The sequence below is a fragment of the Benincasa hispida genome, chromosome 9, assembly GCF_027475165.1.
Source record: "Benincasa hispida cultivar pf3 chromosome 9, pf3_genome.v1.1, whole genome shotgun sequence".
Classification (NCBI taxonomy): Eukaryota; Viridiplantae; Streptophyta; class Magnoliopsida; order Cucurbitales; family Cucurbitaceae; genus Benincasa; species Benincasa hispida.
Window position 1 is genome coordinate 49,552,621 of NC_143486.1, and position 72,089 is coordinate 49,624,709.

At 35.6% G+C, this 72,089-nt stretch overlaps 2 protein-coding genes, 1 long non-coding RNA gene and 1 pseudogene across 3 annotated transcripts; 3 read left to right on the forward strand and 1 right to left on the reverse strand.

Moving 5' to 3' along the window:
* The first annotated feature begins 10,654 nt into the window (after positions 1-10,654).
* On the forward strand, positions 10,655-14,690 carry LOC150033877 (uncharacterized; annotated as a pseudogene).
* A 9,550-nt stretch (positions 14,691-24,240) lies between these two features.
* Positions 24,241-28,010, forward strand: LOC120085351 (RmlC-like cupins superfamily protein). The gene is made up of 6 exons (XM_039041293.2): positions 24,241-24,668; positions 25,047-25,096; positions 25,204-25,242; positions 25,355-25,383; positions 26,112-26,278; positions 27,398-28,010. The coding sequence occupies exons 1-6, from the start codon at positions 24,553-24,555 to the stop codon at positions 27,900-27,902; spliced, it is 906 nt and encodes a 301-aa protein (XP_038897221.1). The 5' UTR covers positions 24,241-24,552; the 3' UTR covers positions 27,903-28,010.
* A 10,990-nt stretch (positions 28,011-39,000) lies between these two features.
* LOC150033878 (uncharacterized) lies at positions 39,001-42,476 on the reverse strand. Its single transcript, XR_016531841.1, has 2 exons — positions 41,678-42,476; positions 39,001-41,358 (listed from the first exon to the last, which is right to left on the reverse strand). It is a non-coding gene; the product is annotated as an uncharacterized LOC150033878 (long non-coding RNA).
* Positions 42,477-45,911: 3,435 nt separating this feature from the next.
* Positions 45,912-49,438, forward strand: XYLT (beta-1,2-xylosyltransferase). Its single transcript, XM_039043501.2, has 3 exons — positions 45,912-46,931; positions 47,714-47,863; positions 48,199-49,438. The coding sequence occupies exons 1-3, from the start codon at positions 46,299-46,301 to the stop codon at positions 48,916-48,918; spliced, it is 1,503 nt and encodes a 500-aa protein (XP_038899429.1). The 5' UTR covers positions 45,912-46,298; the 3' UTR covers positions 48,919-49,438.
* Positions 49,439-72,089: the final 22,651 nt, after the last annotated feature.

Consider the following 72,089-nt stretch of genomic DNA (forward strand, 5'->3'; position numbering starts at 1 on the left):
TATGCAATGAGTTTGCATAAGATTGGACCGCAAAATAGTAACCACTAGATGTAATACCGTTGAGTAGTTAGGTTCTTATTTCAATAGGATGACCTAGGCAACTTAGTCTTAATCTTGAGTATATTATGAACTCTTGTTCACAAGGTAACCCAAGGGTCAAATAGTAATTTGACCCAACTGGATTTACGAACGTTCATGAAAGACTAACTTGATAACCAATAAATATGATAACCAACTTGATAACTCAAGGGTAAAAAAAAAATATGATAACCAACTCACCATATTATATTTATAACCTATAGTTTTAATATTTCATCTCATGAAACATATAAACCATAGCTCTTTTTCTTTTTCCATGGTACTTAATGTAAATCATAATTTACATTAATTCCTCCACTTGATGTATCTCATACATCACACCAATTATATCATATATAATTGAATTTTCTCTTGTTAATTTGAACACTTCAAAGTAACCACAAAAACTGATTCTCAACTTGAACCCATTGAGCTACCAAGGGGACCTTATGGACCTGTAGCTTGAAGCTCCAACGGTACGTTAATAACTGACTAAACTCTTTAGTCATGAGATTTGCCATCTGTTAACTGCCGAGCACTCCACTAAAGACCGACAGCTGCATTCTTCTCACTACAGATATATTTCTATATCCATATCAACCATTCAAGAGCGTAATAACTTTTCACAGATCGCTTGTAAGTATAGTTGGACCAATTTACCGTTCTACCCCTCTAGTTACATCTAACTTCTTAAGTACCGCTGATTCCTCTAATGAACAATAAGTCATAGTCCTACTATGACTGGGTCCTCTCTTCCAAAGAAAGGATATGGCCACTATGTTCAAGACCCGGAATCAGCCCTTAAGAGAGCAATCTATCTACTTACCCCTGCTTCGTGGAAGCAGTGAATTTCATCTTGTGTAACTGAGTTCCCAGCTCCCCAATCAGACAAATCCCCAAAAAGGTAGACTTGTTGAGTTGGTAATCTGGCCACTCTCACCCATACTAATCAAAGGACTGCCCTCATAGGCAGAATTTTCCAAAACACTCAGGATTAAGATCATGTCACCTATGGTCGTTTAAGTGAGATGTAAGTCTCAATTATCAACAGCATTATATAAAGAGATTAATCATCTTGTGATCCAGTCTTATACAAACTCTTTGTATAGGGCACCCTCACTCGCATATCTCCACATGAATGGTCAGGATCAGACCATCTGTAGTAGTTCACATTACTTGTAAACCTTTACAAAGCGGGTCGTATCCGTAGTGTCACCAGGATAAGGTATCTCTCCTTTATCCTTATACTACAGACCTTTTAGGTTACTACTTAAGGCATGATCCACTTGTATATCTCATATACATGCTTAAGTTTACATAGAATAACCACAGATCTTTGTTTATTGGATATGAATCAATGCAAATAAAATAACTCTTATTTTATTAATAACAATGTGTACAAAAGTTTACAAACTACGAGACTCTGGGAGAATTAGGACACCAATCCCAACAAAAATATGATTGGGTTTAAAAGCAATTCACTAATAAAGAAATTGTTTATTTTTCAGAATGACTAGTTCATTGATACAATTATTAGATTCAGATAAATTAACTGGGGACAATTAATGTACATGAAAATCAAATTTGAGTACAGTACTGGTGATAGACGATTTAAGGTTTGTTTTGACAAAGGAGTGTCATCCCATCCCAAGCTCAAATGCAAACCGAATTGTTTGGGAAGCATACGACAGATGGACGAAGGAAAATGTGAAAGCCCATGCCTACATTCTTGCCAGTAATCTGATGTTCTGGCTAAGAAACACGAAAGCATGTATATTGCCAAGGAGATTATGGAATCTCTACGTGGGATGTTTGGACAACCGTCCTTCTCTTTGAGGCATGATGCTATCAAATATGTTTACAACTGCCGAATGAAAGAAAGGGTTTCTGTTGCTGAACATGTTCTGGATATGATGGTCCATTTCAATGTAGCAGAGATAAATGGAGTTGTTGTAGATGAGAGAAGCTAAGTCGGTTTTATTCCAGAGTCTCTTCCAAAGAGCTTCTTGCAATTTCGCACCAACGCGTTAATGAACAAGATAGAATACAACCTGACTATACTTCTCAATGAGCTACAAGCTTTTCAGTCAATTTTGAGAACAAAAGGACAATAAGTAGAGGTAAATGTTGCTATTGCTGAGAAAAAAGGATCTTTCTCTAAAAAGTTTGATATTGCTTATTCTTCAAAGAATAAGAGTATTCCAGTGAAGAAAAACAAGGGGAAAGGGAAAAAGAAACGTATTAGCCGCAAAGGCAAGACAAAAGTTACAGATAAAGGAAAGTGTTTCCACTGCAGTGAAGAAGCGCACTGGAAGAGGTACTGCCCACAATATCTTGCGGAGAAAAGAGTGAAGAAAGAAAAACAAGGAAAGTAGTTCTTGAGGGTTGGTTGCAATGAGATAGTACTCCAGATTGTGAATATGGGAAAATATCTCAAAATGACCAGTGGGAGATGTGAGAGTTGCTGACAGAAGATGAACCTTTTACTTTTGTTATTGTAATAAAGGTTTTTTTATCCTTTGTAAAGAACATATTGTATAAATCATTTGTTATAAATGAAATGTTCATTTTAACAAAAGTTGCATTTTATATTTGTTCTACTATAAAGCAACTTCTGTTAAAACCAACCAAAGTTCAAGGCTATTTCAAATATTTAGATATTTAAAACGGCTGAAAAATAGTAAGGCAAAAGATGTATTCTGATACTTATCTTTGGTAATTAAGATTATTGTCACATCAGGTCTTAATGAGATTAAGAAGGTTAAAAGTGATCATCTAAATAAGTTAGAAGATAAATCTTTTAACTCTATGTGTGTCTTATCTTGAAGACAAAATGATCAAAAGAACCAAATAACCCTTAAAAGCTTATATATTCAGACTTTTAAGGTCCGATGACTGTTACAGCATAAGGAATGTATGAATATTTCAGTAGTTATTTTAAAGTACAGCTATATTTACCTAAATTGTAAGTTTAAAGCACTTGAAAGGTTTAAGGTATATAAAACTTGTTAGGTAAAATAAGCAAAATACGTCGATTAGATCGAAGTAGAGAGTACAGAGAATCAGACATTTCCAAGGCTATTTTGATAGAACATGAAATCTAGTGACAATTCTATACATCTAGTTGCCTTAATCATTGTGAACGTCATTCCATTTTTAAGGTGTTTCGAAAACTCCATATGAGATATGGAGAGCTTATAAAAGTTGCTAATGATTTGTAAAAGATGTTTACATAGTTCAAAAATATGAACTAGATTGACATATGTGTTAGTGTCGAAACTTTAAGTATTGGAATACCTTTCAAATAGCATACCTATCTGTAGGCAACCCAAAAGTAATATACTTTTCATTAAAAGAAAATCAAGTTTTGCGTTGACAAATGCTAAATTTTTCTAGAAAAGTATATAAGATCACCATGTATTATTTAGTTTTCGTAAAAAAAAGAAAAAAAGAAAAAAAAGAAAACAAAATGTATATCAATAAAGAGTTATTGATTAAAATCTGACACTGTAACAAAAGCTGTTTAGACAGGTCAGATACATCTTACTCAAAGAGTTTAGGGTACTTCGATGTAGTGAGAGGAATGTATGACAACTTAGCCATAGTTTGGGTTTAGTAGAAACTCAAGTCATCAAGTCTTGATGACGGCATCGAGAAACAAAGAGTTGTGCTAATAAGATGCATTCCCTATGTTTTGAATAGAAGTTCATTGTGTTCTAATGTGTTTACAGCGATCCTCTCGGCTAAAGTGTTTAAGGATCACCTAGTGAGACTAGGATTACGAGTTATATAACCTAGGGCAAGTGGGAGAAAACACACATAGGAATGTGATACCTAAGGATGGGTATGTGATATCTAAAGGCAAACCATGAGTATGTGATGCCCAAGTTTATTGTATTTCTGTGTAAAACTAAAAAACTCAGCATTATATATTCATATGTATGTTACCTCTGGAGTTTTAGTCCAAGTAGGAGTTTGTTGGATTTTATGTCCTAAGACTCGTGGTTTGTAAATAACAAACTTATTCCGATAAATTTAATAAAATTGTTATTGAAGTTTGATTCAATAAAGTTGTATTAAATATATGAATTACTTATTTCGTTTTGGAAATAAATCTAATAAACTAGAAGATCCATGACTATTACATAAGTACTTGAACATTATATGGAGACATAAGAGTGGATCAAGTTCGAGTAAATAGTCTAAATAATCTATAATATATGAATAAGATTGGGTGTCTTATTTTGGTAACACTATCGGATGCGGCCCACTCTATAGTTGTTCAAAGAGTTGTAAAGTACTACAGACGAAGTGATCCTGATTCGTACATGTAGTGACATGCGGAGTGGGGGCATCCTGTGCAATGAGTTTGCGCAAGATCGGACCAAGAAATAAGTCACTCTTACTTTAAAACATTGTTTACTGTTTAAGACTGACTATTCACAACGATGACCTAGGTAACTTGACCTTAATCTTGAGCTAACTATAAACTCCTGTTTATTGGGTTGGCTCAACAGCGCTGGCTCAATAAGCCTCCCATTTTAGGGGTAAGATCGAGTAGATAGCTAGGAACATAGGGTGTAAGACGGAATTTCCTCCTACCCACTTTTAGGGATAGTAGAGAGGTTGTTCCCTTAAGTGCTGACTCTGGGTCTTAAACAAGGGGCCCCACCCTCTCATTGGCCCGAGAGGGCTCAGTTTGATGATCGAATCACAAACCAATTGTTCATTAGAGAATCAGTGGGACTTAAGGAATAAGAGGTAATCTCGAGAGTAAAATAACCTTTTGACCTAGCCGTTATTATGAACAACCTGTGAAGGGTTAACTTACTAACTATGGTTATATCAAGGGGATACAATATATCTACAATGAGAGAAATGCAACACCTGAGTTTTAGTGGAGTGACCCGGTAGTTAACGAATGGGGGTTAATTCGGTGTAAAGAGTTTAGCCAATTAATCTTGGATCGTTGAAGCCCATGATCTGTAGATCCATTAGGTCCCCCAACTAGCTCACAAATGGATAAGCCTTAGAATAGCGTGATAAATTGATTTGAAACGTTCAAATTCGAATTAAATTATATGTGATATAATTACACGTTTAGTTTTGGAATTAAACTGAAATAGAGAATCAATTAATATTTAAATATGATTTAAATATTAATTTCATGAATAGGGATTCTTGATAGTAGAATTGGTGATTAATTAATTTAATATTTGATATTAAATTAATTAAATTGTTTATTAATTATTAATTATTAATTTTATTAGAAAAATTAATTTTGAATTAATTTTTGTAAAATTAATAAATTTTTCAGTTTTAATTATAAAATTAAGAACTGAAAATGATATTTGGTTTTGAAAATAAATTTTAAAATTAAAGAAAAAAAGGGAAATTGAATGGAAAAATCCAGATGTGGGATTTTCCCACTTTCAAGTAAGAAGGTAGTCACCTTCTTACACACAATTCCACTACCAAATTCAAGGGATAGCTGGAATCACTTGAAGTGATCAGTTTTGCATGAGAGTCATGTAAAAAAATCACTCTTGATTGAGTGGAAAAGCTACTGCAATTGACTGAATTTGCTGAGAAATTCTAAAGGTTGAAGAAGGTCTTCAACCTTTGTAAACTAGTGACCTCCTCTCCATTTTTTCCTAATTCAAGCTTGTTTTGAGTCTCATAACTCATCTAAGACTCCAAGAGAATAGTAGGGAAGATCTTGTGGTGGTTCACAACCAAAGGAAAAGGAGATTGCAGTTAAAGATCAAGATTCAAGAGGTTCTTCAAATGTATGTGTTGAAACCCTCTTAATTCTCTATGAACATGCTTATTTTGATATAAAAATTAATGAATTAGAATGCTTAATGATCCTATTTTTTTCCGCTGCATGTTTCTGTTTTCCAATAATAAAAAGAGAGATTATCTGACGTTATGGTCTTTCTGAAACTATAGTGTCTAATAATACCCGAAATCTGAACAACAAATCAATGTAGGAGTTGTGTGAACAATTCAAGATCAAACATCTTAATTCAACCCCCTATAGGCAAAAAAATGAATGGGGTAGTGGATGTTGCTAACAAGAATATAAAAAAAAAAAAAAATTGTGCAAAAGAGGACAGTAATATACAAGGATTGGCATGAAATGCTTCCCTTTGCACTACATGGAAATTATTCTGTTGTTACGAGTTCTTATGGAAGCTAAATTAAAAGGAGCAGAGTGGGTCCAAAATCGCCACGAACAATTGAATTTTGTGGAAGAAAAAAGATTAACAGCATTATGCAAAGGTCAGTTTTATCAAAGAAGGATGGGGAAAGCTTATGACAAAAAGGTATGTCTCAAAGTTTTTAGAGAAGGAGATCTAGTTTTAAGGCAAATTCTCCCGTTTCAAAAGGATCATCGAGGAAAAGGGACTCCAAATTACGAAGGATCATACGTAGTAGAAAATGCCTTTTCTAGAGGAGTCCTAATCTTGACAAATATGGATGGTAATATACTACCTAATCTAGTAAATTTAGAGATCATGTGTGAAAGTACTATGCTTAAATTTCAGAAGGCAAACTTTCAGTGAGTATCTAAGAGGATTGCATTTCTTTTTCATTCTCATTTTTCAACTTTGATGTATATTTTCGACTTTGGTCCTAATAAGATGCTATTTATGAAATAAATTGTCCTTTACTTCTTCTTTAAATTGAGAATGTTGACATTGCCCAAATAATTATATTGATAATCAAAACAATTGTGATAGCTTACTATTTCGAAAAAAGTATTAAAACATCATAAAGTTGAAAGTGGGGCAAAGCCATTTTATTTATAATGCCACACAAATAGTGTTGTGAAGATCAAGCTGCTAGATTCAGCTCAAATTTCTGGAGAAATGAGAAGTAAAGATGGTGATCGAGCTATCGCTTTTTTTTAATAAGAAATAATATAAAATGTTACACTCACCTCGTGCATTCAAGCATTTGTCATCCATAAAAGCATTTCGAGTTTTTACTGTTGGATAAATCGAATCTTGCTATTTAGTTGAGGTCGAAACCTGGTCAAGTCAGGTTCGTGTATTTTACTGTTGGTTAAATTGAACCTTGCTCTTTAGTTAAGGTCGAAGCCTAGTCAAGTTAGGTCCATTTATTTTATTGTTGGTTAAATCGAACCCTGTTACTTAGTCCATGTCGAAGCCTGGTCGAGTTAGGTCCTTTTACTTTCCATATTTATTAATTTGAACCAAATTTAAGATTGGAGTTTGATGCTTGATCAAGTCAATTTCGTTTATTTTACTGTTGGTTAAATCGACTTTGCTATTTAGTTGAGGTCGAAGCTTGGTCAAGTCAGGTCCGTTTTATTGGTTAAATTGAACCTTGTTACTTAGTCCAAGTCGAAACCTGGTCGAGTCAGGTCTGTTTGCTTTTCATATTTATTAATTTGAACCCAATTTGAGTTCGAAGTCTGATCGAGTCAATTCCATTTTTTTACTGTTGGTTAAATCAAACCTTGCTATTTAGTTAAGGTCGAAGTCTGGTCGAGTTAGGTCCGTTTGCTTTTCATATTTTTTTTTAATTTAGTCCATTTCAAGGTTGGACGATTTGGGCATCTTTTAGAATTCTATGTGATTTTAAAATTAAATATTCGCCTTCCCAATACTATTTTTTCCTTTGTCTACCCTTTCAATCCTTCAAGGATACACAAAGGGGGCAAACTGTAAATACTGTTTTTGGTCCAGTGTTTATTATTATTACTATTATTATGTTTTTTTTCCCTCTTTTTCATATTTTTCTTAATTATTTTTAAGTTAATTTTTCACTTAATTTAATTTATTTTTAGGTCACTTGCGTGTTTGTTTTTATTCAAAGTTATTTCGTTTTATTATTATTATTATTGACTACTTTTATTTTCTAACTTATTTTTATTTTTATTCTTTTGTTTATTATTATTATTATTATTATTATTATTATTATTTTATTGTTTTTTTCTTCTCTCTTAATCATTCTTCAACAACTCCCTCTTCTTCCTCCTAACATTCTTTTTTCCCTTGTTCTCTCCTATTGAATCTACAAATAATAATAATAATAATAATAATAATAATAATAATAAAATAAAAATAATAACGCCCCCACCTTGCTTGTCATATAAATTGATCACAATGTTAGAAGGGAAGAAAGAAACAAATATAGAAGGAAGAAGGGGAAGAAAAAATAAAATAGGAAGAACGAAAAGATTGAAGACAAATGGAAGAAGGAAAGAAATATATTGAGATTAAGTGAGAATAGATTGAAAAGTATAGAAGAGGAGAGAAAAGGAAAAGAAGTATTCTGACGAGCACCAATCCGGTGAACGACAACTCCGACGATAGGCAGACCTCCATTCCGACAGATTATTGCAACTTCTGATGGAGACCCACAACGACTACTATCATCTACAAAATAAAGGTAGAAAAATGGAAGAAGAGAAGAAGAAATTGGTAAGAAAGAAGGAAGAGGGGGAGAGAAGAGGATATTTAATAAATGTGTGGATCTTCTCATTATCCAATTTTTTTGTATTCAATAAATATAGTCATCCCACTTACTTTCATATTACTATTTTATCTAATAAATATAGTGGATCCCACTTCTTTCAATATTATTTTTTTTAAAATGTGGTGGGCCCTACTTGGTTTTTTGTAAACATGTTTTTTTTTCCTCTTCCTATCTTCTCGATTTTCACCTTTCTTTTTTCTTTTTTATTTATATTTATATTAATTTTACTATTTATTTTGCTCATTCTTTCCATTCAATCTTACCATTTTTTTATTTTTTTATTTATATATTTATATTTAATATTTATTTATTTTGCTCATCCCCCACTCCCCCCCCCCTCCCCTTTTTGCACTTCTTAAAGACCGTTTTTTTTACTAACTATGAGGTTCTTAATCTCTCAATCCATTAGATTGATTTTGGATCTTCTACGAAATCTCCATTACATAATTTAGTTTTGAACATAGATTATAGTTTAAAATTTCTTTAAAACATTTAAATAAAACTTTTACTTTAAAGTTGAATATAGATTCTAATTTAACATTGTTAAATATGATTCTATTCAATTGGTAGTTTTGGAGATTCTTAATAGTATTCCAAATTGCTTTAATTTAAAACTTTAAATATGAACTTACTTGAACTTAAATTTTTTAAGTATATCTTATTGGGATTTAGTCTAAGAATTGTTTTTGTTCAAGCTTCCTTATGTTTTGGATTCCTAGATAAGTTTTAAATTAGCATTGATTCAGTTTCCAAAATAAAACTTTAGCTAGTTTTAAATTTCAAAATTTCAAATGAATTTTAAACGTTTCTTTTGAATGGCTTGCGCCACTCATAATTATAAACTCACATTTTTCTAAAATGTGAATTAGTTTACATGAGATATTTTCACAATCCTATTATAGAGTTGATGTTGCCGAATGCCTAAACTCTAAAGGTCAATATTTCATAAGTGAATCCAAATACAAATTAACATATATTGTTACTCATGAAATTCAACTATACTTTATTCTTAAAATTGTGGAACCTAATGAGACATTTTTTTTACCAAATACATTTCAAATATAATTGACTAAGCTAATAATTTTGTCTAAGCCAAGATATTTAAGTTGACCGTAAGGGAATACCTCTATTTGGAAATTGTTTAACTATTCAATTCTCACAAGTTTTCGTTTTATTAATTTTCATTACAATTTTGGATAAAAGAATAAAATGTTTTTATAAAACGGGTGTTGTAGGGTGCTAATACCTTTCCTACACTCAATAACCCCTGAATCCATCTTTGAAAATGTAGACCGTTTTTATTTTTATTTTTTTTAACGGATGATCAATCACACCTTAAAATGATTGGTAGTGACTCCAAGCCTTTCACCTTGAAAGAGGACTCTTGGGAAATATGTTGGTCGCTCCGATTTACGATGATGTTGCGACAAAGATGTTAAGGAACAAATTGATACGACATAGAGTAAACCTCCAAACTTACAATAACACAACCTTCGTTTCTTCAAAGATTGACACATACACTTGTGAAGTGAAATTTTTTACAAGATAATGAAACTCGTAATTCTCATGAAAAGGATAACCTTTAATCATCAATCACAAATCTTTAAATATGCACATAAAAAAATCAAGAGAGTGACCCTAGTTCCCAAAATATACGCATTCATGTAAGGTAAGAAATCTACAAAAAGACTGTAGATATCATTTTCCAAATAAGAAAAATATATTTTACAGGATCAACATTTCTAAAAACAATCATTTTTCTGATACAACATATGCATTGTCAACACAACATCTCTAACACAATGCATAATCATTTATAATTAAAGTAACTCAACTCGACCAAGAAAAGTATTAAACTAAAATTAAACATTGAGTTGATTTTGAGTGATTAAGGGTCTAATCGGAATGACTTAGAGAAAAAATATTTTTCAAAAGTTCATTTCATTTAAGCATTTTTAATAAAAACTCTTTTAAAAAAATACACATACTTTGGGAACTCTTTCTCAAAAGTGTTTTTTATATGCAAGTTTGTTTGGTTTGTTATCTACTAAAAATGTTTTTATTAATGTCAAATTACTATAAAAGAATTTTTCGCAGTGGTTATTGGAGCTTGCTGGTGGTGGTCGGAAGGTGGGCGAGGGGAGGTGGTGTCAGTAGTTGGACAACAGTGGTTGTCGAAGGTGGTGGCCAAAAGTTGGTTAGTGGCGGTCGTGTGGAGGTGGTGGCCGAAAGTTGGCCATCAAGCAGTCTAACGGTCGGATTTGGGTCGTAGGCGGTCGTCGGACGTAGTGGTTTGAGTTTCTCATACAAATTAATGAGAGATTAACCATTAAATACTCAAAATTTATTTATCTGAAAGTTGGTTTCAAGTGTTTATCCTAAACCAAAACTCATGTTTTCAAAATTCATTTTGAGTAGTTGCCAAACACTTTAATTTCTTTTGAAATGACTTAAATTTTAAATCAATCATTTGAAAATGTATTTCTAACATACTCTAAATGTGTATTTCGGAGTGATTTTAAACATAACAAAAAAAATTTTAGCCATTTTAAAATCACTCTTAAGCACTTGAGAACATTGTTGAAGGATAAAATTTTGGATCAATCACAAGTTGACACGTCGTTTGCTAAATTAATGACGGATTTCTAAATCATAAAATTTGGTCCAATTAGAAGTTGACACATGTCCCGAATTGAGTTGAAGACAAGTTTCGATGATGTCACGCGTTTGAATCAGATGAGATTAAATTGGCCCAATTTGATATTATTATTTGGATTTAAAGTCCAAACTACAAAAAAAAAAAAAAAAAAAAAAAAAAAAAAAAAAGAAGTTGAATTGGATCCAAATTTCAGATCAAGCCCAAAACCAACTAATTGGGCCCAAGGGCCAGGCCTATGGACCAACCAAGCCCACGAAGCCCGCCTGAGAACTCTATAAATAGAGAAGTTCTCTTCATTTGTAGGGGCAACATTTTCTATATTCAGAGAGCCCAGAGAGAAGACCCTTGAAGACACAAAGACTCTTCCAAGACTTCTACTCCAAGCTTTCAAGACTTCTACTTCAAGCTTCCAAGACTTCTACTTTAAGAACGTTCAGCGCTCTTCTTCTTCAAGTCAAGCACATTCACCCATCTGAGAGAGAATCAAAGGATCAAGTATTAGAGATCGAACTACATCGCATCAAATCAACTTCAACATCAACACCAACTCAAGTTCAACTCCACAAAACAAGTTCAACCTCGTGTGAACAAATTGGCACGCCCGGTGGGACCTCTCTACCTCCCATCTCTCTCTCGTCATCTGAGTCAAGAAATCTATAAATTGCACCAAAGAAAGTTGCATCCAAAGCTACCGTCGCAAGCAACACTTACATAAGCTTTGTCATCACGGAGGAAATCTGGGGCCAGCTGATGGAATTTCCTAAAGGCGGGATCTTCATCAGAGAAAATCCCTTGTTTGAAAACTATGCTTCTGTTACTGATCTATCAGAGAAAGAATCACATTTTGGTGTAGTGTCTGTCATGATGACTGACGTAACGACTGAGTCGACCATGGCAGAGATGGAGGTAAAGATAAATCTCTTAATGAAGGCTATAGAGGAGCGAGATCATGAAATCGCTGCTTTAAGAGATCAGATACTGGCTCAAGATATTGCTGAATCAAGTCAATCCCCAGCTACAAAAGCCAATGACAAAGGAAAGACTGTCTTGCAGGAAAGTCAGCCACCACAATCCACCTCTATTGCCTCCCTGTCAGTTTAACAGCTCCAGGATATAATCACAAACTCCATAATAGCTCAGTACGAAGGACCGTTGCAAACCTCCTTTATGTACTCCAAGCCATACACCAAGAGAATCGACAACCTGAGAATGCCATCTGGGTATCATCCTCCAAAGTTCCAACAGTTCGATGGAAAGGGCAATCCAAAACAACATGTTGCACACTTCACTGAAACCTGTGAAAATACAGGAACCAGAGGAGCCCAGCTAGTCAAGAAGTTCGTCCGTACCTTGAAAGGAAATGTTTTCGATTGGTATACTGATTTGGAGCTAGAAGTGATTTGACAGTTGGGAACAACTAGAAAGGGAATTCCTGAACCGCTTCTACAGTACAAGGTGTATTGTTAGCATGATGGAGCTGGCAAACACCAAACAGTGGAAGGGAGAGACAGTCATCGATTACATCAACCGATGAAGAGCTTTAAGTCTGGATTGCAAAGATAAACTTACTGAATTATCTGCAGTGGAGATGTGCACTCAAGGCATACACTGGGAGCTTCTCTACATCCTACAAGGGATAAAACCTCGTACGTTTGAGGAGTTAGAAACACGCGCTCATGATATGGAGATGAGCATTACCAATAGGGGAACTAAAGATTTCCTAGTCTCTAAAGGGAGAAAATACAAAAATGATGCCAAGGGCACTGAAAAGATCATGGGTAATGCCAGAAAAGAATCTATGGTCGTTCATGTGACCCCGCTGAAATTTTCCTCCAAAGGAAAACAAACAAAATTTGAAAGAAGGCACAATGAGGGCAAGAAGCGTCATTCAACACCTAAAGAACGACAAGAGAAGGTTTATCCATTCCCTGACTCTGATGTGGCAGATATGTTGGAGCAACTGCTAGAGAAGAAACTTATTCAGCTGCCGGAATGCAAGCGGCTGGAACAAGGAGGAAAAATAGATGATCCTAACTACTGCAAGTATCATCTGGTCGTTAGTCACCCAGTTGAAAGGTGCTTCGTGCTGAAGGAACGAATTCTGAAGTTGGCTCGTGAAAATAAGATTGAGTTAGATTTGGATGAAATAGCTCAGACAAATCACGCTACAGTAGCGGCAACTTCAAGTGTCCCAACACTGTCTGTGTCCCATGCTCAAAGACAAAGCCTGATCCAGTTTGGAGCCTTCGAGCCTATAGTCGTTTGGTTCCAGCAAGAGATTCAAACAGAAAATTCCAAAAAGAAAGATGAGCTCGTTGGAGAGGACAACGAAGGTTGGATAGTCGTGACTCGTCGAAAAAGAAGACAGATGAACTCCACCCAAAAAGAGTCGCGTTCCTATCGAAGCTATAGAAGAAGGAACAAGACTCATAAAAAGAAAGGTAAAAAGATGACACGGAAGCCTAAGCCTACTAAGAAAGAAGACAAGAACTTTCCTCAATTCCGACGGCCGATAACTTCGACAGAATTTCTCCCAATAAGCTTTCTCAATAATCATCCAGAGAAAGTATCAAAAGTTATTGCATGTCATACTATCAACATAGTGGAAGTCGACAACAATCATATAACTGTCGAAGAAGTCAACAACTCAGAGGAAATGAAGCAAAGAACTTCTGTCTTCGATCGTATTAAGCCTTCAAGTGCTCGATCTTCAGTCTTTCAAAGATTGAGTATGGCCACGATAGAAGAAGAAGACCAATGTTCAACGACTACTTCTGCTCGAACTTCAGCCTTCAAAAGGCTAAGTATATCCACATCAAAGAAAGATCAACCTTCAGCATCTGCTTTTGATCATCTCAAGACAACAAGCGATCAACGTAAAGAAAGGATGAAAATTTTGAAGCCAACGTCATTCCATGAAGAAAACAACGACGAAAAGATTCACAGTTGTGTCCCTTCACACATGAAGAGGAAATTTTCTATTGACATAAGTACAGAAGGTTCTTTGATAGTGAAGCCAAAACTCATCATATTGACGAATCCTACAAATGAAGAGGATGATCAAAACCATGATGAAATAAGAGCTTCTAAAATTTAAATAAAGAAGCTCCTCATCGCAAAAGCCTAAACTGCATGATGTTCCTAGACCGCATGAACTTAAAATGTGAACGGCCCCCAAAAAAAAAAAACAAACTTTGTACGAAACTACGTTACGACTTGATCCCTGTTATTATAAAGGGTACGTAGGTAGCTTAAAGAAATTTAAGTTTAGTCACGTGATGAAGATATATATATATATATAGGTAAATAAACAAATAAGAGAAGCAGAAATTTAAAGGAGGCTACAAGGCGCCAGAGAACATCACTGAGAAAATGACAAAAAAAAAACTTCCATTTAAGATATTTCAGCACTACAATAGTCGAATCCAGTAGCTATGCCTAAGAGTACGCCTAATCCTAAGACGAGCAACATCAAGTCAAGGTACCCAGTGGTAGTTCCCCAGCTCATGCTGCATGGCTTCCAACACATGGCGTAGGACATCCAAAGCTTTGACATCCTTGTTAGAAAGGACTGGGGCGGTCTCGATCTTGTTTGTCGCCCCCCGCATCTCCAAGGCCTCAAGCTTATGCCGAGTCAAAACGCCTTCGCTCTCAGAAATCAGTAGCGATATTTCGGTCCATTCGGCCCTGATGGCCTCCAATCTGGCTAGTAGTGTCTCTTCCTTTTGTAAGGCCTGAGAGTCACGTTCAAGTAGCGCCTTTCGTTTAGCAAAAACACTACTCTCATCGTACAATATCTTCTCCAGATCAGACTTTGCCTCCTTCAGACGTTGCTCCTTACTTTTTTTAGTTAACTGAGAGGAATAGGATAACTGAAACTGATTGTACTTCTCCACGTTTCGAAAGTACATATCGACGAGTTTTTTTAGAGGAGGGAGGTTGGCACCATAAATGTCGGAAATGGCTCGGAATATCTCATGTGTTTCTTTCTCCAGACTAAGAACCTTCTCAAAAGAAGTATGCATGATCTTCTTATGCATAGTCTCCCACATGGTCGAGGCTGCATGGCGTCGAACGTCGGAAACTATGGTGGCAGCACATAACTCGGAAATCTCGGGGACGATCGGGGGTGGTACCCTATCTACTTGCCTCGAGAACTTACTATCACTTAGACTTGCCAAGACCCTCGACGCTTCTCCGGGTTGGAGAACCCTTCCTGCCACAGGCAACAAAGGGGAATTAGTTTCCTTGGCATGAAATCTGAAGCCTCAATGTTCCCGACGACCACCGCCTCCTTGATATGAGGGATGTCACTGAGGATAGCACGCATTGGATAGAACCTTAGCACGGGATCCACTGGCAGCACTTCGGAGGTACCAACGACCTCAACGGCTGAGTTAATGGCAAAAGGGCCCACCAAAGATTCTTCTCTTCGTGAGGCTTCAAGTCCTTGAAGAGAGAGGTTCAGGGGTGACTGCAGAAGGGGAGACTAAATGTAAACCATATAGTTTAAAAAAAAAAGGGAGACGAGACGAGAGGACTTATATATATATATAAAAGGACGACATACCAGTAGGTTGAGAGCGTTAGAAGCCACCAGATCATTAACCCTCCCAAGAAAATCGGCATCCGAGGCCCTGTGCTTTTTGGAGGGTCGCTTCCAACAAAGATCACCGGTACTACTATGACTCCGGTTTGGAAGCGTCTTTTTATGCGATTGCCACCACCTCCTCAGTCAGGCGAAGTTGCTTCCCCCCATGGTTGATCCCTCTATCTTTGGGTAATCTCGGCGGCGCTGGGGGAGGAATAGCACTAGTCACTAACAAATGACAATTCCCTTCGAAGTAGTTCCCGTGATTTGTTAACCACCAATCCTTGAACTGTGGGGTAACATGAGTGTGCGGATCCAATGTACGAGCCGGCAAGAATACCTGAGATGAGGGCATGCGTCTCGTGCATACTCTCCAGTAATGTAAAATGTTCTTCGGCATAAGGGCAGGAGGTATTCCCCCTATATCATTCGAAATGTCTTGATGGAAGCCGAACTGTCGACCAAAATGAAAGGGACTATATGACTCTATAGTTCGAACATTCCCACACTGGGAGGATATGTAGCCTGACTGCATGCTGGAGAAATAACTGGACTTCAGAAAAGACAGGTCTCTATCGTCAGTTAGGCATTCATGCCTACTCTTGTTCAGAATGCTTGCATGCCACTGAATACTGGCACTGCAATGGATCAATTCTTGTGCCTCGTACTTGTCAAAGTAAATCAAGCCACCTTTGCCAGAAAAGCAGGCCATCTTGGGACCTCGAACAGCTGTAGGAACGGGGTAATGCGTGTTGAAGTAATGGGCCAACCAACTATGGACATAATGCATGGGAAAGTGAAAGTCCATGCGCCCGATCAGGTTCAAAGCCTCTGCTATCAACCTGAGGCCATGATAGATGTTGGTCAAGACCAGAACGGCGAGACTATAAATAATCCCGTGAGCCATCAAACTAGCTATTCTGAAGACCCCGGGGCGAAGGTAACCTCCTTTCTGAGGAAATACAAAAAGCCATAACCAGAGGATAGAAAGGCGACCAAATAAGTTTTATCCTTCAACTCGTCTTCGACCTCTAGCTCTGCAAATAGCATGTTCTCCTTGTTTGAGCAATCTCGAAATGCAATCTGCGAACCATCAGGATTTTGCATGGACCGAGACCGAGAGGCTTTCTTTTGCTTCCGTGTAACGGGCTTGTCATATTTGTGAGCCCCTAGGAACCAAAAAGAGATCCAGAAGCTGATAGAAATTGAGGAATCATGCTTCAAGGGAGTCGTGCGATTTTCTCTCTACGAGCACACTATCGAAAAATACGCCTAAAAAAGGTGTTCACATGTCTTGGGCAAGTACCTCTCTTTGTCGCAGTGATCGGTTAGCTTTTTGAGGGAAGGAACCACCTCCTCGTAAAAGCTTCCTCTGACCGGAAGGCCCCTAAGCAACCAGAGGTCCCACAAAAACTATTCGGCGAGCACACTTCAATGCTTCAGTGATTGCTAAACGACCACGAACAAAATTTAAAGGGAAAATGATAAATAATTTTGTGTTTAAGATGTTAGCTTTGCAATTTTATGTCGATTATTTAGGAAATATTGCTTATAAAATTGTTACAAATAGATAGTTGATTGATAATGGTAGAAAATAATGAAGTGAAGTGAAAAACTAGTAAAGTGAAAAATGAAAAAAGAAAAAGAAAAAGAAAAAAAGAAAGTAATTAAAACAAAAAAAAGTGGCATGTAAAGAAAAGAAACAAAATAATAATAATAATAATAATAATAATAATACAAACGAATTAAAAATAAAATTGCAAAATAAAGTAGAAGGTTTATGCCCTATAGACGTATTTAATTGCAATAATTTTTAAAAATATAAATATCTTTTTAGTACATACTTTTGACTTTCACACTTATACTTCCAATATTATTATTGGGTTTTTTTAAAGGCATTGTTATTTGGTTTCAAATGAGTTTTTGATGGCTTTTGACAATGGTATTTTAACTTTCATCTTTATTATAGCATGGTACTTTTGTTTTTCAACCCTCTTGTACATAGTTCAATTTTACACATGTATTAAATTATTAGGTCAAAATAATATTTTGATTCCTATATTTTCATTTTGTTCTATTTTAGTTTCAGTATTTTTAATTGTTCAACTTTAGTACCTATGACTTCGTTTAGTAACCATTTCATTTTTTGTTTTTGGTTTTTGAAAATTAAGCTCACTCTTTCCCATTTCTTACGATAATTTACATATTTCTTGAGTATAATTGTTGTTCTCTTAGCCAAATTCCAAAAACAAAACAACTTTTTAAAATTAAGCTCACGTCTTCGACGAGCACACTTCGATGCTTCGCCCACCGCAGTATGGAGAGTGTTGGTTGAAGAGCACCAGGCTTCACAGAAAGCTCGAACTATGTCACCATTGCGATCATACATGTACAAGGAGGCTGTCACTGCGCCAAGCAAACTGATGTCACGAAGGAATCGCTCGTTTTGACCTACTGCAACCTTAAGCCACTCTCAGTAATAGTCAACGAAGCCGAATTCTCCAGGGACTTTCGTCACGACGCTCCAATGGACCCGACCCTCAATTATGTGACGTCCAAGAGTCAGCACTCGATCGGGATTTGGGGTCTCCTCGTGAATAGAAGATCGCAGGATCCATGCACATTCTCCTCGGGTCAAGGGCACTTCCATCGACAATTTAGAAATGATCATGTTGTCGTCTAGACTTGGCCAACGATCAGCGAAAGGACCGGCTGATGATTTTGCTACAGAAAGGCTAAGTCCTTCCTTCATGAGATGACTCCAGTCTTTAAGAATCACAAGATGCCTCTCATCAGATGAACCGTGCTCGGTGAAGTGAACCATTGTTCTGCAAAAAAAATATCACATGAGGGATAAGTTTCAACCATTTAAAGAAAAAAAATAAATTAAAAAAAGAGAAAAATAAAACCCCTTTCCTCCATGACAACTTGCTAACAGAAAAGGACTGGGGAATCCGTAGTAGACTCTTCTAAGATCGAACGGGAGAGTTGTAAGCCTTTTCAGGGCCCTTCCCATGATGACCTGGATGCACGAGCGGCGCATAAGGAAGACCTTTCCAGGATCCGCCCAAGGGTGACCGAATGGGAAAGTTGTATGCCTTTGCAGGGCCCCTCCCATGACGATCAGGATGCACGAACGATGCTATGAGGCGAACCTTTCGAGGATCCTCCCTGTGGTGATCAAATAGAAGAGTTGTAAGCCTTTGCGGGGCCCCTCCCATGACGATCAGGATGCATGAACGGTGCTATGAGGCAAACCTTTCGAGGATCCTCCCTAGGGTGATCAAATAAGAGAGTTATAAGCCTTTGCGGGCCCCTCCCATGATGACCAAGATGCATGAACGGTGCTCCGAGGCAAACCTTTCGAGGATCCTCCCTAGGGTGATCGAATGTGAGAGTTGTAAGCATTTGCGGGGCCCTTCCCATGACGATCAGGATGCATGAACAGTGCTACAAGGCAAACCTTTCGAGGATCCTCCCTAGGGTGATCGAATGGGAGAGTTGTAAACCTTTGCGGGGCCCTTCCCACGACAATCAGGATGCACGAATACGAGGAAGAACATGTACACCAAGGAGTCGGTCACACGGACGTGAGAGAAAAAAACCCACCCTAATTACTGACGGCTGGCGAGATTTAAAAAAAATGGTTATGCTCTCTTAAGTTACGCTTCAACTCCTACAAAAAGCAAGGGGGGGTAAGTTAGTAGAAAAAAAACAAAAAAGAAAAGGAGATCGTGAAATAAAAATAATAATAAAAAAGGGGAAAATAAGATAGTAAAAGAAAAAAAAATAAAAATAAAAGAAGAAAGAAAGAAAAGAAAGGAAAATTGTAAAAAAAAAAAAAAAAAAAAAAAAAAAGCAAAAAAAAAAAAAAGCAAAAAAAAAAGAAGAAAAAAAGTAAGGAAAGAAAAAAATTAAGAAAAAAAGAGAAAAAATATATATATATGAAAACAAAAAGAAGGGAAACCCTAATTTCTCATCTCTCTTTTTTTTTTTTCCTTCTCACTTACAGCCTCCTACGGCAGTTCTGAACAGGCGGTTGTCTCCCCACAACAATCAAAGTCTGATTTGCAACGGCGTGCAAACTGCAAAGGACGTAAGAATAAAAAAAATCACACTTCAAGATGAAGAAAACCATGTGTCCTGCCAGTAATAGTTAAGTTCGGACGGGATTTTCTACTAATTAGTTGAAATTTGATAAGATCATGGGTTATCTGAACTAAATGTTTGTTGTTGGGTTTTGGAATCCCGATTTTAGCTGAAATGGGTTAAGATTAATTGCTTTGGATTCTATCGAGCAAATTAAAAATACTTGCTGCCTCAATGATAACCTTAGGATATCCGGTCGTTCAAAATCTTCAAAGTTGTGGTAAAATGAATTACGAAACGTTTTTAGCTAAAAAGAATTTGAGGCAGCTGCTTGAATTGGGGGCAACGATGAAGTTTTGAATCTCCAGATTAAATAGCGAGGAATTTTGAGCTTAAATTTTAAGAGAATCTATGCATAAGCAGACAACTATTTGGGAAAAACAAGCAAACAGCTCATATGGAGAAGGAAATCTCGCTAGAAATTGGGCTGGTATCGCTTGTAAGTGGTATCGTTAGTAAGTGAGTATCATTGGTATCGCTGGTAAGTGGCATCGCTGGTAAGTGAGTATCGTTGGTATCGCTGGTAAGTGGCATCACTGGCATCGCTAGTAAGTGAGTATCGTTGGTATCGCTGGTAAGTGGTATCGTTGGCATCGCTGGTAAGTGAGTATCACTGGTATCGCTGGTAAGTGGTATCGCTGGCATCGCTGGTAAGTGAGTATCGCTAGTATCGCTGGCATCGTTGGTAAGTGAGTATCGTTGGCATTGCTGGTAAGTGGTATCACTGGTATCGCTGGTAAGTGAGTATCGCTAGGAAAGCTTGATCTCGCTCATGAGGAGAATTTCGCTCATGAGGGGAATCTTGCTAGTAAGGCTGTCTTACAATACTTTGGCTCTCCAAAATTTCTTCCATTTAAGTTCAAATTCATATTCCAGTCAAATTGGAATTAAATTCAAATGTTATTCCAAATTTCAATCTAAAGTTTGAGATAGATGTCAAATTCGTTCCAAATTAAAATTTGGCCATATCCCAAATTTTATCAAAATTCAAATGGTTAACTTTGATATTGAATTATGAATAAAATATCAAGTTAAAATTTGGTTATATTCCAAATTTTATCCCAAATTCGAGTTAAACTTATGTGTTGAATTCATAGTTTGACTAACACATCAATTGAGGTCAAATTCAAGAACAAACATATTTGAATTCCGATCACAACTTCATTTTTTTTTCGAGATTCACCCACCCGTAAGCGTGCATAAATCTCGAAAGGGGGCATTTGTTGAAGGATAAAATTTTGGACCAATCACAAGTCACCACGTCGTTTGCTAAATTAATGACGGATTTCTAAATCATAAAATTTGGGTCCAATTAGAAGTTGACACATGTCCTGAATTGAGTTGAAGACAAGTTTCGATGACATCATGCGGTTGAATCAGATGAGATTAAATTGGCCCAATTTGATATTATTATTTGGACTTAAAGTCCAAACTAAAAAAAAAAAAAAAAAAAAAAAAAAAAAAAAAAAAAAAAAGTTGAATCTGATCCAAATTTCAGATCAGGCCCAAAACCAACTAATTGGGTCCAAGGGCCAGCCCATGGACCAACCAAGGCCACGAAGCCCGCCTGAGAACTCTATAAATAGAGAAGTTCTCTTCATTTGTAGGGGCAACGTTTTCTACATTCAGAGAGCCCAGAGAAAATTCATCAAAAGACTCCCAAGACTTCTGAAGCTGCACTCCTATAAGACAGAAGACCCTTGAAGACACAAAGACTCTTCCAAGACTTCTACTCCAAGCTTTCAAGACTTCTACTTCAAGAACGTTCGACACTTTTCTTCTTCAAGTCAAGCACATTCACCCAACTGAGAGAGAATCAGAGGATCAAGTATTAGAGATCGAACCACATCGCATCAAATCAACATCAACATCAACACCAACTCAAGTTCAACTCCACGAAACACGTTTCTCTGGAAACCTCGTGTGAACAAACATACTTGAGTTTTAGACCAAATTTGGAAAACAAAAATGAATGATTGAAGACTACTTTTGGATTTTAATATTTGGTTTTATTTTAATTTTTTAAAGCATATAAAAAATCATTTTTAAAACAAAAAATGCCTAAAAAATCTCCCTAGGTTAAAAAGCAATAAATCATGCTTTTGTTAAAAAAGAGAGAGAGATAGAAAGAAAACACTTTTGTCTCTAAAGTTTAGTTTAGCTTGCATTAATTTAAGTTTAGTTTAGGTAGAAGTGGTGTTATAAACTTAATTTTGAAAAAAAAAAAAACTATTAGTAATAAAATAGTTACCAAAAAGTTTGTCGTAAAAGAATTTTTTTAAAAAAAAAAGTTTGGGATAACCCCTAACTATACAGAGATAGTCTTCTTGGGTAAATATTTTATTTCGTTTTGAATTTGAATAAAAGAGATTCTTTAAGAATAAAAAATACTAAAACGCGAAATACTAAAAAAAGGATGAGGTACTCAGATAAACCGAAGGACACCTTGTCCGAAAAACGTCCAACCTAAAAAACCTCTTCTGATCCCTCATTCGGAGAAGAGACACCACAAAAAAAAAAAAAAAAAAAAAAAGTGAGAAAGTTAGGCCTCCATCGTCGTAAGGGTATGAACTACCTTATTGCAAGCTCTATTGAAAAAAAAAAAACATTCACTTAAGGTGGAGAAAAAGAATAAAAGGGAATTGGGAATTTTCCTATGAATTGCCTAGAAGCAAATGAGCAAATGAGAAATTTTTCTAGGCCAACTAAATATCATAAATTAAAGATAAATCAAATTCAACCACTTGAGTTAACTTGAATTTTGGGGATTGGTTTTTCAAGGCATATATCCACATGGGAAAAAGATTGAAACATGGGACCTAAAAAGAGGATTTATTTATTTATTTATTATATTTTTTTTTCCTTTTTCATTACCACCAACCAAACAGGGACATAAAGGTCTGAAAATGGGATTAATGATAAAATAATTTGGTGGTCAAAATATAGTTATGACTTATGATCCTTTATGCTTATTCATATTTTAAATTAATTTGGTTCTTGAAGTTCATCTTTATCTTTAATTTTATTTTTGAAATATTGAAGATTTTTTTTATTCTTATACAGCTGAATTTCAATAAGCTTCAAATTTAAAAAGATAAGTGGTATCATATTTTTTAACAATTTTTTTTAAGAGTATTGTATTATAAATATGGGATGAGAATTAAACATATAAATGTAATTGATCTATTGAATAAAATGACATATATAATCATATGAATTTTTTAAATATCAAGCATAATAAATTTTGATTAAAAAAAATTTGAGCATGAAAGATTCTATTATTGAGAAGATTAATTTTCTTGTTACTCTATTAACAATATATTATTTGTATTGTCTACATTCATAATCTTTTTATTTTTTAAAAAATTAAAGTATTTCGTTAAAATGAACGTTTTTAATTAAAAACATGGACGGATGAGAATCTAAATCCGATTGAGTATAAAATAGTTACTTTATAATATTATGAAATTATTATATATACTTTAATTATGCTATAATGTATAGGTGTCAAAGTGAGTTTAGATAAAGTTAAAGTTATAATCTCTCTTAAATAATATTTATATTTTTAAATATTATTTAAGTTTATAAATATAATGGATAAAAATGACTAATTATATCAATTAAATCATAATTAAAATTAAATTTAAAAAGTCACAATTAAATTCTCATGAATGACTTTATGTTACAATAGAGATTATTTGTGTGGCTTGTAAGATGGTGTCTAACCATTAATTAATTCAAACAAATTTCATTGATTTTTTAGGGATAATATTTGGATGCATCCAAAATGCATCCATCTTTATACATCTACTATTATCATTCATATTAAAAAATAATTAAAATATTTCAAGAAAGAAATAAGAAAATTTTATCACATGATAAATTATGATCGAACAATTTGACAGGATGCACTAAGTATTTTTCTTTTATTATATAGATATTGTTTATATTTAAAATACTTAATTATTAAAAAAAATCTAATACAACAACATTAATCTTAATTAAAGTCTCATCAATTAATTCAAATAATTTTCTCAGATTTTCATGATTGCGATAAATCTTAAAAAAAATTAATCACAATATCACTTTTTATTTATTAAAATGAATGTCGATCCTATCAGCTTTTTAAATATTTTTTAAAAATCTCACAAAGCAAAGACAAAATTCAAAACTCAATCAAATCTAATAAAAAAAAATTGAAACTTTTGAGTCAAATAATAAAAAACCCGATATTCTAACCAAAATTAAGCACAGGATTAAGTGCTCCACACTACACCTCATCACAACGCCAAGATGACGTTCTTACAAACAGTGAACAAAGGGGAGAGAGAGTCCCATGAGCCAAAGAAAACCCCCAAAATAAAAATAAAAAAAAAATCTCTCATCAAATTCAGCCCTTTCATATCATATTTTAACCCATTTGAGTCTTCTTTGGCAACCCACTTCTTTTTTTTTCCCTCTCTTTGACTTCCCGTTTTTTCAATTTCCTCTTCTCCCATTCCTTATAAATTCATTTCATCTTCCTCTAATCTTGCATTCCAAGTTTCCAAGTTCAAGAAGAAAAATGCCTGAGAAAGAGAGCCACAATGTAATTACAGAGCCTCGTTTAGTGGCTAGAAAGTTTCTGGCTAGGCCCCAGCATGAAGGGTTGGGCGCCATTGTTAGAAGAAGCATTGGAAGGTAATCAAAAGTTGAGAAAACTTTTAAGGGTTTTGAGATTTTTGTAATTTGAATCATGGATCTCTCTCCATTTCTAGTTTTTTGTTGTGTTTTGATCCATTTGAATTAGTTTATATTTTGAATCATGGGTCTCTCTCTTTCTCTCTCTATGTTTCTAGTTCTTTTTGTTTGATCCCCTAAATGTACCATTTTAATTAGTTAGTAGAAGTTAGAGAAAAGAACTTGATGGGTTTAGAAATTTTTTCAGATTAAATCATGAGTTTGTCTCTGTTTCAAATTCTTTTGAATCCCTTGAATGCAGCATTTGAGTTAGTGCATGGAGAGGATCCTCTTGGCTTATGGTTGTTTAGTTTAATATTTCAATGGTGTTTTTGACAGGTTTGAGCTGAAATACTTTGACCCTTTTCTGGTTTTGGATGAATTTTCAGGTGGGTCTCTCTCTGTTGTTCTTCTTAGTTTTTAGTGTTGAAATTGAATGGAGTTGTCGGAAATGACATGCATAATTCTTATGGTATTTGCTTCTTGAACTTTGCAGTTACTGCCCCAGCTGGGTTCCCAGATCATCCACATAGAGGTTTGGAATTTGGATGTTTGATTGCTGGTGTTCTGATTGGTCTTTTGTTTTTTAGGTGATTGAGATTATTACACTATACTAACTTTGTTATAATTCTTTTGAGTTGGAACAGGATTTGAGACAGTGACCTACATGTTGCAGGTATGGCCAATTGATGATCTTACCACAAAACACAGTTTCTTGAGGATATTTTGATGAATGTCTTTGTAGTTGTTACATTTTCAATTTTTTGGATTTCATTTTAAAAAACTACTGTTAGAAAATGCTGCGCTAAACATAGAAATGCCACTGGAAGTCCTATTTTTTCTTCAACATAACTAAACTTAAAAAGTAGGAAGAAACAAGAAACCAAGTGGGCTTTTATCTTTGTCTAAAACTTTGGTGAAAAAGCCTTTCGGTTCACAATGTAAAAACTAGGTGCTTTTCCTAGAGATTGTTGTTTTCTAAATAGTTTATAAAATTATGATAAGGTAGCTCGATCTTGGGCTTAAAAGAAATGAGTTCAAGCTAAAGCGGTCACTTACTTATGATTTAATATCTACACAAGTTGATCCAAACACTCACGGTATAAAAAAAGGTTAATATTCTTGTTAAGTTGAAAATGACCATTTACAAACTTGTCGTTTAGTATTAGATGTGAAAACAACATCTAACAAGAAGGGGAAAAAAAAGTCATACATTTCAAAGAAAAATAGTCGTTGAAACAAATGTTAAGGTCGTGAAGAACACGTTTGTTTGATGCTATACAATTCATTTAGTCACTTGTACATTAAAAAACAAATGACAAATTGGGTCTTTCTAAAGTATTTTAGTTGTGGGGTCTTGCAAGTAGACAAAACCCATTGATTGTTACTTGTTTGGGTCCACAGGGAAGTGTGACACATGAAGATTTTGAAGGCCACAAGGGAACAATAGGTGCAGGTGACTTGCAATGGATGACTGCAGGTAGAGGAATTGTACATTCAGAAATGCCTGCAGCCCAAGGTACCCAAAAGGGCCTTCAACTATGGATCAACCTCTCTTCCAAGAACAAAATGTAAGAACCATCCTTTTTTAACCCTTTTTTCTTCATTTTTATAACTCTGAGTATCGATGGCCCCACTCCTTGTATACTTATGGCCCACACTCGCGTACTTCACGTAATACCTCATTAAAGCTAAAACGAGCTCCAAGAGACAGTATTAGTGTGTTGATATAAAGCTTAAGCTTTTAGGTCAATTAATTATTTAACATGGTATCTTCTTAGGTCTTCTACAAACTTCCAGACCCACAAGTGAGGGGGATTGTTAAAGTATTTGATATAATGTTAAGGTCAATGACTATTTAACAAGAAAACACAAGTTTTAAATTAGCAAGTTTTTCCCTTGGATGGAGATTTGAATTTAGGGAATTGAAGGGTATTTCCAAACATTCCAAGTCCTTACTTACAGCCAAATGGTTAATGCTTTTTCCACAAACAACCATCATGATATTTCATGATTGATCTTTTTCTTATAAAGGTGCTTTTGAGTGAAGCACACTTTGTATGTGGCAGATCAGCTTCAACAACAACCTTTTCTTTTTGCTTGTGAATGAATCTTCTAAAATATTTGTTGTGCTATGCTGTCTTATCAGTTATCACCTTTTTGTTTCTTCCCTTCAGCTTGAATTTTCCTTCTAGTTCATTAAATCTTTTAAAAATACTTGTAATCCCAAATAGAGTTAGAGCTTTGTAGACCCATAAAATAGTTCAATGGTCGAATCGATTCACGGGACTGTCTTGCAGGCACATAATTTTTATGTCATTGAGAGTAGACATGGTTTGTTAATGTCACAAGTAGTAAGGACTTAGGAGTCTCTTAATGGATTATAACGAGTATGGACCGTGTAAATTTCGTTAATGTCACAAGTAGTAAGGACCTAGGAGTCTCTTAATGGATCAATGAGTATGGGTCGTGTAAATATCAGAAAGAGTAATTATGATGTTCGACATTTCGATTGAAAATGATGCAAATATCATTATCTATTTGAAATTTTCCTTTCATTTCATACCTATCTTATGAGAAAGCTAAACATAGAGAGAGAAGCTTAGATTGTTTTTGACTTGTGTTTCATTACTATGCTGTCCCACAAGCTTCTTTTAACAGTTTCTCTCTCATTTTTTTCCCAATCTTAGGATTGAGCCAAACTACCAAGAAGTTTCAAGCAAGGGAATTCCAGAAGCTTCAAAAGATGGAGTGAGAGTGAAAGTCATAGCTGGTGAGGCATTGGGAGTAAAATCACCAATCTACACAAGAACTCCAACCATGTACTTGGACTTCACTCTCAAGCCAAAAGCTCATCTCCAGCAGCCGACCCCATCGTCTTGGAATGCATTCGTGTACATTCTTGAAGGTGAAGGTGTCTTTGGGAGCTCAAAGGCGACATCGACGACAGCGCATAACCTTCTTCTTCTCGGGTTTGGGAATGGTTTAGAGGTCTGGAATAAGTCAGGCAAGACTCTCAGGTTCATTTTGGTAGGAGGTGAACCATTGAGTGAGCCTGTTGTGCAATTTGGGCCATTTGTGATGAACACTCAAGAAGAAATTGACCAAACAATTGATGATTTTGATAATTATACAAATGGGTTTGAGAAAGCAAGGCATTGGAGATCAGAAGCTGGAATTTCTCTTGGGTTCTAACTTGTTTTTTTATTAATTTTTTCTCATAACATAAATCATTGTTCATAGGTTCAATCCTTTTCCCCTTAATCAATATTTAATGAAAATAGTTGTATTTGTCATTTTAAAGCTGCTTTTTTCCCACTCAGCCCTTTCAAATCTAATTACATATGGGAAAGAATGATAAGAGAAGCCAAACAAAATTTAAAAAAAATAAAAATAATATAAAAATAAAAAAACTATGTAATTTATGTCAATTAACACAATGTAAAAAAACATGATTTTTTTTATTTATTAAATGTCAGTAATAATTTAGTCTCTAAACTTTAATTTGTAACGGTTTAGCCTCAATATTTTTAATTTTGTAACAATTTAGTCCATGAACTATAGTATGTAATATTTTAGCCATTGTATTTTCAAAATTGTAACAATTTAGTCCCTCACAAAAAAATAATCAAAATTAGATGTCGTTTTTTAATATTTTATAATGTAGAGTTTATATTTTGCAAAAATATTGAGTCTCCAATTAGTTTAACGATTTATTTATGCATGGAATCTCATTAAGCCTTATAAATCATTTCTATGATAGAGACTAAATTATTACAAATTTTAAAGCATATGCAATTTAGTAAACTTCAGGGACTAAATTGTTACAAAATTTAAAGTATAGGAGCTAAATTATTACAAATTAAATTTCAGGGACCAAATCGTTACTTCTATGAAAGTTGAGGGACTAAAAACAAATTTTAACCTTTTTTTTTTAACAAACATATGAGGTGAGAGAATCAAACTTCTAGTCTCGAGCTTTATATTAGTTGAATTAAATTCACTTTGGTATAAATTTTGAAATTTATTTCCTTCCATAGGAAAGCGGAGACACAATAGTTAGTGTTTTTTTTTTTTTTTTTTTTTTTTTTTTTTTGTCCTTATAAAGTTACCTATTAAATTATTTGTAAGATTTTTTATTTTTTAAAAAAGAAAAAGAATCCTGTCTAAATTTAGGAAATCAAGGGCTCATTAATTAATTTTCTATAAAAGGGAACATTAGGCAACCCTTTATTTTATTCTTTGTTTTAAAAATCATGTTTACATTTTAACAATTTTCACTTTGTGATCTACCTGAAATGAAATTACATTTTTGGCCTTGTAGTCTGAGATAAGTTGTGACATGTAGTTTTTAAATTCAACAATTTTACCCATAAATTTTGTACTTGACTTCATCTTTTTTAAAATTCAATAACCAAAAAGTGTATTTTTTTGGGAAAAAATTTGTGTTAGTTTCTTTACAATATTTAATTTGGCTTAATTTAATTTATTTTTTTTTTAAAAAAAGTAAGAAATAAAGGAAAAAAACTTATCTAAAATCGTTATCAAATGGATTTGAATTAAATTTTTTTAAAAAAAGTTTAAATTAAAAAGATTGTCCACAAAATCAAACTTAATGTTAAAAAATAAAAAAAAATAAAAACCAAATTGTTATATTACATATCACAATTATTTTGAAAATTTAAGAGAGAAATTAAAGTTGAAAGAACAAAAAATAATGTAATTTATTCATGGCCCTTTAATTTTGGTCCTCCCATTTTTATGTGTCAACTATGTGAGTGGACCAAACCAATAATTGATGGCCAACTTTCCTTTGAAAAAAGTGGGCAATGGGTATAAATGCAAAGTGAAATAAAAAGGATGGTGATTATTATTTTGTTTGGTTTGGTTGTTCCTGAAACTTTTAGTCTAGAATTTTCAGAAATAGAAAATAGAGAAGGTTATTTATACGAAATAGTAAAATTTTAATCTTCTTTATTAATATCTTTTTATTATTTCTATAAATAATTTAACCCTTTTTTTATATATAATTTTTCCTAAATTTTATTTGACTCCACTAATATTTCAATTTATTTCTTTTTTCTTAAAAAAATAAAAAGGGTTTTGAATAAAACCATAAATTAATGTAATATTAATAGAGTTTCGAAGCAAAAAAGGAAATAAGTTGGATTATTAATGGAGTTTTAGATCAATTTATAGAGGTATAAGTTAGAGGTTGTATCAATTACAACTTTATATAAATTCAAACCATAAACTTTGTAAGTTTATAAACTTATACTCCATAACGTCGTATTTGCATAAACATCGTGTTAAATATTTAATTTTATCAACTAAGCCTCTAAGTTTTTCTAAACGAATCAATTTGAACTCTTTGTTAGAATTACTTTTGAAAATTATTTATCCGTCAATTCTAATTATCTATTTCTTTAATTGATACAATTATTAACTCGATGTTTTAATCCAATACAATTTTTAAAATTTAGAAGTATAAAGCAATATTTTTCCTTTATATATATATATATATATATATATATATATATATATATAGTTCTCAACATTACCTTTTCATGCAGACATCTATGAATTACATATCTAAATAAATGAAAAAAAAATATCAATTTTTGTTAAGTAGTTTAAAAAAAAAAAAAAAAAAAAAAAAAAAAAAAAAAAATGCTAGAGACTAGTGTTAAAATAGATTAAGGAACAAGTTTATATATTAAGGGTGTGCTTGATCTAATTTTAAAATTGAAGTATTTGATAATTACTCAAAATATTTTTTAATATGTATTTTAAACCGTTTTTATCTAAAGAGTTTAAATAAAAATATATTTTTTTCCTCTATTCGATTAAAAAAGGCCCAAGATAGAATTATAACTATTTGTATTTTTGTGATACAATCATTATAACATGTCAATCGTTATAATATCCTTAAAAAAGTCGATAGAATCATAAATTCAAGCAGATTAATTCACCCATAAATACTAGTTTTTGAGTTCAATAAAGGATTTGAATCTATTTAAGTTGAAAACAAATACATCTGAGTTATATTCAAATTTACAAATACCAACAGATATATTTGTTATTTTTCTTTAAGGAAAAAAAAAGACCCAATATTACACAATGGTTAGAAACTTTCAATATTTACAAATTGTTTGAGGCGAATTAATTAGTAATATTTATATAATATGTCAATGACTATTATAACCTTCTAACATTGCCCCATATAATAACTAAAAAAAGAATACTATTATATATATATATATATAAACCTTCCTTTTCTAAAATCAACTACATAAACTGAAATTTTACAAAGTGTCAATTTCGAAAACAAATATAATAAAAATATTCCAAAATTCCAAAATAATAATAGAAACCAATAATAACTAGGGGATTTCTAAAAATAGAAAAATAAGAAAAAATATTTACACAAAATAGCAAAATTTTAATTTGATAGAGACGGATAGAAATCTATTAGTGTCTACCAGTGATAGAAACTGATAGAAGTCTATCGCTGATAGACGTCGATAGAAGTATATCAATGTCTATCAGTGTTTACTTTGTGATTTCTGTAAAAAGTTTGACATTTTTTCTATATGTGAAAATGTTTTTGATAAGTAATTGTAATAAGAGTATTTTAATAAGTTGAAAATTTTAAAAAAAAAAAAAAAAAAAAAAAAAAAAAACAAAACAAAATTGATAACAACTCATGAATGAAAAATAAAGTAACTTGAGATTTTTTAAAAAATATACTCTAAAGTTATCCATTTGACACAAACAATTCATTGATAACAAATTGTTGCCAACGACTAATCAGGAATGATTTATTATGAAATTCGCTTTTTGCTTTTGTCCCACATTGAAAGATTTACAAGTGTTTAATCCTCCAAGATCTGAAAAATTTATTTATGTTGGAGATTTGTTTAGTTGGCTTTATATTATTCTAAGACAGTAGTTTCCGCATATGTCTCAAAGCCTTAACATCTGTCTATGACATTAGAGTGTCTTCATGCACAATTTTTTCCTTATCTGGAAATATTTAGGTATAATATTTTGTTCGATATTTTTCTTTATTGAGGCATGACTTATCTTTTCCAACTGGGGATTTGTTTCCTTTTTTGGATCCGATTATTTAAAGAGAATTATGTTGATCATTTAGGATTGTCGCTTTTGTTAATCGAGCAAGTCGTTTTTTTCTTTTGTGGCCAAACTGTTCATCTTAGTGTTCTTGCTCTTTGCTCACTACATTTCATTGTGAAGGTTCTTCATCTGTTATGTGCAATGTCACTGTGTGAATTGTTCAATAATGCAAAGATTATTCTGTCTTGGGGGAGCCTAAAACTCAGCTTCGGAGAAGGAGTTCCATCTTAGAGGGATCCTAAGATTCATCAGTGAAGGGAGTCTGCTGTCTTGAGAGAAAGATAACAACGACGAGAGGAGTCTCACACACTGTCGAAAGCCAAAGTATTCAATACTAATATTACCAAACTTAGGGGGAGCCTAAGTACATTTGAGAGGGAGTCTCACATCTAGGGGAGCTTAGGTGATCAATGAGTTAAGCTATACGTGAGTCGCTGGAGTAGTTGTGTATTGCAAATAAGTAACGTGTTGTAACTGCTTAATTCTTTAATATTAGTGACTTATCTTTCTCAGACACATTTCCCCTATGATGTAGGTGGATTTCATCGAACTAGATTATCAACTTATGTGTCTCTTTAAGTGCTTATTTACTGTTGGTATTTTATTGTTACATTTGTTGTCACTGCTTCCCTTTTAATATTTGCATTTGCATGACGAGTCACCTCAACACTTTTTCATATTCTTTATTTAATTTAGTCTTGAAATGTTTTCCATATTCAATTTAGATCTAGAAAATAGTTTTTATATATAATATATATCTAAAACGTTTTCTTATTATAATTATTATTTGTAGATCAGACAGCTTTCTTTTCTTCTTCTTCGTCTTCTTTTTTCCCCAAAAGGAGGGGTCGGTATTCTCCTTTTTGAGTCTTAGCAAAATTTCCTATTGATTTCAATCGTTATTAGACGAATGCACGTCTGAGAAGGAGGTTATGTTAACCTTGGGGAGTCATCGACAAGAAACGATTTAGCACTGAGGTTGTGCCATAATTTGCTTTCAAATTGTCCATAGTAGACCTTGCTATGAGTGGTCATAGTACGGACTTGATGGATAGAATTAAAACCATAAAAAATTCCTGGTATGGGACTAGATGGATAGTTGTGAAATCTTCATAGATCAGTTTTGAGTGGTTTGTTGCTGACGGACTTGATGAAGCAATTCATGTGATTGCAGAGGTGTGAGTGCCTTTTATGGAAAAGTTTAAAAATATTTTTCTATACCTTTTGATGACTCAAGATTTATGTGTGTTGAATGAGGAATTTTGAACCAATCACAAGTTGCCATGTCGTTTACTAAATTAATGACAAAATTCTATATGACATATGTGTAAACCCCGAACTCTAGGTTTCCTAGATAAGCATGTTTAGCCAAAGGAATGTTATATTATATATTTACTAAGTAGCAATTCATGTTTGTTTATAGGAGTTATGATGGAAGGGAAGGAAAAACATATTAAATGAGGGGAGACATGGCAGTTAACCCTTGAACTCTGGAGGCGGTGGGAAGTTTTTGGAAGAAGAACTTCAAAAGCATGGTTTTGGCAATTGACATGAGCAAATTTAGTGAAATAAGTGCCATTTGAAAACTGGGAGAATCTAGTTTGCGAGGTTGTCTTATCGGAGGAAGATTACACAAGGAGAAGAATAAGAAGTGAAGAAAGTACAGGGGAGGCAGAATCTTGGGTTAATCAAGGCCTAAGGTGAAGATTGGAAGTTTCAGACTAAACTACAAGGAATTTTTAGCTAAAATTTTAAGGCAAGAAAGCTAACTCAATTTTAAACAAATTTGTAAAAGAAAGTTTCTTGAAAAGAGCTCTGGATTTTGAATTTTTAAAATTATAACAAGGAATCGGTGCATAAGCAGACAGCTGCTTGGAATGAACAAACAACCAGTTCACCGTGAGAGTTATAGCGAGATATGGGGATGAGAATCTCACTTATAGAGGAAATCTCGCTGATCTCGCTCTAGAGAATCTCGCCGATCGCGCTCTAGAAGGAAATCTCGCTAGGAATTGGGCTGAGTATCGCTGGTAAGGTCAGTATCGCTAGGATGAAAGTTTGCTAGAAAAAGCTTGATCTCGCTCTAGAGGATCTCGCTGGTATCGCTCTAGAGGATCTCGTTGACCTCGTTCATGGGGATCTCGCCAGTAAAGTTGTCTTTGTTGATGAAAGTTCCTTTAATAAATGAATTAATTGAGGTATTTTACTAAGAATTCTAAGTAGTTTAACCGGGAATTATGTCCTTTCAGGCCAAGAAGAGCTAGGAGAGGTGTATAAACCATTAAGAGCTTGACGAGCGGTGAGTGACTAAGTGAATTAATGTCTCCAGTACTTATACATATAAAATCAAGTAAGTTACAGTGACATTAGTGATGAATTTATACTTTCTCAAGCAAACAAATAGATGGAGAATAACTTAACGCATGTTCCTCGGCTTGTATATGTGTAGCACAGGCCAAGGTATGACGTGTAGTCATTACAACAGTTAAGTTTTAAATATGCTTCCTAGAAGAAGGCTATGAGAGAATGAGTTCTTGTGTAGATGGTAGGCAACAGAGCTTAACTTGATGATACAAAATACCCCGGTACCGAAGGACATTTGAGAAGGTACCTGACCAACTTGATACCGAAGGACATTTGAGAAGGTATCTTAGTAGCTCGATACTGAAGGACAGGTTTGAGAAGGCATCTGAGCGGAAGTACCTAAGGTATGACGGTACTTAGAATGGCCACATGCACGTAGGCAGTTCTGAATGAGAGGCCGAAGTATGGGTCTCTTGGTCTGAATAAACGTTGGGAGCTAAAGCATTTAGGCTCGTTCTCAATTAGGGAATAATGATGTTTGATGATATCTAAGAATGGTTTAAAGCTACATTTAGAGACAATTGCTTGAAACACTCATTAATATATTTACATGTTTACAGTAATGTAATACATAATGTTATACGATTTAATAGTCACTCACTGGGCTTTAAGCTCACAGAATTTCTGTGTTTTTCCTTCTCAGGTAGCGGTCAGATTCCTCCGGGTTGATCCTGCTACTGCTTGCCACCTAAATACTCGACTTATTAAGAAGACTTAGATTGATGATCTATTTATGTACACATGTTTTGAGAGGGATTAGGGCTTTGTTAGAGATGTTTGGGCCCATCTATGAATGTTTCTCCCCTTAGATGTCATATCATGGTTGTATGCATGTGTTTATATAATATTTTGTAGAATCTTAAGAAGGCATACCATATGCATACATTATTAATGTTTAACAGGTTGACATTTAGATTAGAGGGCTAAGGTGGTAAGTGCTGGCAACAGGGCTAGTAACTACCGTGGTCATATCCTCTTTTAGATTAAAAGGGTAATCTGGGAGGGGGTGTGACAATATGTCCCGAATTGAATTGAAGACAAATTTCGATGACTCCACATGGTTGAATCAGATGAGATTAATTTGGCCCAATTTGATATTATCATTTGGGTTTAAAGTCCAACTACAAAAAAAAAAAAAAAAAAAGGCTGAATCGGGCCCAAATTTCAAATTAGGCCTAAAACCAACAAATTGGGCCCAAGGGCTAGGCTCATGGGCCAACCAAGCCCAAGCCCACGAAGCCCACTTGAGAACTCTATAAATAGAGAAGTTCTCTTCATTTGTGGGGGTCAGCAATTCTATACTCCAGAGAGTTTATGGGGAATTCTCTACAATCAGAAGACTCCTTAACTCCTGAAGCTAACCACGTCTGAAGACTGAAGTCCTTCGAAGATACAAGCATTCTGAAGACTGAAGTCCTTCGAAGATACAAGCATTCTGAAGACTGAAATCATTTGAAGATGCAGACATTCTGAAGACTAAAGCTCTTTGGAGATACAAGCATTCTGAAGACTGAATTCCTTTGAAGGTACAAGCAATTCTACATTCAGAGAGCCCAGAGAGAATTCATCAACAAGCAGAAGACTCTTGAAGCTGCACTTCTAAAAGACAGAAGACCCTTGAAAACATAAACACTCTTCCAAGACTTCTACTTCAATAACGTTCGGTGTTTTTTTCTTCTTCAAGTCAAGCACATCCACCCAACCGAGAGAGAATCAGAGGATCAAGTACTAGAGATTGAACCACATCGCATCAAATCAACCTCAACATCAACACCAACTCAAGTTCAACTCCACGAAACAAGTTTCTCCGAAAATCTCGTGCGAACAAGATTAACAAGCCCAAAGGTCGATCATCCAAGAAGATCAAAAAGCCCAAAGGTCGATCACTCAAGAAGATCAATAAGCCCAAAGACCGATCGTTCAAGAAAATCAACCAACATAAAGATTATAGTTTATCTTGAAAGCATCAAAATACTATGTATTAGAGATTGTACTTGCTTTCCACAAAATTAATACATATACAAAGTACAAGTTCCACGAAATAAATTCCTCTTGAAATCTCGTGCGAATAAATTGGCAGACCCAGTGAGACCTCTCTACCTCTCATCTTTCTCTCATCATCCAAATAAACAATTCTACATATGGCACTAAAGAAAGTTGCATCCAAAAATATCATCGCAAGCAACCCTTACATAATCTCTGTCATCACGGAGAAAATCTTGGAACAACTGATGGAATCTCTTAAAGGTGGGATCGTCATCAGAGAAAATCCTTTATTTGACAACTATGCTTCTATTACTGATCCATTAGATAAAGAATCGTACTTTGATGTAATGTCTGTCATGGTGACTGACGTGAGTCGGCCATGGCAGAGATGGAGAGAAAGATAAATCTCCTAATGAAAGCGTAGAAGAGCGAGATCATGAAATCGATTCTTTAAGAGATCAAATACAGGCTCGATAAATTGATGAGTCGAGTCAATCTCCAGCTACAAAAGTCATGTTAAAGGAAAGATTGTCTTGCAGGAAGACTAGTCGCAACAGTCTACCTCTGTTGTTGCCTTGTCAGTTCAACAACTGCAGGATATGAATACAAACTCCAGAAGGGCTCAGTATGGAGAACCATTGCAATCTTCCTTTATGTACTCCAAGCCGTACACCAAGAGAATCGATAACCTGAGAATGCCAGCTAGGTATCAACCTCCAAAGTTCCAGCAGTTTGATGGAAAGGGCAATCCAAAACAACATGTTGCTTACTTCATTGAAACTTGCGAAAATACAGGAACCAGAGGAGACCAACTAGTCAAGTAGTTCATCCGTACCTTGAAAGGAAACGCTTTTGATTGGTATAGTGATATAGAGCCGGAAGCGATTGACAGCTGGGAACAGTTGAGAAGAGAGTTCCTCAACTGTTTCTACAGCACAAGGTGCACAGTTAGCATGATGGAGCTGACGAACAAAAAACAGCAGAAAGAAGAGCCGATCATCGACTACATCAACCGATGGAGAGTTCTGAGTCTAGATTGCAAAGATAGACTCACTGAACTATCTGCAGTGGAGATGTGCACCCAAGGCATGCACTGGGAACTTCTCTACATTCTACAAAGGATAAAACCTCGTACATTCGTGGAGTTGGCAACACGTGCTCGTGATATGGAGCTGAGCATCATCAACAAGGGAACTAAAGATTTCCTAGTTCCTGAAGGGAGAAAATACAAGAATGAAGCCAAGGGCACTGAAAAGATCGTGGATAGTGCCATAAGAGAATCTATGGTCGTTCAGATGACCCCGTTGAAATTTTTCTCCAAAGGAAAAGAAACAAAGTCAGAAAGAAAGTATGATGCGGCCAAAAGCGTTGCCCAAATCTCAAAGAAAGATAGGAGAAGGTTTATCCATTCCCTGACTCTGATGTTACCAACATGTTGGAGAAATTATTAGATAAACAACTTATTCAACTACCGTAATGCAAGCGACCGGAACAAGCAAGAAAAGTAGATGATCCTAACTACTGTAAATATCATCGAGTCATTAGTCACCGGTTGAAAAGTGCTCCGTGGTAAAGTTGGCTCATGAAAAGAAGATTGAGCTGGAGCTTGATGAAATAGCTCAAACAAATCATGCGGCAGTAATAATGAATCCAAATGTCCCAACACCATATGCGTCTCATGATCAAAGAGAAAGTTTTATCCAGTTTGGAACCTTCGAGCCTATAGTTGTTCGGTTCTAACAAGAGATTCAAACAACAGACTTCCAGAAGAAAGACGAGCCTGTTGAAGATAACGACAAAGGGTGGATCCTCATGACTCGTCGAAAGAGAAGACAACCAAATTCCACCAAAAAAGTGTCACACTCCTATCGAAGCTTTAGAAGAAGGAACCAGACTCATAAAAGAAAGACAAAAAGATGACATAGAAGCCTAAGCCTGCTAAGGAAGAAGATAAGGACTTCCCTCAACTTCGAAAACCGGTAACTTTGGCAAAATTTCTTCTAAGAAGCTTCCTTGATAATCATAAAAAAGAAGTATTAGAAGTTATTGCATGTCACGCTGTCAGCATAGCGGAAGTCAACAAAAATCATATAACTGCTAAAGAAGTCGACAACTCAAAAGAAATGAGGCAAAGAGTTTCTATCTTCGATCATATCAAACCTTCAACTACTTGATCTTCAGTCTTCCAAATATTGAGTATGGCCACGGTAGAAGAAGAAAACCAATGTCCAACGTCTATTGCAACTTGAACTTCAACTTTCAAAAGGCTAAGTATCTTCACATCAAAGAAAGATCGACCTTCAACATCTTCTTTTGATCGTCTCAAGACAACAAGCGATTAACATAAAAGAAGGATAAAAATTTTGAAGGCAACATCATTCATGAAGAAAACAACGACGAAAAGATTCTCAGTCGTGTTTCTTCATGCATGAAGAGGAAATTGTCTGTTGATATAAATATAGAAGGTTCCTTGATAGTGAAGCCAAGACTCATCATATTGATGAATCCTACAAATAAATAGGGTGATCAAACTCATGATGAAATAAGAGCTTCTGAAATTTAAATGTAGAAGCTCCTCATCGCAAGAGCCTAAACTGCATGATGCTCTTGGCCCACATGAGCTTAAAATGTGAACGACCCAAAAAAAAAAACTTTGTACGAACTAGGTTACGACTTGATCCCTGTCATTATAAAGGGTACGCAGGCAACTCAAAGAAATTTAAGTTCAGTCGCACATAAAAAAAAACCTTCTTTTTGAACTATGTTATGACTTGATCCCTATCATTATGAAAGGTACGTAGGCAGCTTGAAAGAAACTTCAAATTCAGTCCAGTTAAAAAAAACTTGAACTACATCATGATTTGATCCCTTTCTTTAAGGGGATGAAGGCAACTTAAAGAAATTTAAGTTTAGTCCATAAGAAAGGGTACCACAACCATCTAAGTATGATACTACAAGATTGATGTTGATCATCTCCGTTAAAGAATGACACTCTAGATTGAATATGTTCATCCGTATTGGGGACAACACAACGGATTGAAAATGTTTATCCCTTGTATGGAGCTAGCACAGTAAATAAAAGGCACACACTTGGAATGCACTTCGCTTCCTTTTCAAATCGAACTTGGTTGCTCCTCCATCTTCAAATTCAGAAGCTTCATCGATGCTCTTCAATCTTCAAGTTCAAAGACTTCATCGATGCTTCTCCATCTTCAAATTCAGAGGTTTCATCGATGCTTCATCTTCATGCTCAAGTCTGGAGGCTTTGCAATACCATCTTCATGCTCAAAGTCGCAAAGTCGAGCTTAATGTGAAGATTCATCGATGCTTCATCAAACTCAGGTGCGAAGGATTCGCCGATGCTTCAAGCTCAAATGCAGAGGATTCGCCGATTCTTCAAGTTCAAGTGTAGAGGATTCGTGGATGTTTTGTCAAACTAAAATGAGGAGGATTTGCCGATTTTTTGTCAAACTCAAACGTGAAGGTCTCGTCGATGTTTCTCCATCTTCAAGTTTAGAGGCTCCATCGATGCTGCTCCATCTTCAAGTTCAAGATCGGCATGCATGGCCCCACTTCTATCTTCAAGTTCAAGATCGGTGTGCATGGCATTGCTTCCATCTTCAAATTCAAGGTCGGTGTGCATGGCTCCGATTCATCTTCAAGTTCATGGTCGGTGTGCATGGCTCTGCGTCAATCTTCAAGATTAGTGTGCATGGCTCCACTTCTATCTTCAAGTTCAAGGTCGGTATACATGGCTCCGTTCCATCTTCAAGTTCAAGGTCGGTGTGCATGGCTCTGCTTTATCTTCAAGTTCGTGGTCAGTGTACATGGCCCGACTCCATCTTTAATATCTCTATCTACAAAATCATGACACGGCTTCGCTTCATCTTCAAAGTCTGGCGTGGTTCACTCCATCTTCAAAGTCGTGGCGTGCCTTCGCTTCATCTCCAAACTGATGGCACGACTTCGCTTCATCTCCAAAATCATGACACGGCTTCGCTTCATCTCTAAAGTCTGGCGTGGTTTACTTCATCTTCAAAGTCGTGGCGTGGTTTCGCTTCATCTCTAAACTGATGGAACGACTTCGCTTCATTTCCAAAGTCGTGGTGCAGTTTCGTTTCCTCTCCAAAATATTGGCGCGGCTTCGCTTCATCTCCAAAGTCGTGGTGTGGCTTTGTTTCATCTCCAAACTGATGGCACAGCTTCACTTCATCTCTAAACTGATGAACCGGCTTCACTCCATCTCCAAAATCGTGGTGCAGTTTCGTTTCCTCTCTAAAATGTTGGTACAACTTCACCCCTTCTCCAAAATGCTAGTGTAGCTACATTTCCTCTCTAAAAATGTTAGTGTGGTTCCACCTCATATGCAAGGACAACTCTGGTCTATCTGGCTCCACCTCATATGCAAGGATAACTCTGGTCTATCTGGCTCCACCTCATATGCAAGGACAACTCTGGTCCATCCGACTCTGCCTTATACGTGAGATCGACTCCGGCCAACCTGACTCTGCTCAAAAGCTTGATGGCATATTCTCCTCATCTTCAATACTCGATGGCATATTTGCCTTATCTTCAAATTTTGATCAAGGAGTAACATAATAGGTAGACCTTTCCGAGGCCCCTCCCCCCAATGAGGATCAAAATATACATAGGTAGACCTTTTTGGGGACGTCCCTATGGTGATCGAATGGGAGAGTTGTAAACCTTTGCGGAGCCCCTCCTATGAGGATCAAGATGCACGAGATCCTCTCTATGGTGATCGAATGGGAAAGTTGTAAACCTTTGTGAGGCGCCTCCCATGACGATTGCATGAATGATGCTACTCCAGGATCCTCTTTAGGATGATCGAATGGGAGAGTTGTAAGCCTTTGCGGGCCCCTCCCATGAGGATCAAGATGCACGAACGAGATCATCCTCTCTAGGGTAATCGAATTGTAAGCCTTTGCAAGGCCCCTCCTATGACGATCACGATGCATGAATGATGCTACAAGGCAGACCTTTCCAGGATCCTCCAGTATCGCCCCTAGGGTGATCGAATGAGAGGATTGTAAGCCTTTGCGGGGCCACCATGACGTTTAGGAAGCACGAACAGGGATACAATAGATAGATCATGCCAAAGTCGTCTTTACGTGCATCAAAGGATCGGTCACGCAGCTGGACATTTCTACAACAAAAAAATAGAAAAAAAAATTGTTAAGAAACAAGGAGAAACCCACCTTTTAAGATCTGATGGGTCGGTGAGGTTAAAAAAATGGTTGTACTCCCTTAAGTTGCGGTTGTGGGGATAATAAGGGGCAAGGTAATAAAAAAAAAAAAAAAAAGAAAGAAAAAGAAAATTGTTGCAAAAACAAAAACAAAAGAAAAAAAAAAAACTTTGAAAAAAATAGTGAAAAAAGAAGAAAAAAAGGAAAAAAGGGAAAAAATTCTTAAAAATAATTTTAAAAAAATCCCTTTTTCACAGTCTTCTTCTTCCTCGTGCTAACCACAGCCGTCGGAGATTCCTCCCTCTTAGTTGATTGTCCGGTCGTCCAGCCACTACCAACATCGTCGATCGAAGAGCTCTGTCCGTCGGCCGCCACTCCTCGTCACTTCACGGTCGTTCGTCGGCATCCACACATAGGGGAAATTCCGTTGTTCCTTGCTGTCAGTGTGTGAATCGACGCCTCTCTTCCAGGCGCCCCATCGCACCCGCGTCTCCTAGTAGCATCCACCCGCCGGTCAAGGGACCTCAGATGTTGCGCGTTAGCCACCAACCATCACGCTCCGCCCCCCCTTCGGTCATTGCGCATTTGTGTCTGTTTGGTCTGTCCGTTCGAGCCGCGCCCCAGCCGCCTATCCGTTTGCGTGAGGACTCAGCATCGCTCGGCGTCAGATCGAGCCCGACCTTCATCCTCGTTCCAGCTTCTGGTTGCGCCGACAGCCATAGCTCAGTCGTACTGCTCTATCGCCATCTTCCTCTTCCCACCAGAAAATAAAAAAAAGAAATAGAAAAAGAAGAAGAAAAATTGAAGTTGTATGTTATTCATGTTGCTGAGCCAAATTTATAGAGGAACAATTTAAATTCAAATGGAAAAGATATCCCAATTTGATTTGGATTTAAATTTGATTTATAGATTTCGTTTGATCTAAAATTTGAACCTTGTAACTCCAACAGATTATTATTGCCATGGTCAAATTTGGGCTTAATCAAATATTCCTCACAAATTAAATCTCATGAAGATTCGTTTATTCATTAAAGTCAAGTTAAATCTTGAATAGAACCCTTCAAATTGGGGCTTCACATTTAATCCCAAATTCAAATACGTTTTATCACAAAGTCGAATCTTTCAAATTTATCCTCTCATTAAATCAAAGCAAATCAAATTGAATAGAAAATCTCAAATTTATCCCAAACCAAAATTTGGTCATATTTCAAATTTTATCTCCCATTCAAATTTATCTTCGAATCAAATTAAATTAAGGTCTCAAATTATTTCAAATTAAAATTTGGTCATATTCCAAATTTTATTCCAAATTTATACTTTTATCAGATAAAAAATTCATCCCAAATTAAAATTTGGCCATATTCCAATTTTCTTTCTTAAAACCAAATTTGTAAGTTTTCATCTCCAAATTAAATTAAATTGGGATGAAACTCGAATTTTTATTTAAATTCAAAATTTCTGAGTTTTATCCCTAAAATCAAATTAAATTGGGACAAAACTTAAATTTTTTTGTAAATTTGGCCATATTCCAAAACTTATTCCAAATTCAAGTTAAACTTATGTACTAAATTCATAGTTTGACTAACACATCAATTAAGGTCAAATTCAAGAATAAATATATTTGAATTTTGATTCCAACTATATTTTTCGAGATTCATCCACCCATATATGTGCATAAACCTCGAAAGGGACCTTTGTTGAATGAGGAATTTTGGACCAATCACAAGTTACCATGTCGTTTACTAAATTAATGACGAAATTCTAAATGACATATGTCCGAATTGAATTGAAGACAAATTTCGATGACGCACGCAGTTGAATCAAATGAGATTAATTTGGCCAAATTTGATATTATTATTTGGGTTTAAAGTACAGAGAGTTTATAGAGAATTCTTTACAATCATAAGACTTCTTGACTCCTGAAGTTGACCACGTCTGAAGACTGAAGATACAAGCATTCTGAAAACTGAAATCCTTGGAAGATGTAAGCATTCTGAAGGCTGAAGTCCTTCGAAGATGCAAGCATTCTGAAGACTAAATTCCTTCAAAGATACAAGTATTCTGAAGACTGAAGTCCTTCGATGATACAAGCATTCTAAAGACTAAATTTCTTTGAAGATACAAGCATTCTGAAGACTGAAGTCCTTCGAAGATGCAAGCATTCTGAAGACTGAAGTCCTTTGGAGATACAAGCATTCTAAAGACTGAATTCACGAGTAATTCTACATTCAGAGAGCCCAGAGAGAATTTATCAACCAGCAGAAGACTCCTAAAGCTGCACTTTTAGAAGACAAAAAACCTTTGAAGACACAAACACTCTTCCAAGACTTCTACTTCAAGAACGTTTGGTGTTTTTTTGTTCTTCAAGAAGTACATCCACCCAATTGAGAGAGAATCAGAGGATCAAGTACTAGAGATCGAATCACATCGCATCAAATCAACCTTAACATCAATACCAACTCAAGTTCAACTCCACAAAACAAGTTTCTCCAGAAACCTCGTACGAACAAGATCAACAAGCCCAAAGGCCGATCATCCGATCAATAAGCCCAAAGGCCAATAGTTCAAGAAAATCAACCAACTTAAAGATTATAGTTTATCTTGAAAGCATCAAAATACTATGTATTAGAGATTGTACTTGCTTTCCACAAAATTAATACAAATACAAAGTACAAGTTCCACGAAATAAATTTCTCTTGAAATCACGTGCGAACAATGTGCATGACCTTAAATAGCACTGGAATAAAAAAATAAGGAGTAAAATGTGTTATGAGGATCTTGACAGTAGTTTTTTAAAGTTCAAGAGGTAACTCACTCTCTTTAATAAAGGTATTGTCCGACTTCACTATGCATCAATTCAAATCGAAAGATATTGATATTTCAGTTTATTCTCCTTTATTTGCTCTAATAAATTATTTATTATCTTTTAATTATCAGTCATTTATGGGACAATCTTGGGAATGACTAGTCAATTGTTGGAATTATTTGTCATAAAATTAGATTTTTTCTTTTATCACACATTGAAAAATTTACAAGCGTTTAATCCCAAAATCTGGAAAATGTATTTCTTTATTTAATTTAGTCTTGAAACGTTTTCCATATTTAATTTAGATATAAATAACCGTTTTTATATTTGATTAAACGTTTTTAATATTTAATTAGATATGAAATATTTGTTTTATTATGATTATCATTTGCAGATGGGAAAACATTTTTTTTTTTTTTTTTTTGTAAAAGGAGGGACTGATATTTTTCACTTCGAGTTTGAGCAAAATTTCCTTTTGATTCTAATCCTTCTTTGACGATTGAATGTCTGAAAAGAATTGTGTTAACTTTGGAGAGCAATTGACAAGAAACGATTTAGCACCGTGATCGTACCACAATTTGCTTTCAAGACAGTGGTATTATGCATAACATTGATCTATTCGAAACTCCAGTTTATACAAATTATCGGAGAAAATACTCAAATGGTTGTCAATCTACCTTAATATTGCATATTAAGAAGAAAACAAAAAAGAAGATGAAATTGTCTTCAAATTATGTTTATTTTTTTATTTTTTATTTTTTATTTTTATTTTTTATTTTTTAAAGTGTAGCTTTAATTCAAACTTGGAGGCAATAAAAACAAAAAATCAACTTCTCTTTGTAGAAAAGTCTTCTCATTTTCTTTAATGGAGAAGGGTGAAGGCCTTTTATTTCTTAAGAGTGATTTTAAAAGATAATGATGTATTTTATCCATATTTCTTTTCAGGGCCAAAATAAGCCTAACCCAATTAACATTAAATATATACTATTGATTTTGACGTCATACATTTTGATCTATCTATCATATAAAATTGATTAAAAAAAAAAAAATCTTTTAATGACTTGAAAATATGAATGGTAATTTTAGTTCAATAAATAGTTGTTATTATCATTTAAACTTAGAATTTTGACTAATTTTTTTTTTGTTTTTTTATTACAGCAATTATAGAGATGAGGATAGAATTTAATGCAAGTCAATTTATTTATTCTTAATAAGTTTAGATTTTTTTTTTCTTTTTAACCAAGTAACATATTTGAATGGATTTGAATCCATTTTACTAAATTAAATTTTATATTCTTATTTGTTAGAAATATTAACTTTACTTACTAATAATAACTAAAATTTCAACCATTTATTTAGAACTATTTCTTAAATTTTGAAAGTTACAATGTCGATTTTGAAAGTTCATAACCGAGACTTTCAAATTTCAAAAATCAAATAAAAAAATTAATCCAAAATCTAAAATTCAATCTTTCGCTAAAAAAAATTTAACTTTTTCACTTTATGTATAATATAAGAACTAAAAATTGTAATTCATACGAGATCAAGTAACAACATTCCCTTTTTTTTTTTGCATATAAAAAGAAAGAAATAACCAAGAAAATCCTCATCCGACAAATTGAGAGATTTGATATTGATATTAAATATTTGTAAAAATATTAAAAAAAATATATATTTTAGAAGTAAAAACAACCTAATTATTAACCTAAATAAATTTTATAAATTTTGTAACTCATAAAAATATATAGATAATAATCCTTTTCTTTTCTTTTCTTTAAAAAAAAATATCATCTAATAATTCCAAAACCAAAGATTTCTCCTTCTCTTTCTTCTTCTGATTTTCTTCTTCATCTTCTAAGAGAGAGAAGCTTGGAAAGGGAAAAGAGTTTCTCTTCCAATCTTCTTCTTCCTCTCTTTTCTCTTTTCAAAAAAGTGATAAACAATTCCATTTCTATGAGAATCCATGAAAAAAGATGACACAGAGACACAGAGATTGAGTAAAATCCAAGCCATGGGTGGTCTGAATTTCACAACCTTTTGGTAGCTAACACCAATCATTCTCTCTTTCTTTCTCTTCAACAACAATTTTCCGCCATGAACGCCAAAACCCAAGCTCTGTTACTCAAGATCTTCTTCCTTCTCTTCGCTTTCAACACTCTAACTCTCTGCATTTACTTCACTTCTCACTCCAAAACCTCCCCTCCCACTTCCCCTCATCGGAATCCCACTTCCGAAAAACGCTTCCCCTTCCTGGAAAACCCACATTCTTCCAAGCCCTGGCCCATCTTGCCTTCTTATCTCCCTTGGTCTCACTCCCCTGTCCCTCCCCGTTCCTGTGAGGCCTATTTCGGCAATGGCTTCACCCACCGTGTAGATCTTTTCAAGCCTAAACCCGCCGGAAAACTCGCCGGATGGTTCCGGTGCTGGTATAGTGAAACTCTCCAGAGCTCCATATGTGAGGGGGGGAGAGTGCGAATGTGGCCGGAGAGGATTTACATGTCCCGAGGAGGCGAGCGGATTGAAGAGGTGATCGGAAGAAAGGAAGAGATGGAGTTGCCGGAATTTCGTAGCGGTGCTTTTGAGCTTGATGGCGGCGAGGAGAGGGTTCTTGCCGATGAGAAGTTTCTTGATCGGTTCGTGCCGGAAGGGGAAGTTCAGAGGCACACTATGCGCGCATTGTTTGGATCGTTTCGAGTTGTTTCTGGGAGTGATTTTGAATGCAAAGAGGTAGAATACAAGTTTTTATGGGTTTTTGGAGCTTTTTGTTCTTCCATTTCTGCATTTGAATATAAAATTTCATGGAATTTTGTTACTGACCTCAGAATCAACTTTTGTTTGTTGTGTTGGGTTTTGGAGCATTTGTTCTTCCATTTTTGCTGTTTTTTGAAGGCCCCATTTTCAGATTAGAGTATTAGTTTTTGATTATCCATATTTAAACTAAAGAATATGAAGTTTTATAGGTTTTTGTGATTTCAGATTTCATTTACTGACTTCAGAATCAACATATATTTGTTGTGTTGGATTTTGGAACTTCTGTTCTTCCATCTCTGCAAATTTTTAATTTAAAAACTGATGGAAGCCCAATTTTCCGATTAGAGTATTAGCTATTGAACTTCTATGTTTGGTTCAAGAATATTAAATTTTATGGGTTTTTGTGATTTGGGTTTTTTTTTTTTGTATATATAACTGGGCCCAGAATCAACATTTTGGGAAGGTGGAATTAATTAGTATTTTCTCAGCACATGGATAATGAATCTAAATAGAGATTTCTTAGTAACAGAGTGCAAATTTAGTAACTGTAACAAACATTTTGGCTTGACTCTGTCTTTTTTGTTCTCTAATCTGGACTGACATTAATAATATATAATATGTTTTGAATAATCAGTTTTTAAGTAATCTAATTTCATTTGGACCTGGTCTTCTTTATCTTGAGTTTGAGTGAACATTATTGTCTTTTTCTTCATTAAAATTGTTCTAAATGGTTTCTGAATCAAAGGCTCCATTTACAGTGGATCGAGGAGCCTGTGCTTCTGGTGACGAGGTTTGAGTATGCAAATCTTTTTCACACTATTACAGATTGGTATAGTGCTTATGTGGCTTCGAGAGTCGTCGGGTTGCCTAATCGACCTCATCTGATTTTCGTCGACGGGCATTGTAAGGTACGTCTCGGGATCACTTTGCATTCTTTCCTTTCTTTTAGAATGGAGGCTGCTGTTTATGTTCGGATTATTGAAGAGAATATGTTTGGAAAGAAGTGAGATTCTCAAGTTATTACAAAGTAGAAAACTAAGAGAGATGGTTTAGATGGAGTTAGAAGAGCCGGAGATATGTAATTGGCTATATCTATTGATATCAACTCTTGAGATCTATCTGTTTCTCTTGGAAGAATATGTTTAAATTGGCTATTTCCTATTTTTTCTTCTTGTGTATGAGCTGAGAAAGAAAGATTACTAAAATAATGTCATCTTTTGTTGTTTCTTCTTCAATATTTAAGACAACTTTGGAAGAGACATGGAAGGCATTGTTTTCAAGTCTAAGATATGCAAAAAATTTCAGCGGACCGGTTTGTTTTCGCCACGCGATCTTCTCGCCTCTTGGATACGAAACTGTGCTATTCAAGGGTCTGACTGAGGGTATCAATTGTCATGGAGGGTCATCTCATGATCTTTGGCTAAAACCTGATGACCAGAAAACTGCTAGATTATCGGAGTTTGGAGAAATGGTTAGAGCAGCTTTTGGTTTCCCAGTTGACAGACAAGTCGAAAGGCCAACTTCAATTCACAACATTCTCTTTGTGCGTCGTGAGGATTATTTAGCGCATCCTCGACATGGCGGTAGGGTTGAATCCAGACTTACCAATGAACAAGAAGTCTTTGATGCTTTGCAGAACTGGGCATCTAATCACAGAGAGTGTAAAGTGAACTTAGTGAATGGGTTGTTTGCGCACATGCCGATGAAGGAACAACTCCGAGCCATCCAAGACGCCTCCGTCATTATCGGGGCTCATGGTGCAGGCCTTACTCACATAATATCTGCCTTACCAAAAACCTTGATCTTGGAAATCATCAGCAGTCTATTTAGAAGGCCTCATTTTGCATTGATAGCTCAATGGAAAGGCTTGGAATACCATGCCATCAATCTCTCGGGATCACATGCCGATCCAGAAGTCGTTATCGAACACCTTTCACGCATCATGACGAGCCTTGGATGCTAATAACCTTTTTGCGATTTATCACATTAATCTCTCTTAACTACGAGGAAACGAAAAGCAGTGGGGGAGAAACCAGCACTCTGTATCTACAAACACAATTGGCTGGATGCTTCCACTTTGACAAGTTTGAGTTTGAAGATACTGATTCACCAAGTCTACCTAACTTACAATAGTTTTGGCTTCAAGTAAGAGCTTACCGACCAAGCTCGACGACAACAAGAATTCAAGATATTTAAGCTTCAAGAATGGTATGTATTCTAGTTCTTGAATTCCCTTTTTGAAGTTCTATCCGTAGAAGAGATCAATTAGAACCATTCTTTCCCTTCTCTCTAGATTTCATTGCTTGTCTCATGCGCTGTATCGTTAATGTTCATATCAAGTTTCCATCTCAGGTTTGTATACTTAGCACTTAAATATTGTCTAAATATATCATTTGGTCCAGAGATTAGACATCATTTCTCTGTATAAGAAATAGTTTATAATGTTGTTTTAACACCAATAAAATAGGAAAATTTGTCCGAAATAACAATCAAAGTTAGCATTTCACAAATAGTACCTTTTCTGGCCAATTGTTTTAATAGCTCATGAAATTGATATCGTGATCGAAATAAAAATTTAACTTGTTTAAATGACATTCAAACCGATGAGTTTTTTGAGCTTTCTTGGAATATCGGTCAAGACGATTGCTTCTTGCGTGATATTCCTAACGCCTATGTAATCTTTCCCAAAATCCTATTTTAGTATCCATTCAATTATGTTTTTTATTTCTTTCATTGGGTTAGATTTGAATGACTATTGAAATAGGGAATCTGAAAAAGATTATGTACATGATATTTAGGGAGGTCGTTGGTTCTTCCTCCTAGCCATGATTCTATCAAGAAAATCAAAAGAATCGATGATTTTGAATATGTCACTAAAAGAAGTAAAATTTTTCTTATGGTCTCACATACATCCTGGCCAAGATGCACCAAGATGAGACGTTGAAATAATTCTCCAAAAAATGTGTTATTTTTGATAGATATCGAATAAATTTTAGCTGTCATGCGACGATCCCACTATTCAATTTTGAAACGTGTTTTTATGGAGGGATTCAATTGGAAAGAGGTTGGAAACAAAGAGTGATGAAATGAGAAGATGGTTGCATACTTTAGGAGATATGATTTAGACTAGAATATTGAATGTTAAGAAGATGAAGTAAGTCTTTTATGATGCAAAACTAGGAATGATGATTGATAAGTTAGTGTAATGGTCAAAGAGACAAAGTGGTAAAGAAGTTTAAAGATGCTAAAGGTGAAAGAGAAAGGGTATCCCATTCACAAATTTCCAATTGCTTTGGTGAAGAAAAAGGAGTGTTTGTTTTCAAAGTCACACTATATTACAAAGGTGGAGTTGGGGAGAGAAATAATAGAATATAGAGAAAATTTTCCATAGAATATTGATTTAAAGAGTGCATTTCCCAATCTCTGATGTCTTTAAAATTTATTACTAATTCCTGAATGGAGGAACCACTCCCAAGGCACTGGGGATCGATACACTGAATTTCATACTAAATATCAATTTCTTTGATGCCAATTTGCCACTCTCTCCATAAGCCTTTCAATCTTTTTTATTTTTTTTTTCTTTAAATGTTGTGTCTAAAATTATTGACACATTTATTCGATAATTATTTGGTTTTTTGTTTTCAACTTTTTAAAATAAAGTCTATAAACACTTCTACCATCTCTAGAGTTCTTTCTTTGTTGTCTACTTTTTAACCATGTTTTAAAAATCAAGCCAAAATTTAAAAATTTAAAAAGTAGTTTTTATAAATCTGTTTTTATTTTTGGGATTTCATTAAGAATTCCATTCTTGTACTTAAACAAATGTAAACCATTGTAAAAAAAAAGTAAGAAAATGTATTTAATTTTGGATGGTTTTCAAATATATGAAAATGAACCAAAATATTTATAAATATAAAATTTTTTATTGTATCTGCAATAAACCTATAATCTATCACGATCTATTGTAGATAGACTTATATTTTGCTATTATTTATAAATACTTTTAGTAGTTTTATCATTTAAAATTATTTTCCTTTAATTTTAAAAAATAAAAAATAAAAAATAAAATGGTTATCAAATGGCATCTAAATTAAAACTTAAGATTTTTTTTTTTTTTTTTTTTATCTAATATGTTGGTTGATTTTGTTAGGATTTGTAGATATATTAGAGATTATTAGACTGAAGTTGAAGTTTAGGAATTTATTAGATATTTTCAGAATTTAATGACCTTTCTTAGATACAAAATAAAACCAATTGAGGTACCTATTAGGAGTTGTTTGAGGGTAAGAAGTGGAGTTTAGAAATTTACCGTTGTGAAGTCTAGAGAGTTAGGCTTTATTTGGGATTATTGTTGTTTTTTTAAAATAATTGTTGGGAGTTGTAATTTTAAAAGAATCAGTTAGTCTTTGGTAATTTTTTTTTTTATATTAGAAAAACTTACCGTGTTTGGTAAATTAATACTAAATTAGTGTAATTTAGTTATATGAACCAAACTAGGCTTATTATTTTAATTATTTTTGTTTAAATAATTAATTTATAATTTATTTTAAATTGTATATGATTTAAATTTCAACTAATTTTATTTATTCTAAATTATTTTATAAAAGTTTTAAAAAATAATTCTTATAAAAATGAATCAACTAAAATTTGAAAATATGTATGACAAAATATATTAATATGAAAGGATACGATTATAATATATTTATTTGAATTGTTAAGAAGTTAGTAAATTTTTAGAGAAGCTAAATCTAAAAGCTAGTATCTATCAGATTTTACACATTAGTTAAAATTAAAAAGTAATTCAATTTACCAAATAAAGTAGGTAATTAATAATTTTTTTATAATCACTTTTTACGTATGGAATTAAGAAGTCTGAGTTTGGAATGTAAAGTTGTAAAATATTAAGTTAATAAATGTGTGTTTGATGTGTAAAATAAGTCTGTGTGAGGTGCAAAATTTGTTAAACCTGAAGTTCTAAATTCTAGTTTAGGGTTTAGCTATTTTTTTCTTCTACAATTTATACAATTTTGAAAAATGTAATTTGTAAGTATTTGTTTCCATGAATTATAAGATTGTGATTTCTTGTTTTAATTATATTTGGTCAATTTTACCAATTTATTTAAGTATCAATTTTAATTGAAATTGGCAGCATAAGTTAAATTTATAACATTTGTTACATTGCACAAATACATTAGTTAAAAAGATTTTTTACACATGAAATCCTAAGGGATCAATATTTCATTAGTGTTCAAGTTTTTCCTTATTTACAATAATGTCTATTTTCCTTCGAAAATTACGATAAAATTAGGATCAAATTACCATTTAGTCCCAACAATAAATTAATTATACATTTTTTTTAAAATATGAAAGAGAAAGAAGTTTTAAATGAGGTGCACTTTTTTAGACAAAATATATTAAATCATAATATTTTTCAAATATTCACAACTTTCCATATTTTTAAGTTTCTCTTTCAAAACCCTAATATATATAGGGATATATATATATTTTTTGTGGTATATGTATTCTATATATATTATGATATATGTACCTTTTCTATATTCCTTTGTTTTGTTTTGTTTTTTTTTTTTTTTTTGTAGCTTTGATAGAAAATGAGAGTTTTTTTTTAGATTTCATGTTATTATGATATATAAAAATTTTGATTTGTTGAGATTTCATATTATTTAAATGATATATATGATATATATAATGTGATGTAAAGGAAATTTATGATATATACTGTAATTTATGTTGAACATTAGTCAGTATGTGATTTATATACCGTGATATATTTCATATATTAGTTTATACTGTGATTTATGTCAAATATTGAATCTAACTCTAATTTATATACTGTAGTATATTATATATATTTATTATGATATTTTCAAATACCTAACAAAATGTTTAAAAGTATACTTAAAATAACCACGAATCCATGGATAAGCCAATACGTGAACCAATATAAATAGAAAATAAAATTTTATTAAATGCATTTTTCTTTCTCCGATTAAGCAAAAGAATAAAATCTCAACAAATAAATGCATTTCTCTCTCCAATTAAACAAAAGGAATAAAATTTTAACAAATTGATGTATTTTCTTTCTCCAAGATTAAGGGTGCTTCGTAAATATGAAAAAAATTATTTTCCAATGCCACATTCTATCTCCAGCCGTCCACCATATTCAATGGTATTTTAGGTAGAACATGGAGGTCATTCGCCTCTTCCCAACAAGTGCATACAGTAAAGAACTTTCAATTCCATTGTACGGATAAGCTACTTGTTATAGGGCTTCTTAAACACAGAAATTAAAAAGAAGGCCCAAGAAGAATATGGTCTGATCCAAGAGGAGAAGAAATGGTTTGTTGTTGTGTGTGGAGGATATGCAGTCACGTAGCCTCTCTCTCTCAACATGTGGTAGGAAACCCTTTTCACATTTTCACTTCCTCATTTCCACAAGAAACACATAAAAGAAAAATGAAAACTGAGCTCTCTTTCTCACTCGTTCTTCTTTCTGTCAAGATGATGCTTGGATGGATATCGTGAATCATGATGAAGAGAAAACAAGCATGCAACATCAGATTTGAAGCCAAAGAAAGAAGATGAACTCAAAGATGCATAGTGGTTTGGAGATATCACCTACCTCCACTCTCAAAGTTATTTGGAAGATGTTATTCATTCAAAAATAGAGATAACTTTCTTATCCTCTCTAATACAAGTGATGTTGGTTCTGGCAACCCTCCGATGGTCAAGATTTGACAGTAGTGAATAATCACGAACCACGAACGACAATTGTCAGAAGAATGGAATTTGCAAAACTGAAACTTGTTACAGGCTGAGTCATGGATCTCCCTCTCTTTAAGACGTTTTGCAGCTCTGCCAAGTGCGTTAGTAGTTCTACGGAATTGCCACGTCGTCCCAAGATAAAACAACCAGGCTATAAAAATCTGACTCGATCAGATCTACACAGTACCCAACTGGAAAACTCACACCCTTCAATGCTTGAAAAACAGAAAATGTAAGTGAAGGGAACATAAGATATCGAGAGAGAACTATGAAAATATGTTGTGTTGAAATTGTTGAAGGCTTTCGCCTTTTATAGGCCTCAAAGGCCAACTGAAGTTCAAAATTATAGTGGAGAAAGTTGTGTCCAACCATAGAACGTGAGTGCGCATAAGGCACGGGTGGGAAGACTGGGACGGGCGACGTGGACGGAAGACGGACCGGCTCACGACACATGTTGGAAGAGTTGAAAGAAGACATTAAAAATAATAGTAAAATAAGGAAATAAGGAAAAATATTTTTAATAAAAAAATAATCCCACACAAACACGCTTGCCTCGCCTCGCCTTGCCATGCCCGATTGGACTAATGACAATGGCGATGCGTGCATGTAGGATGTCCATCATACCCATATTAGCCTATCTCCTCACTCCCTCTAAAACATGGGTACCCCTTGGGGCCTAAACCCATAACTTGAGGTAGGAGTATATGAAGAAGAACCCTCTTTCAAACCTAAGCAATGTAGGATTCTCAACAAGTTTTTTTCTCTTTCTTTTTAAAAACTCAAATTTTCACCAACAATCGACCACTCGAAAATTTAAAAACATAAGAAAAGCATTTTTCATCGAGAAATATCAATCTATACAACACCGTGCATAAGCAAAGGTGTCTTACAACTTGAGTCTTTATGTAGTGTAGATGATTCAGACTAAACTAAAGTAACTCATGGTTTTGAACTCTATCTCTAACAACATCTCACACATAACATTATTAGGGTGTAGTTCGAAACTCTGTGCTTTAAGGCCTAAAACGTGTATTCTGGTTTAGTAAACGCTCTAGAGAGTTTGTCAAGAACTTCATAGGAAGTGACCCCCACTTCCAAATTCACACATGTGAGTCTATCAAGAGTACTCCTATAGCTAGGTGCCCCATGATAACGGGCAGAAATGCACGTTATTACAGTACTAAGTTATTAAACAATGCATGTTTGTGTTGATAAAATATATAAGATTGCGTCCAAAAAGCATTAAGTTCATGACATTGCGGTCGCTTGCGTTTATCGCATGAAAACAGTTAACTTTTGTATTTTTATGTAGAATATGCATTGACGCAAGGCGGAAAATGCGATAACAAGAAATCAACGATCGAGCGCAGCGTTACCGCAAGGCTTTGCGGTGATTTGTGCTCGCAAACATCTACTCAAGAAGGATTGCCGTATAGAGCCGATGCAACTTGGTGGGCGCATCTGGGTGAAAAGCATAATAAATCACGATGGGACAGAAAACTGATGACGGTCGAGTTCGAATTAAGTTGACAAGCCACTAACAAACTACTGTAGCAAGTACACTCAACTTTTCAGTGACAAATATTTGGCGCATCAGACAGAGAATTAATGTCATCCCATCAGTGCAATCATAAGAGAGAAGAAGTCTTTCACCCCGACGCTCTATAAATACCGAAGGCAACCTTCAGAAAAGGGGTTCGTTCGTCGAGTTCGACACTTAGATAATTTTCTCCATAGTTAGAAGTAGCCTTGTTCTTAGATTTTCTTTTATTTAAGGTGGAAGCGAGAGAAGCGAGATTGTGCCAAGAGATCGTTCCGGTGAACTTGGAAGAGTGTCGGAAGCGTCGAGCTCAGAGAGAGGACCAGCTCCTGCGGAAGTAGGAATATCTTTTGAACAGAATAGAGTTGACAGTGTAAAAGCCTTGGGAAGTAATGAATTGCTTTCAAGCTCTCTATCCTTATCTTTCATTGTCATTTTGTACTTAAACTTATCTATAGAGATGGAATTTACTTCTTTATATCTGTTCACTCTCTGTTTATTACGCATGAGTAGTTAAATCTGCCGAATGGGTTGAGAAGCACTTAGCTAGCATAACTTGGGATCTTCATTCTATGCGATTATCTTGTATTATGTATGCATCATTTGTCCATTAGAGATACTCGGGAGGGTAGTCTAAGGACAGAATCTAGGCTTGGAAAAGTCGGGTTAGAATCTAGGCTCGGGAGAATCAGATTAGAACGCATAATCAAGAGATAGGAGCTTAGGAATAAGCACTGTTTGCTATTAACGCATCGCATGCATCCTAGAGATAGGTTCTGATTGTGTGCGGTCACCTTGTCTTCATGTGCATCTTGCATCATCGCATAAGCTAAAAGTAGAGACTTAGGAATAAGCTCTATGGACATTACCGCATTCATCACATGCATCCTAGAACTAAGAGCACTACATATGCATTAGAAAATGATTTGCTGTCGCATGAGTGAAGCATGATCGCATAGTTGACGCATTCCCGAGAAACGCTAGCTAAAGACCCTCTCAACCCGTTCCTCCGCATACACAGTGTATCTACCGCATAATCAGTCTTTTCTCAAATCTGCCGCATACTTTTTATACCGCAAACAACAACCCAAAAACAACTCTTTGATTGATTGGTTACCGTAAAGTCTTCTTAAAAATTATTACCGTATACCGTTTTCCTTAGTCTCTGAGTTCGACTCTGGACTTGCCAGGAAACTCAGTAGGGTTTACACTTGGATTCTGTTGAGAAAACTTGTTGCTCAACGTATTTCCATCACCGCATTTCCTTCCATAATTTCATCACATAAAATAACGCATCAAGTTTTTGGCGCTGTTACTGGGGACTTCGGCGATTCAGTGTGCTAACGGTAATTTTTTTGATTTCTTTGCAGCTCTCAATCTCTGGCAAATTACGACTCGGAGATTGAGAGGACGTTTCGACGAAGATTGAGAGACAGCCACCAACAACAACAACCAGATAAAGACAATATGGCGGAGCAGCCTGAAAACGGAGCACCAAACGAAAACAATATCATGGCGAATCCAATCCTACTGGAAAACGATCGCAATAGGCCCATTCGGGTCTATGCATCGCCAAACCTCTACGATTTCTCTCCAGGAATCATGAGGCCTACCCTTGATGGATCCCAATTCGAAATGAAACTGGTGATGTTGCAGATGATCCAGACTGCTGGACAGTTCGGAGGACGGCGTGGCGAGGACCCAACCGCCCACCTCCGGAACTTCATAAAAATCTACAACGCTTTTGTGTTCCCAAATATTTCTACCGAAGAAGTTCGACTAACTCTGTTTCCATTCTCTCTGTGTGATCAGGCACGAAAATGGGCGTATTCTCTTGAACCGGGGGAGATCACTTCATGGGAACAAGTCGTAGAGAAGTTTATGAAGAAATATTTCCCACCTACTAAGAATGCCAGAAGAAAGAAATTAATAACCAATTTTGAACAGGACATGGATGAATCGTTCAGCGATGCCTGGGTGAGGTTTAAGAGGTTGGTAAGGGACTGTCCACACAACGGATTACCAAACTGCTTGCAAATGAAGATCTTTTATCACGGATTAAATCCCGCTTCACAAACCGCTGCCAATGCAGCAGCCGCTGGTGGTCTGCTAGACAAAATATATAATGAAGCTAAGAACATCCTAGATCGCATCTCTAAAAATCACGAGGACTGGAGAGAGAACGATCAAAGATTGAGAATAAAGGATAATAACGCAAACAATGGTGCTATCGCATCACTTCAGAGTCAGATGACTGCGATGATGAACCTAATTCAGGAAATCGCAATCAACAGCCCAACACTGCATAGTGGGAAAGTAAATGCAATTAATCAGACTGTCCCAAGGTGTGCAACTTGCGGTGAAGGACACGCAATGGAAGAATGCCCACAAAACCCACAATCTATTTATTTTATGAAAAATAATCCATTCTCCTAACACCTACAACCTTGGGTGGAGAAACCATCCCAACTTTGCGTGGAAAAATCAACAACAAAATTTCCAATCAGTGGCACAAAAAGAAGGGCCACCCAGATTTTTTCCACGAAACAGCGGTCAGACGAGTAGTCAAGCCAACAGTTCGCAACCGCCACAATATTCCTCCTTGGAAAGTTTTTTGAAGCAATATATCGAGAAGAACGAAACTGTGCTTCAAAACCAGGCGACGTCCATCTGTAACCTGGAACTACAGATGGGCCAGATTGCGAGCAAGCTCAAGAACAGACCGCAAGGGGCCCTGCCGAGTTCAACAGAACTCCCACGCAACCCAAGGGGAATAGGTAAAGAGCAACGTTAAGTCGTGACATTGCGGAGTGGAAAGACTGTGGTGGGGGAGAGGAAGGAGCCTAGCCGGACGACTCCAATAGCGCTGGAATCCAAAATTGCGGTGACTCGAGAAGAAGAAGGAGAAAAAGAAGCGATAGAGCCAGAAATTGCGTCCACCTTAGAGCAAAAAAAAAAAAAGGGGACCGTGAGAGTATAGTTGCCACCTTTCCCGTAGAGACTCAAAAAGAAGAAGAATGAGAAGGTACAGTACCAACGCTTCATGACTATGTTAAAACAATTACATATTAATATTTCGTTCACTGAAGCGATTGAGGAGATGCCCACATATGCGAAGTTTCTTAAGGATATGGTGACCAAGAAGAGAGGTGCTGGTAAGTTTGCCATGGTGGCTTTGACGCAGAGCTCGAAATCCATAATCCCACCAAAGATGCATGATCCTGGAAGCTTTACTATACCTTGCTCCATTGGAGGATTGTAAATCGGGCAAGCATTGTGTAATCTTGGAGCAAGCATCAACTTGATGCCTCTGTCAATCTTTAAGCAGCTGAATGTGGGGCAACTTGCGCCTACAACCGCGACTCTCTAACTAGCAGATAGATCTCTAGTGCATCCAGAGGGGAAGGTGAAGGACGTGCTTATGAAACCCGGATTTCTATTTTCCTTACTTAAGCAAGTGATAAAAGGAATTAACTAAGTGAAAGTTAAATCCTATGTTATGTTAAAGGGAAGGAAATTTCTAAGTGTTAAGTAGATTTTCCTTGAATAATTTAAGTTGAGCTTTAATTGGTAAAATTGTAATGAAATTTGTATAATAAGTAGGTTGATGAGAAAGTTAGTGTGGAATGGTGAAGAAGGAATGGGGATTTGAAAAGAAAAATATAGAAATTGAGTTTGGAAAATTTGGGAAAAATTGGCTGAGTATGGAATTTATGTGAAATGCGTTATGGCTGGAGAAAGGATTGAAGAACTGAGAAAAGTATGGAAAATTATTTGGGAAAAATCTGAAAAATTCGTGTAAAAGTGCCACAAAGTGGTGGGCAAACATGTAGAAGTTTCACGGAGACAAACAAGGTTCACAGTAACTAACAACAAGATTAGCGATATTGGAGAGAAAATGGAAGAGAGCAAGATTGAAGAGAATGAGATTTTGAGAGAGAAAATAGGAGAGAGCGAGATTAGAGAGAGCAAGACCAGTGAGAAAGTGGGAGAGAGCGAGAGTGGAGAGAGCGAGACCAGCAAGGGCCTCGTCTATGCATCGAACGGCCGGGCAAGCACCTATGCATTGAATTTGGCTGCGTTATTGTGGATTATACGTTGAAAACCCTAAGTTGAACACATACGGAGGGTGAGGTCACAAGGGCAAATGTCAGCCAAACCATGTGTCCTCTTGGGAGAAATTATTAAGGGCTAAGGAATTGTGGTGGACGCATATGAAGAAGACACTTTGGGCCAAAATGATGCAAGCTTGCGTTGATAAGGGGAGAGATAAACACTTGGCCATGCAGCCAAGTAGGCGGTGTCAACACCAGGAAAAATTTGGACGCCTATAAATAGAGCCTTCAGGACTTCATTCTCAAATCACAAAATCAGAAATTACGTAAACAGAGAGGGAGAGTAGAGCGCATTGGACAGTGAGGGTTAAGAAGAATGCATCAACTTGAGACGAGGAGATCTCCCAATCTACTCGTGCATTTGGAGTGATTTCAAAGCCATCGAAAAGCTCTAGAAGTCTAGTTTTCAGAGTAGGGCTGTGGAAAAAATCAAAGAAACTGGGCTGGAAATTGAAAAGAAGGTAGAAGGGTCAGACTGTCGAATTAGTCTGAGTCAGTCTTGAATATTCTGTGATTCTAGCCAAATCACGAGAAGTTCTGAGCTGAAATTTTAGAGTAAGCTTTCTGAGACAGTTTATAATAAGTTTGTAGAAGGAAGTATTTTAAAATAAGATTCAGAACTATGAGTAATCTAAGCTATAATTTGAATCTGGATTCTAAGGGTGAAAAGGAGCCCGAGGAGCCACTAGAGTGAAAAGCTCCTAAGAAATCAAGGTGAGTGGCTAAAATGTTTTGACTAAAACATTTTGCTGAAACTGTTTGATTACAACATGTTATAGAAAGCATGTTTTCAAGAATATTCTCATGCCTACTAGTTTTATAAAGTGATTTCCAAGCAAGTTTTGAATTATGTTTTGAACGCATGCATGTGTGAGAAATTGTTGAAAAACTATTTATATGTGTTGATTTGATCCAGCATGTGTTAACATCTTTAAAGTCATGTTTTATATGTGTTATATTTTACATGCTTTAAAGAGAAAAGTTGTTTATGACTAGTTTTACTAAAACGCGATACCGAAGGACATTTGAGAAGGTATCCACCCAACTAGATACTGAAGGACATTTGAGAAGGTATCTATCGATACTGAAGGATGTTTGAGAAGGTACCAAGCCAACGGGATACTGAAGGACGTTTGAGAAGGTATCTTAGTAGCTCGATATTGAAGGACATTGAGAAGGTCTCTGAGCAAAAGTACCTAATGTGTGAGGGTACTTAGTGTGGCCACAGGTGAATAGAGTCAGAGATTGAACAAAAGGGTTCTCTCTGGACTAGTAGTTGGTGTTGGGATTTTTTTACCCACAATAGGGTACGTTGGATTGAGAAATGATTTTACTGTTTTATGATTAAAACAATTTTATATGTTTTACGCTTGGAAAATGTTTATGCTGCAGTACAAGTACTGTAAAAGTTTATGTTTCAGTTAAACTCTTTACTGAAATCATGCATTAGAATTTACTATGTTTTCTCGGTCACTTACTGAGCGTAAGCTCACCCCGTTTTCAAATGTTTTGTTTTTCCCCCATAGGTAGCGGTCAAATCCTCTGAAGATAGCTCTGCGTCTGCTCTGCCACTAAAGGACCAAAAGACTTGTAACCGTTTGCTAGGTGGTTACTGTTAATATTGTACACATGTTACTATTGTTCATATAGGGACTAGGGTTTGTGGGTTTTGGGACTTGTAAATCTAGTGTTGTAATAACTCTAAACATATTATGTTTCTAAGTTAATAAATTGTGGGCCTAAAAATGTCCCGTTGCATATGAATTATAATTGGTATCAGAGTTATTCCAGAAGAGTTATTAGGCAGTAAGTGTCAGCCCAAGGGTTGGTAACTGCTGCAGTCACGCCTTTCTCTAGGCTAAGAAGGTGGTCTGGGGCGGGGTGTGACAGTGCTGGTTACCATCGACAAATTTATATTACCAGCCGACTTCATCATCTTAGATTACGAAGCCGACAAAGATGTGCCCATCATCCTGAGGCGACCATTTTTATCAATAGGTCGTGCCCAGATTGATGTGCACAAAAGAGAGATCACCTTGAGTGTGAATGGACAGAAGCTCAAGTTCAACATCATCTGTGCCATGAAGTTTCCTGACGAAGAAGACCTGAATGAATTTGATGACGACCAGAATTTGAATGAAAAAAAGCCTGACGATGAAAACGAAGATGAGGATGCGATCGCATCCACTGTTGCATGCAATGCGATCATAGAAAAAACAAACAAGGAAGATAAGATGATCGCAACCCAAGAAGAAGAGCCAATAGTAAATGAAGAAAGAAAAACAATGCAGCCATCCTTAAAAGAACCACCAATAATGGAGCTGAAGAGCCTGCTTAACCACCTAAAGTATGCATTCTTGGGGCAGAATGAGAAACTGCTAGTAATTATTTCCTCTAAACTTAATGAAAACCAGAAGAATGCGTTGCTGAGCATTCTGAGAAAGTATGTGCGAGCGATTGGATGGACACTCGCAGACATTCGAGGAATTAGCCTCGTATACTGTATGCTTCGAATTCATCTTGAAGAAAACCACAAGGGATCGATCGAACATCAGCGCAGACTCAACCCTACGATGAAAGAGATCGTTAAGAAAGAGATAATCAAGTGGTTAGACGCGGTCATCATTTATCCGATAGCAGACAACACGTGGGTCAGCCCCGTGCAATGCATGCCAAAAAAAGTTGGGATAACGGTAGTCCCCAACGAAAATAACGAGCTGATACCGCAAAGAACCGTCACCGGTTGGCGTATTTGCATGAACTACCGCAAGCTGAATGTGGCAACGAAGAAAGATCATTTCCCTTTACCTTTCATTGACCAAATGTTGGGTCGTCTAGCCAGAAATGACTTCTACTGCTTTTTGAATGGGTATGCCGGTTATAATCAGATTATGATTGCTTCCGAAGATCAGGAAAAGACCACATTCATCTACCCGTATGGAACTTTTTCTTTTCGGTGCATACCATTCGACCTCTGCAATGCGTCGAGCACGTTCCAAAGGTGAATGATGGTCATCTTTTCAGAATATCTTGAAGGCTCTGTTGAAATATTTATGGACGACTTCTCTGTCTATGGGCACACATATGAAGTCTGTCTTGCCAACCTGGAGAAGATATTGAAAAGATGTGAGGAGACGAATCTCGTACTTAACTGAGAGAAATGTCATTTTATGGTGAAGGAGGGCAATGTGTTGGGGCATAAGGTATCTCGGGACGGGTTGGAGGTGGACAAGGAAAAAATAGAAGCAATTGAAAAGCTCCCACCCCCAACAAGTGTAAAGATTGTAAGGAGTTTCTTGGGGCATGCCGGATTTTATAGTTTTTTTGTCAAAGATTTCTTAAAGATAGCATGACCACTAAGTGCGTTGTTGGAATCCGATAGGAAATTTGACTTTGATGATAATTGCCACAATGCATTCATGATTTTAAAGAACACACTGACGATTGCGCCTCTATTGATCGCGCCAGATTGGACACTTCCCTTTAAAGTAATATGCAATGCGAACAGGTATGCGATAGGAGCAGTGTTAGCATAGAAGAGAAAAACAATACTGCATCCCATCACATATGCAAGTAAGACTTTAAACCTTGCTCATACTAACTACACAACAAAAAAAGAGCTACTTGCGGTAATATTTGTGTTAGAGAAATTCAAAGCATATCTGCTGGGAACAAAATTACTCATCCATACTGACCATTCAGCGATAAAATATCTGATGACAAAGAAAGATGCGAAGTCGAGGCTGATTAGATGGGTTCTCCTCCTCCAAGAATTCGATATGGAAATAATTGACCGCAAGGGGACGGAGAACCAAGTTTCGGATCATTTATCCAGATTGGAAAATCCTGAGGTTGGCCGCAATGAGTCAAAGGTGAGCGCAGTGTTTCCAGATGAGCAGCTATTTCAGATTAAAGAATTGCCATGGTACGCAGACATTGTTAACTATCTGGTTTGCGAGTAATTTCTCGAAGAATATACCTACCACCAAAAGAAGAGGCTAAAACATGAATGCAAGTATTATTATTGGGACGAGTCGAATCTGTATAAGAGGGGGTCAGACCAGATTATGCGACTATGTGTACCGGATGCTGCTCATCAATGCATATTATCGCAATGTCATGATTCACCATATGGTGGACACTTTGGAGGGTAATGAATTACAGCAAAAGTCTTACAAAGTGGATACTATTGGCCAACATTATTTAAGGATGCTAGAGACTACGTGATGAAGTGTGACCAGTGCCAACGCACGAGTAATATTTCATGGAAACATGCGATGCCCATGAACATCATTCTAGAATTGGAGTTGTTTGACGTCTGGGGCATTGATTTCATGGGACCATGCCCACCTTCGAATGGTCACAAGTATATTCTGTTAGTCATTGACTATGTGTCCAAGTGGGTAGAAGCAATAGCATGTGCTGCAAGTGATGCGGCAGTAGTCTCCAAACTCCTGTTTTGGCAGGCACATGTCATAATAAGTGATGAAGGCTCCCACTTTGTCAATTACTCTATCAAAAATATGCTGCTAAAATATAATATCCTCTAGAAAGTGGCCACCGCATACCATCCACAGACGAATGGTCAGGCTGAAGTGTCCAACCGAGAAATTAGGTTGATATTGGAGAAGGTGGTAAAGCCTTCGTGAAAAGATTGAGCAACAAAGTTGGACGATGCATTGTGGGCATACGGGACTGCCTATAAAACACCGATAGGCATGTCTCCATATGCGTTGGTATTTGGTAAAGCATGTCATTTACCATTGGAGCTGGAGCACAAAGTGTTGTGGGCGGTGAAGAAGCTTAACTTCGACTTAAAAGCAACAGAGGAAGCAAGAAAGCTACAACTGGTCGAGCTTGATGAGTGGAGAACGCAAGCTTATGAAAATGCCAAAATATACAAAGAACGAGCAAAATGTTGGCATGACAGTCGGCTATGTGGTAAAATCTCCATGTCAGACAAAAGGTCTTTACTCTTCAATTCACAGCTACGGGTCTTTCCTGGCAAGTTAAAGTCGCGCTGGTCTGGACCCTTTATAATTAAAGAAATATTCCAGCATGGTGCGGTTGAGCTGATTACTGAGGAAGGGACCCATATATTTAAGGTTAATGGGCAACGAGTCAAGGCATATTGCGAGGGTGATTTTCAGCGAGAAAAGACCTCTGTAGACTTGAGAAACCCGGAATAAAGGAAAATGGAGTGGCCCCTACGCTGGCATGCAACAGAAAAATCATCTGGGGCGCAAGTCTTCTGAAGTATCCTTTTGCTTACTTATGATTCATGAACTCTCATTACTAAGATGTTTCAATTATCGTTTATCTATCTGCATTTTACTTTTTTTTTTAGAAAAAAAGAGAAAAATTTTGTTAACTTCTTTTTATTATTATTTGACCCTCTCAATGTTTTCTTTGTAAACGATCAAGGTACACGATTGCGGAGCCACTACACGAAGACGCAACTACTTTATTTCGTCACCGCATTGCAAAGAAAGAAGATCGCTGCAAAGCAGGATGCGTCAACAAATAATGCGGGCGACAATGCAAATTTGGGGGTTGTATTTTTCCTAGACTTTATTCCAAATTTTGCATTATCGCATCGCATTTTAATTTTGAAAATTTTATCACCGCATCCTCTTTGGTTACCGCAATCATTTAACATTGATAAATTTAGTAAGTCACCGCATGCTTTTTCTTTGCCATTTATGATTCCAATGATGAAACACATGCTTCTATTTTTTCATGTACACTAGAGTCAACTTAATTTCAGGACAGTCACCTCATGAAATATTTCTAAAAGTTAGTGGTCTGCTAGTTTTCTTTCAAATTGATCCTTTACCAAACTTCCTAAGAACATCGCATGACTTCTTTCAATCTTTTGGCAATAAGGACATTGCCACATTTTAAATTTGGTGTGAGGTATTTATTTTCAACCTTGCTATTTTTAGCTCTACAAAAAACAATCATCATAACGTTACGATCGGATCCTACTAGTAGTTGGATGTCCGCATGACACACGTGGGGGCAAGCCAAAACGAAGGTAGGAATCGTGATCAACACATAAATAAATAACCGCAACTCCGCTGCCGAATAGGTATGAATTTAGTCTAAGAAAGAGTACCTTGCTTGTAGTTGGATGTCCGCATGACACACGTGGGGCAAGCCAAAATAAAGGCGAGGCACTTGGATCAGCGCAAGGTTAGAGAAGAATAATAATGTCAAAAATATGCAAAAATACAAATCATTTAACACCCCAGTGAAAAAGTTTTTTTTGAAAAAAATCATGCGATATCATGGAATCTAGCAAAGTCTTTTTGAAGGTTAAACTTGCAGTCCCTAAGTCTTAGAAATATTTTAGGAAGAGACTTGAATAAGAATTAAGGAAATTTTGGTGTATAGGATTTAAATGAAGTATCCGTGATAAATCTAGAAAAAGAGATTGTGATCGACTTTCTAAAGAAAATCTTTAGTTTATGTTTGAGGACAAGCATTGTTTAAATTTGGGGGTGTGATAAGAGAAAGAAATGCACGTTATTACAGTACTAAGTTATTAAACAATGCAGGTTTGTGTTGATAAAATATATAAGATTGTGTCCAAAAAACATTAAGTTCATGACATTGCGGTTGCATGCGTTCATCGCATGAAAACGGTTAACTTTTCTATTTTTATGCAGAATATGCGTTGACGCAAGGCGGAAAATGCGATCACGAGAAATCAATAGTCGAGCGCAGCGTTACCGTAAGTCTTTGTGGTGATTTGTGCTCGCAAACATCTGCTCGAGAAGAATTGCCGCATAGAGTCGGTGCAACTTGGTGGGCGCATCTAGGTGAAAAGCATAATAAATCACGATGAGACAGAAAGCTGATGACGGCCGAGTCCGAATTAAGTTGACAAGCCGCTAACGAACTACTGTAGCAAGTACACTCAACTTTTTGGTGACAAATATTCAGCGCATCAGACATAGAATTAATGCCATCCCATCAGTGCAATCATAAGAGAGAAGAAGCCTTTTACCCCGACGCTCTATAAATACCGAAGGCAACCTTCAGAGAAGGGGTTCGTTCGTCGAGTTCGACACTTAGATAATTTTCTCCATAGTTAGAAGTAGCCTTGTTCTTAGATTTTCTTTTATTGAAGGCGGAAGCGAGAGAAGCGAGATTGTGCCGAGAGATCATTCCGGTGAACTTGGAAGAGTGTTGGAAGCGTCAAGCTTAGAGAGAGGGCCAGCTCCTGCAGAAGTAGGAATATCTTTTGAACAGAATAGAGTTGACAGTGTAAAAGCCTTGGAAAGTAATGGATTGCTACCAGGCTTTCTATCCTTATCTTCCATTGTCATTTTGTACTTAAACTTATCTATAGAGATGGAATTTACTTCTTTATATCTGTTCACTCTTTGTTTATTACGCATGAGTAGCTAAATTTGCCGAATGGGTTGAGAAGCACTTAGCTAGCATAACTTGGGATCTCCATTCTTTACGATTATCTTGTATTATGTATGCATCATTCGTCTATTAGAGATACTCGGGAGGGTAGTCTAAGGATAGAATCTAAGCTTGAAAAAGTCAAGTTAGAATCTAGGCTCGGGAGAATCAGATTAGAACGCATAATCAAGAGATGGGAGCTTAGGAATAAGCACTGTTTGCTATTAACGCATCGCATGCATCCTAGAGATAGGTTATGATTGTGTACGGTCACCTTATCTTCGTGTGCATCTTGCATCATCGCATAGGCTAAAAGTAGAGACTTAGGAATAAGCTCTATGGACATTATCACGTTCATCGCATGCATTCTAGAACTAGGCGCATTGCATTTACATTGGAAAATGATTTGCTGTCGCATGAGTGTAGCATGATCGCATAGTTAACGCATTCCCGGGAAACGCTAGCTAAAGACCCTCTTAACTTGTTCCTCCACATACTCGGTGTATCTACCGCATAATCGGTCTTTTCTCAAATCCGATGCATACTTTTTATACCACAAACAACAACCCAAAAACAACTCTTTGATTGATTGGTTATTGCAAAGTCTTCTTAAAAGTTATCACCGTATACCGTTTTCCTCAGTCCCTGAGTTCGACCCTGGACTTGCTAGGAAACTCAGTAGAGTTTACACTTGGATTCTGCTGAGAAAACTTGTTGCTCAACGCATTTCCATCACCGCATTTCCTTCCATAATTTCATCACATAAAATAACGCATCACCCCACTTGACATCAAGTATAGATCTGATTAACAACTAACTTCTACCTTTCTTACGCTTTATGATATCATGCTTAAACTCTAGGTCATAGGAAGGGGACTCTGTGTTGGTTTTAGCATGATTCACTTTATGTCACTTGTGATTAGTTATAACTCGTTGAACCTATTTCTTGAATCTCCAGTCTACAGGTTGGGTTTTCCTCACAATGATTCAACTTTCTATAGGCATGAGTCCCATCCTTTCTGAGGTTCTGAAAACATTCTCACTGGCTAGTTCTTTCGTTAAAGGATCTGCCAAGTTTTTGTTAGTCCGTATGTGATCCACTCTAACTGTCTAGTAATGAGGAACTTTCTAATGGTACTATGCTTACGACATATTTGTCATCTCTTTCCGTTGTAATAACGGTTTTGAACTTTTGCGATTACTGCAATACTATCGCAATGGACCAATATGGTTGGTATTGGCTTTTCCCATAAGGGAATCTCTGATAGTAGACTTCTAAGCAGCCTGCCTTTTCACTACCTATCACTAGTGCTAATATTTCTGACTCCATCATAGATTGGGCTAAAATAGTTTGTTTCTTGGATTTTAAAAAGACAGCTTCACCTGCTATATTAAAGATATAACCATTTGTAGCCTTTGGATCATTCGAGAGGGAGTTCCAGTCAACATCGTTGAACCCTTCAAGGACAACGAGAAACTTCTGATAATGTAATCCGAGGTTTTGGGTTTTCTTCAAGTACCTCATTGAAGGATCCCAATGAAAGGTCCTTAAGCGGAAGCAACGGATCGTCCTAATTCCTAAAATTTTACATAACACAATTTTATAGAGAACAAAAAGAATTATGCATTTAACCCAAAAATACAACATGCAATAATTAATAAACAAAAACAGAAGAAGAGATCAGAAGACTTACCCTTGAAGACTCCAAACTTCACGTAGATCCTCTTCTCTGTGAAATTCACAAACAGAATCCAAAAAGGCCAAATGGGCACCACCACTTGGAGACCTCGGTATTCTCTAGTGAGAATCCAGGAGGTGTGAAGTTTGGTGAATTTGAATTGAGAGGGAAGGGGTTAGAAATTGAGAGCAAAAGATGAGTAAAAGGATTTTTATTTTTCTTAGATCACATAAAGACTTTCTCTGTTGCATGAAGAAGAAAGAAAACAAGAATCCCACTCTCTTTGTCAACCACCCACATCAAACGTGGGTGGAAAAAAAATTGGAGAAGGAAGTTAATTCTGTCAGAAAAATCAAATATAAATAAATTAATTAATTTTAAAAATTAAATTAATATATATATATATATATATATATATAATAACTAATTTATTATACATATATACATAACTATATGTTATATCACATATAACATATAACATATAGTTTTTATATTGTATCAAATACAATATAGCCTATAGTTTCAATTTTTTCTCACAAATGGTTTTTAATATTAATCACATTTACATTAAATTATATAATATGAATCCAATTCATATAATTAATATTTGAATCATATTCAAATATTTATTTCCTTTTAAATAGTTAATATTATAATGTATCATATATATTATAGTAATTATATCACATATAATTAAAATTAATTAATTATATCATATAAATTCCCTCAAGTAATTTGAACAATTCAAATTAATCCAAAAACCGATTCTCATTTAATCCTGTTGAGCTACCGAGGGGACCTAATGGACCTATAGCTTGAAGCTCCAACGGTACATGAATAATTAATTAAACTCTTTAATTGAATTATTCACCATCCATCAACTGTCGAGCACAACACTAAAGACCGACAGTTGCACTCTTCGCACTACAGATATATTTTTGTGTCCATTGGATATAATCAATTAATAGTATGATAACCCTTCACAAATTGCTTGTAAGTACAGGTGGGCCAAAATTACCGTTTTCCCCTGTAGTTACATCTAACTTCTTAAGTACCACTGATCACTCTAATGAATAATAAATCATAATCCAATATGATAAAACCTCTCTCGAGCCAAGAGAGGGTGTGGCGCCACATTGTTCAAATCCCGCAATAGGCCCTTAAGGGAGAAATTTATCTACTTGCCCCGATAATGGGGAAGGAGTGAATTTCTTCTTATGTAGCTATGTTCCCAACTCTCCAATCAGACGAATCCCCAAAATGGTAGGCTTATTGAGTCGGCGATCTGGCCACTCTCACCCATGCAAATCAAAAGACCGCTTTCATAGTTCACAACTCACTCGGGATTCAGGTCATGTTACCTATGGTCATCCTGGTGAAGTCTCTATTATGAACAACGTTATATAATAAGACTAAACATTTTATAGTCCGATCTTATACAAACTCCTTTGTATAAAATATCGCTCACATGTCTTCACATGAATGGTTTGGATCAGATCATTTGTAGCACTTTACAATAATTGTAACACCTACAAAGGTGGCTATATTCGTAGTGTCACCAGGATAAGGTATCTAGTCTTATCCATTTACTACAAACCATTTAGGTTATCACTTAAACATGATCTACCCGTATATCTTTATATACATGTCTAAGCTACAAGATAACCTTGGATGTTAGTTTATTGGTTTATGGTTAATGCAACTAATTTTGAAATAAAACATTAAATATTTTACATAAATAAAACATTTGTACATTAAAATTACAAACTATAGAACCTTACGAGACTTAGGGCAACAACCCCAACAATCTCCCACTTGACCTAAAGCTAGTAAGGTGTACAATGTAAAAGTCAATCTATAGAACAAAGCACACAAAGCAATAAACTAGGGCACAAACCACCCGGTACAAAATCTCTCACTTGCCTTAGTCTAAACGTGGCATGTTCCATAGACATATAGTCTTCATGTGACCTTCAAACACCTTAGTCGTGAGGGCCTCTGTAAATGGATTAGCAACATTATGCTCTGAAGCTATCTGTATGACGATCACGTCTCCTCGATGCACAATCTCTCGGATAAGGTGATACTTTCGCTCGATGTGTTTGTCGCACTCGTGACTCCTAGGCTTTCTGAAATTAGCCACAACACCACTATAATCATAATAAAGTGTAATTGACTTTGACATGTCTGGAACAACTTCCAGATTCGTCAAGAATTCTCTAAGCCAAACAGCTTTTTTAGTAGCTTCACAAGTCGCTACATACTCGACCTTCATAGTGGAGTCAACAATGCACCATTGCTTGGTGCTCATTCAGACTACTACTCCTCCATTAAGAGTGAACACTGATCCTGATGTGAATTTCCTAGAATCCTTATCAGTTTGAAAATCAGAGTTCAAGTATCCAATATGGATCAAATCCTTAGAACCATACATGAGCATGTAGTCCATCGTTCTCTGTAGATACTTGAGGATATTTTTAACGGCGGTCCAGTGATCAAGTCCTGGATTATACTGATATCTATTGACTATCTCCCACTGCATAGCAGATGTTAGGTCTCATACATAACATTACATACATCAGGTTGCCAACAGTCGACGCATAAGGGATCCATCTCATCTCCTCAACCTCTTGAGGTGTCTTAGGACACTGTTCCTTAGACAATATCACTCCATGCCTGAAAGGCAGTAAACATCTCTTAGAGTTCTGCATCGAATACTTGACAAACATCTTGTCAATATATGAAGTTTTAGACAAAGCTAGCATTTTGTTCTTTTGATCTTGAAAGATCTGAATTCCCAGAACAAACTGAGCCTCTCCCATATCTTTCATTTGGAATTGGGTCGCTAGTCAGTTCTTACTTCAATTAGTAGACCTACATCATTCCTAATGAGTAGGATATCATCTACATATAACACTAAGAAAGCTACTGGATTGTTGAAGATCTCTTGTATACATAAGGCTCATCAACATTTTGATCAAAGCCATAAGATTTGATTGCAGTATCAAACCTTATGTTTAAAGATCGAGAAGCTTTCTTCAGTCCACAAATGGACCGATTAAACCGGAAAACGTTTTGCTCTTGACCTTGGGTTATGAATCCCTCGGGCTTCTCCATATAAATGGTCTCCTCAAGATTGTCATTCACAAAGGCAGTCTTGACGTCCATTTGCCAAATCTCATAATCATAATATGAGGCAATGAACAGGAGGATTCTGATAGACTTTAGCATGGCAATAGACGAGAAAGTCTGCTTGTAGTTGACTCCCTCAACCTGGGTATAAACCTTTATCGCCAGTCTAGCTTTGAAGGTTTTCACCTTCCCATCAACACCCCATTTTCTCTTGTAGATCCATTTGTAACCTATAGGTTTTACCCCATCAGGTTGATCTACAAGATCCTATACTGAATTGAAATACATTTACCCCATCTCGAGATCTATAGCTTTGATCCACTCATCTTTGTCAACATCCTTCATTTCCTTCTTGTAAGACAATGGATCCTTAACATCTCCACCAGCTACCATAGTAAGGATTTCAGTTAAACCATGTAACGGACAGGTGGGTTCGCAACCCTCCCACTGCATCGAGGTTCCCTCA

Coding starts and splice junctions, on each gene's coding strand:
- XYLT (XM_039043501.2), top strand. CDS start 46,299: ATGAACGCCAAAACCCAAGCTCTGTTACTCAAGATCTTCTTCCTTCTC. Junction 46,932..47,713: donor GTGATTTTGAATGCAAAGAG/GTAGAATACAAG, acceptor CTCCATTTACAG/TGGATCGAGGAGCCTGTGCT. Junction 47,864..48,198: donor TCGTCGACGGGCATTGTAAG/GTACGTCTCGGG, acceptor TCAATATTTAAG/ACAACTTTGGAAGAGACATG.
- LOC120085351 (XM_039041293.2), top strand. CDS start 24,553: ATGCCTGAGAAAGAGAGCCACAATGTAATTACAGAGCCTCGTTTAGTG. Junction 25,097..25,203: donor GGTTTTGGATGAATTTTCAG/GTGGGTCTCTCT, acceptor TGAACTTTGCAG/TTACTGCCCCAGCTGGGTTC. Junction 26,279..27,397: donor CTCTCTTCCAAGAACAAAAT/GTAAGAACCATC, acceptor TCCCAATCTTAG/GATTGAGCCAAACTACCAAG.